This window comes from Mytilus galloprovincialis, chromosome 13 (genome assembly GCF_965363235.1).
Source record: "Mytilus galloprovincialis chromosome 13, xbMytGall1.hap1.1, whole genome shotgun sequence".
Taxonomy (NCBI): domain Eukaryota; kingdom Metazoa; phylum Mollusca; class Bivalvia; order Mytilida; family Mytilidae; genus Mytilus; species Mytilus galloprovincialis.
The window spans coordinates 18,182,023-18,237,703 of record NC_134850.1 but is presented as its reverse complement, the minus strand read 5'-3'; the positions used below and the strand labels follow the sequence as shown (position 1 = coordinate 18,237,703).

General features: G+C 32.4%; 1 protein-coding gene across 6 annotated transcripts; it reads right to left on the bottom strand.

Annotated features, from left to right (window-relative positions):
- Positions 1–4,408: 4,408 nt before the first annotated feature.
- On the bottom strand, positions 4,409–32,730 carry LOC143057323 (leucine-rich repeat-containing protein 34-like). Of its 6 annotated transcripts, none has more exons than XM_076230620.1 (12): positions 32,621–32,730; positions 24,150–24,278; positions 22,541–22,555; positions 20,693–20,737; positions 19,259–19,448; positions 17,806–17,889; positions 17,150–17,278; positions 15,847–15,978; positions 14,642–14,760; positions 10,633–10,788; positions 8,609–8,735; positions 4,409–5,032 (listed from the first exon to the last, which is right to left on the bottom strand). In XM_076230620.1, the coding sequence occupies exons 2-12, from the start codon at positions 24,263–24,265 to the stop codon at positions 4,808–4,810; spliced, it is 1,338 nt and encodes a 445-aa protein (XP_076086735.1). In that variant the 5' UTR covers positions 24,266–24,278; positions 32,621–32,730; the 3' UTR covers positions 4,409–4,807. The 6 variants fall into 6 exon arrangements, with proteins under 6 accessions (XP_076086735.1, XP_076086736.1, XP_076086738.1 ...); XM_076230621.1 differs by having other exon boundaries at positions 32,626–32,730; XM_076230623.1 differs by lacking the exon at positions 20,693–20,737.
- Positions 32,731–55,681: the final 22,951 nt, after the last annotated feature.

The window sequence follows — 55,681 nt, the reverse complement described above, 5'->3', positions numbered from 1 at the left end:
GGCTCTAAAGAGCCTGTGTCGCTCACCTGCATTTACTGATGCTTTGGAAATCATGTAAAATAAGGTTAAAATCATAATTTATAGTATAAGATATCATTCGATACTAAAATAATATCTAAGATGATAGCAAGAAACTACTAGATTTCCATAAAATTACTAACTGAGGGGCGGCAACCCATCAACTTGTTGTCGGATTTGTCTGAAAATTTCAGGGCAGATATATTTATATCTGATGAACACTTTTGCCACCAGTCAGATTTGCTCTAAATACTTCAGTTTCAGAGATATAAACCAAAAACGGCATTTTACCCATATGTACTCTTTTTAGCCTTGTCTGCCATCTTGGTTCGCAGACAGGGTCATCGGACACATTTTTTAAAATTAGATACTCTTATGATTGTGGACAAATTGGTTACATTTTGTCTAAGTAGTTTAAGAGGAGAAGATTTTTGTAAAAGATTACAAAAATTTAAGAAAATTGGTAAAATTGACTATAAAGGGCAATAACTCCCGAAGGGGTCAACTGAGCATTTTGGTCATTTGACTTATTTATAGATCCTACTTTGCTGAACATTATTGCTGTTTACATATTATCTCTATCTAAAATTATTATAATATTCAAGATAATAACCAAAAACGGCAAAAATTCCTTAAAATTACCAATAAAGGGGTAGCAACCCAACAACGGGTTGTCTGATCTATCTGAAAATTTCAGGGCAGGTAGATCTTAACTTGATAACCATTTTAACCGTGTCAGATTTGCTTTGGTTTCAGAGTTATAAGCCAGTCTATATTTTACCCCTATGTTCTATTTTTAGCCATGGCGGCCATCTTGGTTGGCTGACCGGGTCAATGGACATTTTTTTAAAACTACATACCCTAATGATGATTGTGGACAAGTTTAGTTAAATTTGCCTTATTAGTTTCAGAGGAGTAGATTTTGGTAAAAGATTACAAAAATTTGAGAAAAATTGTAAAAAATTGACTATAAAGGGCAATAACTCATTAAAGGGTCAATTGACCTGGTCAAGACACATTTTTTTACACTAAATACTCTAATGATGAATGTGGACAAGTTTGGTTAAAGTTGCTTTCGCGGTTTCAGAGGAGAAGATTTTTGTAAAAGATTACAAAAATTTACGAAAAATTGTTAAAAATTGACTATAAAGGGCAATAACTCCTTAAGGATGTACTTAGGTGAGGTTAGATAAAAATTAAGAAATTAAGAAATTTAAATTGATACTCTAAGCTGGTAGAGCATCAATTAAGGATAAAGATACGCTAAAAATATTGATAGGTAATGGACCTCCTTTTCGAGATATTTGAGATTGAAAATATGGCGGGAAAAGTCTGTTTCGGACTTTTACCTTATATATGCATAAGTATTATTTGGGTCTCAAAATAAAAGAAAGAAAATCAAGGATCTTCTAAAATTTTGGTAAATGACCTTTCATGAACTATTTATTCTTATATGAAAAAATAAATGGGTGTTATGGGGCAAAATATTTTACATTGTATTGAATGGAAAAACACCAAGGAGTCCGAACATTTGACACAAATTCCGAAACCTCACCTAAGTACATCCTTAAGGGATCAATTGACCATTTTGGTCATGCAACTTATTTGTAGATCTTACTTTGCTGAACATTATTGCTGTTTACAGTTTACCTCTATCTGTAATAATGTTATAGATAATAACCAAAAACGGCAAAATTTCATTAAAATTACCAATTTAGGGGAAGCAACCCAACAATGGATTCTCCAATTCATCTGAAAATTTCAGAGCAGATAGATATCGACTTGATTAACAACTTTACCCCTGTCAGATTTGCTCTTTATGCTTTTGTTTCAGAGATATAAGCCAAAATCTATATTTTACCCCCCATGTTCTATTTTTTAGCCATGGCGGCAATCTTGGTTGGTTGGCTAGGTACAAGACATATTTTTCAAACCAGATACCTCAATGATAGTTGTGGCCAAGTTTTGTTTAATTTGGGCTTGTAGTTTCAGAGGAGAAGATTTTTGTAAAAGTTAATGACGACGGACACATAGTGATGAGAAAATTTGGGCCAGGTGAGCTAAAAAGAAGATGCGGTACGATTGCTATTGAAACAACTCTCCACAAGAGACCAAAATGACACAGTAAATAACATATATAGGTCACCGTACAGCCTTCAACAATGAGCAAAGCCTGCCATGTTGGTTGGCATGCAAGGTCATCAGACACATTTTTAAATCCAGATACTCTAATGCTGAGTGTGGCCAAGTTTGGTTAAATTTCTCAGTTGTTTCAGGAGAAGACTTTTGTAAAAGATTACAAACATTTACAAACAATGGTTTAGAATTGACTATAAAGGTCAATAACTCCTTAAGAGGTCAATTGACAATTTTGGTCATGTTGACTTATACGTAGATCTTACTTTGCTGAACAGTTTTGCTATCTATAATAATACTCTAGAAAATAACCAAACTGCTAAATTTACTTAAAATTACAAATTTAGGGGCAGCACAACAACAAGGTGGTATGATGCGTCTGAAAATTTCAAGGCAGATAGAACTAGGCCTGATTACATTTTTTAAAGCAGATAGATTTGCACTAAATGCTTTAGTTTTTGAGATATAAGCCAAAAACTGAATATGACCCCTATGTTCTATTTTTAGTCATGGTGGCCATGTTTGTTGATGGATCAAAACTTTGGGAACAATTTATTAACTAGATACCCTAAGGAATATTCAGTTAAAGTTTGAAGGTATTTGGCCCAGTAGTTTCAGAGAAGATTCTTTAAATAGTTTACGACAACAGACGACAGACACCAAGTGATGGCATAACTCACATGGAGCCCTCCTGGATACGATGAGCTTAAAACAGCAGGTAGGCTATTTGATTCTAAAATGATATCGCTTACAAAATGCAAGACATTTAAATAATTATAGATTATCAAAGAGATTGGTTATCCAGCATGACCAATGATAATCTGTTTAAATGATATTTTACCTATGACAATGTTGTTAATTTCATTGACAACAGGCACGTGCGCCTTTAGTTTCTAGCGATATTTTTTCATATCACTCGACTGTGCTGAGAAATTAAATTATCAGTCAGTTAGATCAAAGGAAAATTTCGTAAAATAGCAATAATTGCATTTTACCTATTATGTGGGTTTGTTTTGTTCACACATCATTGTCAATATAATAATGGAACTTAATGCGACTTTCATACAAGTGAGAGGTTTAACTAACTTTTCGACCAGGTTTAATCCACCATTTTCTATATTGAATGCTTGTACCAAGTCAAGAATATCCATTTGTTTGATATGTTTAAGGTTTTTATATTGCCATATCATTAGTGATATTTTGTTTTGAATGTTCCTGGGAATTCTGTTTTTGTTTGTTATTTAAATTTTTAACATGTTAAAATAACTCATATAAACATGATAAATGTATCTGTATAGAATTAAAAAAAAAAAAAGAATAAAGAAAATCTAAAACTGTATTGTTGGCTGTAAAAGAACCTGACGTGTAAAATGTGAATCAAATCAAATGAAAAAAGTAATCCCCTAATTTCTAACTAATTAAAATAAAATATGAAAAAAAATTTACAGACAAAACCAACAACAGCCGACTGGAGAACTGATACAAAATGTTTCTAACTGCTCAATCCTTTCCTTTTAGCAGCACAACACATTTATAAATCATGTATCCGGATCTAAATTATCAACAGGTAAACATTCAACTGTGGGAAGGCGTTCAATAACCATAAAAGCTTTTCATTACATCAGAGACAGTTCTACGACTCTAAAAAAAGTAATGATATTTTTTTTTTAAATGTCTGTTTATGTTGAAGCATTGTGCAGAAAAATGGGCAAAGTATTGAATTATAGAATTTTGATTAAAGGTTAACAAGGCATAGATCAGAAAATAAAGTGAACTCAAAATCAAAACAAAGAAAACATAGCTTCCTACAGTGAATCATTGTCCAATTAAATATTAACATAGAACAAAATAATAACAGTCAAGTGCTTCAAATGAAAACCATCCCAATGCAATTTCAAGTAATTAATATGTAATATCTATATTTCTAAAAGATACTGATGACTCCATGGTTCTATGAAACCAGAGCGGTTTGTGGGTCATTAATTTATAGAGCAGTCAGAGAAAAGTTTTATTTTTCTATGTATGTACTGTCACAACAAAAGGCATATTGTTGAAGTTCATATAATTGCCTATAATTTCCGACATCCAATTCCAACTTTATGGTATGGGTTTTTCTCATTGTTGAAGGACGTACAGTTGCTTATACTTACTTACATCAACATCATTTGAACTTTGGAGAATGTTTGTCTCATTGGCAATCATATCACTTCTCTTCATTTCTATTATACAAATAAAATGTAAACCAGATACCATATTAAATTTAAATATTTTAATGAAAATGCATTATAAACAAATGATTTATATAATGAAAATATCACAGTTTACCGTAACAAAAAAATTAAAATAATGATGAAAAGAGACACATGGCTGCTATTTTTCTTAGAGAACCTTAAAAGTAAATAAATGACCAGATTCAAAAATCAAATAGCTGAATCATTTTCAGATTCAAGTTATAATAAACTATTCAACAGAATTCATCAAGAATCTTGTAATAAGTTAATGATAATAATCAGTAAAAATATACAGTTTTGTTTCTCATTTCTTTCTGTTAATTGTCTATCAAAACAACATTTTTTCCAAAAAACATAACCTTTTTGTTTCAGATGTCAAAATTCAAAACAGTATCAATGGAACACAAAAGTAAAAATGATTTTTAATAAACTGTCAAATTTTTCATAACAACGACATCAGATCCTCTTGGATTTTTGCCTCTTGGCTGCCATGAAGGCACATCATCGCCATAACTTGGTGCAAAGTAAGTATGGCGGCTTATTTGATGACTAAGTTCACATAGTTTGGTGGCTCCATCTACAACATAAGCCTGGACATCTGTGTTCTCTTTGCTAAGTCTTCCATTGTCTATCAAATTAGCAAAGGCCTAAAAAAAAAATAACACAATATTAAACTTTATAAAAGATCTTAACTGAAAAAGTACAGGCCTCTACAATAACTTTTTTTCAACTTGTCCTGTAGGACAAGTACATACCAAATTTAACTTGTCCGAATAAAATTGTTACTTGTCCAAAAAATTTCTATTAAAAATAACCTTTTTACATTTTTAGTTGATTAGAGGAACAAAACGAATTTAACAGTGGCGTAGCTAGGTCATTTTTACATGTAAGCCCAAACTTAGGTTAGATGTTCGAAGGCCCAAGCGGATCCAGGCCAAATAACCTGTTGGTAGTAGATTAGCGGGGGTGACGCCTTGCGAAGTTTTAGAGTTATCGAAAATGACCGATACCATTCCTGTCATTGAAAACAAACTCATATCAATAACAACATTCTTTAGATTCAAAATTGTTTATTTTTTATGTTTTATCTATTCATTGTGTTTATTTAGAATGTAATGACGGTCATTGGCTTTTGAGTAAACTTCCATACCATTTACTTTCAAATATGATTAAAGCCTTAGGGAACTGTGGGGTAAAGCACTCAATCAACAAACACACATTTTCATGTGCAAATTTCGCAAATGTGTTGTTCAGGTGAAATATTAAAATTTGTAAAGGGTTCTCTATGGAACCATGGTTCTCGTCTGGTATTTCTCCCCGCAAAAAGTATATGCATTTATCAGTCCATTACAGGATTTAAACAAATCAAATATTTTCATTATATATTTTTTCTTGGTCTGGAATAATTATTAATTTCTGCACAAGTTTTATGACAAACTGGAGGTTTATAAATTTAACACGTAAATTAACTCATCATAGATACCAGCTTTGGAATTTTGTACTTGCGCCAGACGCTCATAACGTCTACAAAGGACATATCAATGTCGCTCGAAACAAACGTGACCAAAATTCCTGATCGCCTGATTTAAATTGCATAAAGATAAGTCCATCTGTCAGTATAACACTGACAAATGAACGAAATAAAGTTGGCTTCCATGAAAAAAAAACTTCAAGAAAGTTTCATTAAATTCGACGAATTAATTAACATGTAACAAATTTTAACCTTAGACTGTAAACGCAAAAAGAAATTCCTTTTATCCATAAAATACGGGAAAACACATCATAGATAATTTCATCATTATACTTTGGATACTCCTTTGTCCATCAACAGTTTTTGTCCAGCTACCTTAAAATTTTACGAAGGTTTGACAATTAAAGTCATTGATATATTAAAACTTTAACAAAATACTGAACCTTCATGTACATAGTTTTAATATTGGCACCGCCGACGAAATTTAGGATCGAAATGTCTCGCTTTGGTGACAAAAATGTCAATGGCTCAACAAAAAATGAAAACCACACATCAAATCTTAGCACATAATGAATTGCTCAAAAAAGAAAAGGAAAGTAAGTATAGAATTCACGGTATATTTATACTTTGATAGAAAATGAACAAATATATCATATGATAGAAATTGTCGTCTCTTATGACGCAATTACAAGCCATTGAAGGAAGACTTACTGTGATTTAATTCTTTTAATTTAATTTAGATAATTTTTTTTTTGCCAAATTCAAGTGTACGCCCGGGCGTTTTGACGTAAACGTAGCTACAAGCATGTTTAATCAATATAACAGAATTTGATGTATTTCTTTTGAAATACTTTTCAAAAAAATATGAGTCAAGAACAACTGCGAAGCTAGTCGTGTCACAGGAATTATGTTCTAGTTTTCATCAAAAGCCAGTCTTATTAAACTCTAAACATGAGACACCATCTGATAGGCCTGTAAATTCATTGTATTTGTATTCTGTTTTTTTTTTTAAGTTGAACAAAGTTTATTCAAATGCAATCAATAAAAAGAAGAAGATAATCCATCATAAGGTCTGATTGCCAATGAGACAACTCTCAAAATAAAAAAAAAAATTGTGAAAAAATTACCAGTATGGTATTTATTATAAGGAACAGAATAAGGTAGCAAAATGAGGTACTGATTTGTCTTGGTCCCTAAATGTCTCCTGCCTTGTCAAACTGACTATCAATCATGTCTACTAAATATGTCTCCTACGGTGCCAAACTGTCCATTAAACTTGGAGCTGAATCTTTCGAGGTGACGAACTGTCCTGTAAAGTTACCTTATCTACAAAGCGCATCATTGATTCGGATCAGTAAGACTGGTTTCCGAGAATAGTATACCTTTTACCTGTTAAAAAGTACCTGACAAAGAACCAGTTAAAATTTATCGATTGTAAGTAAACACGTTGAAGAAAAAGGATTTGCCTTTCACGAATTTGACTATACTTTTTGGACCTTTTAGATTATAGCTCTTCATCTTTTATATAAGCTTTGGATTTCAAATATTTTGGCCACGAGCATCACTGAAGAGACATATTTTGTCGAAATGCGCATCTGGTGCAACAAAATTGGTACCGTTGATTTTATTACTACCACTGGGTCGATGCCTCTGCTGGTGGACTATTAGTCCCCGAGGGTATCACCAGCCCAGTAGCCAGTACTTCAGTACTGGCATGAAAATACGGATTTTTTGTGTTATTTAAATTTGCTGTTACAAAATATTAGAAATTATTATAAATTAAGGAATGTATCTCCCTCATGCAAAGCTCTGATTCCTTTCACGAATTTGACTATACTTTTTGGACCTTTTAGATTATAGCTCTTCATCTTTTATATAAGCTTTGGATTTCAAATATTTTGGCCACGAGCATCACTGAAGAGACATATTTTGTCGAAATGCGCATCTGGTGCAACAAAATTGGTACCATTGATTTTATTAATAAACAGAATACAGAAACATGTCAAATTTATATTTGTTTTCTTGTTTTATGTTTATAATTACTTTGTTCATCAAAGTTGGATTAAATTTATTTTCTGCAGAATATTTGTACTTGTCCCGACGGACAAGCTTGATGCAGCTTTTACTTGTCCGACCTTTTTTCCCTCTGGTACCTGACAATCGGACAAGCGTTATTGTCGAGGCCTGAAGTAAGGAACATTATAATTGTCATCTGAAAATTTCAGGGCTCAAAGAACTGCATCTAATGGATACCTTAACCCTATGTCAGATTTCCTCTAAATGGTTTGGTTTTTAGAGATATAAGCCAAAAAATGCATTTTACCCCACAAGTTCTATTTTCTACCATGGCCGCAATGTTTTTCGACAAAACAGAAAATTAACAACAAAGATACACTAAGAATTATTCAGCTAAAGTTTGATTGGAATTGGTTCAGTAGTTTCAGAGAAGATGTTTGAAATAGGATAGACTATGCTACTGTCCATATTGGGACTGTCTGTTTGATTTGGTTCTCAGCATTTTTTATAAGTTTCATAAAATTTAAATAAGAAAGAGTGCAGATAAGAAAAATTAGCAATTTTCCATAACATAAATTTGATGCATGGAAGGAAGGACAGACAGTCAACTCTTGCAACTCAAAGTCTTCTTGCACTTATTTTTTTTCTATTGAATAATCAAGTTCTGTGGTTATCAGATGAAATGAACAGACTTACAGCATTGTTGAAATTAATACACATCACTATATAAACTTACAATTGCTGCTGGTTCCTCTAGTTTATTGCCCCAGATGTAGATATTAGTTAATGTCGTGTTGGTTTTCATTGCATCAGCTAGGGCACACAGTCCTTTACTGCCAATGTTGTTACTGGTTACAACTAAACTGTAAATGTATTGACAAAAAAAGCTGACTTTTGTTTTATACATGGTGAGTCCAGGTTGGTAATTTTTCTTTTCTATAAACATGTACAGTCTTTTATAGCTGACTATATATGCGGTATGGGCTTTGCTCATTGTTGAAGACTGTTCAGTGACCTATAATAGTTGTTAGTTTCTGATTCATTTGGTCTCTTGTTGAGAGTTGTCTTATTGGCAATCATACCACACCTTCTTTTTTATATGTATAAGAAATGAAAGTGAAAAAGAAAATGAAGTTCAAAATGTTAAAACATAATTGTAACTGTTAACATGTTTTGTTAAGGACCATCAACACAAATATTTAAAGACAACACTTTGGCCAAAACAAACCCCAACAACTACAATATCACAAACCCAATCTTTGACTGGAGATTAACTCAGGTGCTCAGAAAGGGTAAGCAGTTCCTACTCCATAAGTGTCATTTTTGTTATAGAAGTCATCAAGTATTTTCTCTCGACTGGTTTGATTTTTATCATACAGTGTTGGTACTTCAATCGTCTCCTCATAACTGTAATGTAACCCTTACTTTGGGTTCCTAAGTAGAGTAAGATATATCCGTAAGGTGTACCACTTATTGGGCATCAAAAGAAATAAGTATTGGAATTGTATTGATTATATTTTACATTTTTACTGTGAAACTATAGCTCTGATCAATGATATTTGATTTTTGTGTTCATTTATTGTTGAGAAAAACATGGAAAGATAGTCTTAAGATTCTACTTTTGGCAAACTTTTTTTTATCAGTTTATGACTTTTGTTTAATAAGTTAATTCGTCTTTCTTTTGAGTTCCTAACTAGTGTCCGATATATGAAAGGTTTGTCGCTGCAATTATTGGTCTTTGTCTATGTAAATCAATTGCTCTATGTAAATCAATTGGTATTGGAATTATACTTTCTGATTTTACTATGTTACTATTTCTGAGCTATTTGATTTCTGTTCTCACTTTTTTTTTAGGATAATATGGAAAGATGCTCTTAAAATTCTACTATTGGTAAACTTTTTCCTCTTTTTTCTGACTCTAGATATTAATCTAATATTATAATGCCATCTTTATTTTGAGTTCCTAACTAGAGTCGGAAATCTTATAAGGTTTGTTGCTGCAATTTATCGACCTTTATCTATGTAAAGAAACAGCTATAGGAATTATACGATCTGTTTTTAATGCTATTAATGAGAAAGATCTAAACTGTTTGATTTTTGTGCTCATCTAGAATTGAGGATATAATTGGAAGATGGTCTTTGAATTACTTTCTTTCTCTCTTTTTTTATTTTGTAAAGGAGTATGTTCGATAAGGTCTTAAACCACTTTTTTAGCGTAAATTTCAAATTCGGATTTATTGACCAATATCACGATAAATTATAGCTAATACAATAGACTAGATAGGATATAAGCCATTTTGTTTAAAATTTTATGTTTCTGCATTTCATTATGACGTCACAAGTTGTACTCATATTGATTTTTCACGAAAAAATCAATGAAAATGGGTAAATTTCCAAAGATTATTTGACAGGAAACATAGAGCGCATACGTCGACAACAAAGATCTTTAAAAATAATGTTTGTGAAGACATTTAACATGTCTTATTTGAATATTAAGCTTGTCGACGCCTGCGCTCTATCTTTCCTGGTCCTTTATTTGGTTGAAATCCCGCTGATTTTGTCAAATTTCACCAAAATCCCTTATCTTGACCGTTTTGGAATGTAAAAATCGTTGTGTTAGAATTAAACTTTGACAAAAACAGCTCTGTTTAACTTTTTCACATGTTTTTAAGGCAACTTAAAACAATTATTGTCTTGTAACCATGAACTTTATAATTGGGGCCAAATATGGCACTTACCAAACTTACTCCTTTGACTTACGTTTTGAGGTTTGTGTTCAGTGAAGCTAAAGCATTAGCTATATGTATGGCTCCATCATCTTCCAATCTGTTGTACCCCAGGTCTAACACTTCAATAGCAGTATTCTTCTCCAATACTTTTGACAATTCATTAATTCCATCTCTTGTTATTCTATTGCTGGAATATAATCATTATTATAATATGTAAGTTATTAAGTGGATGAGATGCAAGTTCGGGCAATTATTAATAAGTGTAGATTATCATGTTTTCTACACATTGATATCGTAAAATATCAGCCACGAGCAACAATGTGAACCTTTTTGGTAAGTGAAAAAGCAAACGAGTTAAAAAGTTTCAAATTGTGTCGAGCGGCTGATATTTTACGATATCTATACGAAGAAAACCTGATTATCTTTTTATCCTTCTATTACCAGTCTTCTCTTTCTCCCTAAGACAGTTTTACGCTTAACAAAAGCAAGCTTGATAACATCTCCTCTCGCATTGTGACGTCACTGAAAACTTCTCCTCTCACATTGTGATGTCCCTGATAATGCCTGGTCTTGTTTTGAAGTCTTGATATGACAATTACGGAGCGACAGAGCAGGGTGATATAGGCGTAGGGAAGGACGATAATAATTTCTCAAAATATTTGTACATTTTTTCTTTTATCTTACTGCCTAATATTTTTTTATTTCATAGCAGAATGCTTGAAAACACTACCATTAGGTAATGCCATCATGTATTAGAACAGCAGTCTTTGTGTGTATTTTTTGATTATCAACTTATTCACACAACCCAAAAACTATAATGTTGAAGGCACATAAAAATAGTTTACTTACTATTTCACTTTATTTGATATTTTCAACTAATTTAAAAAAAAAAAAAACATATTGTGATTATAAATTGCTGATTAAAACAAAAATGACATTTTTTATTAATGACTTTGTCACTCTCATATCTACTTGCACTGATTGGCTTGCTTGATAGTTTTGCTGATAAAGTTTGTATCAAAAAAACAAAATTTCAACTTTTCTGTATATTTTTAAATTTAATTTTATGAGATTTATTTGTATTTTAAGATCATAAGTAGTAAATGTCTTCAATTCTTATGATTGATCATGTAGCCTTCTACTGAGCTAAATTGCGAGAATCTCTCTACCACTCATTCTTAAGTCTGAGCTCAGAAATAGAAATTTTGCAAGTCTGTATGTTTCATGGGTTATCTCCCCTTATGTGATATTAAAATTTGACTGCAACAAGTCAATCAGTGGTTAGCCAAAATAATTTGATCTCAATCAAAATGTTGAGAATATTGACTTCTTCAAGTAGATAAGTTACTAAAATTTCCTAATTTCTTCATTTAACCATGCACAAATATGAAAAAGTAAACGTATCATCATGAATACATGATTTTTTTTTTTAAATATGAGGAATACAATGTTAATTTAGAAAAAAATAAAGAAATAGATCAGTTTCATATTTGTTCTAAGAAAAGTGTTGATTGTCAAAGTTCTTTTACCACTAAGTCCAATAATATTATGTAATGTGCTTTTATCCTCTTTTATTAAATATAAATTGACCTAAACAAGTCGGCCATTTTCTGACTTTGTTAGTCAAGTCCATAATTGTAAACATATGTATATCGTATCATACATAATTTGAATTCTGCAAGTTAAAAAAAAACAAATTATTCAACAAGAAAAAAAAAATCAAAATCAAAAAGAAAAAAAAATGTTTTTGTCTGAGTTTGACTGTTATCATGACTAAATCACAATTGATCTTTAATTCTAATATGACGTGCTTCTTACGCTTTGTTAACAACACCATGAAAAATTCTAGATAAATCTATACTTAGTGCAGACTCTGAGATGTACATAAAAAATACCTCCAACGCTAGAGCTCTGGGTAAAATTTGAATATCACGATCAAGGCCATGTGTAAATTTGCAACATGTATATGGACCATAATTTGCTATTGGGCTCCGTTTCCTATAACTATAGAAAAGTGATAAAATTTGTATTACTGTAAGAAAAGTTGTAACTACATCTAAAGATGCCATTATTTTTATTAACATACAAGTGTATGCTACTCTTCCCTAGAAAAAAATTTGAAATATACGAATTTCAAAGATTCTACAACCGTATTTTTGTGTCGTTTCTCACGTTACTTTTTGCTTCCGAAGAGCATAACGCTGACTGATTTATAGATAATCGTCACCGGCAAATTCGTAACTTTTGCTTTCAAATAACAAAGAACATCGATCAATAAGAATAGTGAGAAGAAAATGCCGAGAACTATAAGTATTTATGTAGCAGATGTAAGAACAGTGGCGTGATTTTTGTGTCCGATTTCGTAACGCAAATTTTAGATGATGTAATCTGCTTTGTTGTAATAGAATTCTTAAAAACAATATGCAAATATGAACTCTCGCGAGATGTTCAAACAGGTAAATCAGAGATGATTTACATTCTTGTTTTGATCTTCGTAATAATTAAGTAAGAAAATGACGTTATCGTTATGTGTTACATTTCACACGAAACAGAAGTCCAGTTATTTATTAAAATTGTTTTTGTCCTTAAGTTCTAATCATTTCCGGTCATACGTGAAACATGTGACTAACATGTGATCACGCCCTTACAGCCGGACATACGATATACTAGTTCTAAACATTGTTTTTGTTTCCAACGGGATGTTAGCAAACATAATCTGTAGACTTGTTTCGACTTGTTTAAAAAAGGAAAATACAATTTTCAAAGAGATTGCGCCGGGGGTCTATTATTATTCCTATGTGCATAATGTTACATACGATCTTGTGTGAAAATAAATGCCCAATGACTTGACAAAATCGATTTCAAATTTGACCGACGTTTAAACACACTACGTTTCCCAATAACGATGTAAAGGGTCCTTGGAAAATTCAATCGAAATTACGTCTCTTATCATGGTGCCGATGTTCGTTGGATTGATTTTGCTTCAGCAGTAAATATTACTGGATATTTTAGGTGAATAAAGATAATTAAATGAAAAATGCATGTTAATATACCGTTACACTAGGAATGTACAAAGTTGGTAACTTTGTCACAATTTTTAATTATTTTTTTTTATTCATGTTCTGCAAACACTTTTCAGAAACGCAATAAACTTGTCAAAGGAAAAGTAAACTTTTACCAGGCATGACTTGAAAGGAAGTACTTTATTGATTTTAGCCCACTAAAGTAGGTTAAAATGTGGAAACCATGTAGATGGTGTACAGGTCACAAATATCACATGGTGCCTATTTTAAAGAATTTAATTCCAAGTTAAAAGTTTTTTTCTTTACTGGATTTAAAGAATTTTACATTGCCATTGATTTGGAAGAAATTTTATATAACTGGAATTTCAAAACCAAATATAAATATATTTTTTTGGCCAAAACATCAAGATACAACGATTATGGTATCCTGTATCAATGAAGAAAATATGGAAAATTCTGAATAAATTGTACTAATTGTTTTCAAAACAAGCACATATTTAGGAGTTTCATAATACTGTTACATTTAAGATGGATTTTAAGAAAAAGTATACTGTTCAGATTATTTTAAGCAGATTTTGCAATAAAATAAAACTAAAAAAATGCTTTCGGTTTCTTATGGTTTCCTGTCACGTTTAAAAAAAACTTTAATATAACATTGAAAATAGATTTCAAATATTAACATGAAGCAAGTAACACTAGTAATGGTGTTTATTTATGCCTTTTGAATTATATTGTGCAAAATAAAGAAAATAAAGATTGGTTTCCTGTTTGGTTTCCTGTCACATAAACGGTGAATCAAAATGTATTAATTTTTTCTCGAAAAACTCAATTGTTCCATTCATACTATTCTAACACCAACACAACCCACAAAATAAAAGTTAAAATTTTAGAACTTATAAAAAAGGATACAAAAAGAAACCAAAGGCCGAATACCAAATTATGGTCCATATGGCAGCTTATGGCTTCTATGAATTATTTCTTAATTTTACAACAGGAATACTGTTTAAGCATACATACCAACTAAGATCCAAATAAGTTAATGTATCATTATGCATTAAGTTCTCTGCAAGTCTTGTCATTCCAAAGTCCCTCATATCATACTTTTGGAAATGAACCTCTTTTAATGTTGTATTAACCTAAAAAAAATATATATATATACAATATTTCTACAGAAAGTAACCAAAAGTTAGCATGCAATGAATTCTATTATTGCATAGCAATATAATATTTCCCATAGAAAGGAACCAAAAGTTAGCGTGCAATAAATTCTAATATTGCACTAGTGCAATAAATCTTCAAAATTCATGACGTCATCAACCACAAAATCTTAGTTTAAACCAATTTTTACTTTCAAATATTATATTGCTATACAAAAAAAATGGTTATTGCATAAATATTTAAGAAATAATTGATGCAAGCTATACTTTATTGTAGTTTTAACATGGGTAGGCATTATATTCGTGATTATTTTTGCCAGAGCGATAGTGACCTTTTAAGAGATCTTAACCAGATCCTAGTGATGAGTTGAGCCATGCTCAGAAATTTAAATTGTGCAGAAAACACGTTTTCCTTCTTTTCAAGCTAGCGATCAGTTTAAAATTTGAACTTGGTTGATAAATCCCCTAGACCTCCAATATGGTAACAAAATGAAAAAAAAAATCATTCTCAAATAGCAATCAAAATGTCTATACATATGTACGAGTTTCAAAAATATTTTCTTGTTAAGCTTCAATTAACATGTTTAATTAAACAAACACTGATTTATATTACCAATTTCAAATAAATTTTATAATGAGACTTCATGAAACCTACAAAAAGTGTTGCTTCTGAATATTTGTTTTCTTGTTTTGTTTAGCAGCAGTTCTATCGTTATTATCCAACTCTTATCGGGGCCTATTATAGCTGACTATGCGTTATGGGCTTCGCTCATTGTTGAAGGCCGTACGGTGACCTATAGTTGTTAATATCTGTGTCATTTTGGTCTTTTGTGGATAGTTGTCTCATTGGCAATCATACCACATCTTCTTTTTTTTATATCAACCAAGATTTCAAAGACAGAGAATTCTCACACACATTTGAAAAATATCTTCGAAGAAAAAATGAACGTAAAAATCACTCCTTCGACAATTTACGTCAAATATTTTTAGTCCCTTCCTACCAAATACAACATAAAAATAGATGTTTGTCACAACAACTTTTCAAATTAAAATATGACATTTCACCTTCAGCATTTCAGCAAAATGAACAGTGGTTTCTTCTTGATGTGAGAACAGAATAGGTCTGTTGATGTTCAGTGCCTTCAGAGTTTTGTTGTTATACAGTACTGTGGATATGGCAATAATGCTCTCAATGGTCTGAAATATAAATCATGTGTTCCCAGATTTTATAGTTACTTTTTCATTACATTTCAGTGAAAATAAAATATTAAACAGCTCCATGAAGTTCTGATTGTTTTTCTAGCTATAATTGATTGTGGCATCAAATTTTGTCAAGTGTGAAGAAATAAAAATCCGCCATATTGTTCAAACGCAAAAGTTGTTTCCCAATCCACTATAAATAAATATGTTTAAACTAACTCTGGAAAGAAGGAATTCAAATTTGAGAAAAGCTTTGTCTCTCCAATGTATATGTACTGGGTTTTTTTTCTCAAAGAAAATTTGTTTTTGTCTCTTATGTAAAATATTTCATCGATTGATGCTAGCTATAATTTAATGTCTAGTGGCAAATACTGTGAAAAATATGTTATGTTTTTTTTTCAAGTTTCAGCAATACCCCATGTTTTTCAGTTTTATAAAATGTACTTTAATACAACATGTTGTAGCATTCACAAACATGTTTAATTCTATGACTATCTGTTTATTGTTTTGTCATAAATAAGGCTGTTATATATATAAATTTTCTTCTTCAAATTATTTATCATTTTGTCATGTTTGGGCCTAGTATATAGCTCACTATATCAATTAGTCATTAGTAGTTTTGCTCACTTTTGAAAACCATGCAGTGGCCTATAACTTCTTACATGAACTTCATTTGGACTTTAGTGGATAGTTGTCTCAATGGCAATCATACCAAGTCTTCATATTTCAAATCAATTTATAAGTGTCACCAACACATATTTCCTCTAGTTTTATGGTGGAACAAGAATGTGTCCATAGTACATGGATGCCCGACTCGCACTATAATTTTCCATGTTCAGTCGACCGTAAAATTGGGGTCAAAACTTTAATTTGAAATTAAAATTAGAAAGATCATATCATAGGGAACATGTGTGCTAAGTTTCAAGTTGATATGACTTCAACTTCATCAAAAACCACCTTGACCAAAAACTTTAACCTGAACGGACGAATGGACGAACGGACAGACACACGGACAAACAGACGCACAATCGGAGGCACAGACCAGAAAACATAATGCCCCTCTACTATCTTAGGTGGGGCATAAAAACATACAAAATCAGACATTAAATATCATATATATATATCACATAAAGTATCACTTATAGTAAATACATCAAGCAAAGCTTACTAAATCTGTGTCTGCAACATCCAGTGCCTCTAGTGTAGTATTGACTTGGAGAGCTTGAGCAAACCACATTCCTCCCTTGTTTCCCATTTTATTTCCTGTCATTCTTAGTGTTTTCAAGGATTCATTTTTCTGCAATAAAAATTTTAAGTCAAATTTAATTATTTAGTTTCAGACAGATAGTCATAAATTATCAAATCACAAAATTATCAATATATTGACATGAAAAATTCAAATCAACCATTGACAGGGTAACGTATGACCCATTTCTACGGTAGTCTGAGCTGTGCCTTAGTTTTTGGTGTTTACTCATATAGGATTCTCATCCATGAGGTAGTTAATCACTGTCATGCCCTTAAACGTCAGGCGCCAAATAGTCATTTACGGCTACCATTAGCGTCAAATTGGTTAAATTTTTTACCGTGATAGGTAAAATGTCCTTATCATGGTTTGTCAGAGGTCTCAAATAATTTTCATTACCGTCATATTTGTAAAAAGGTTAATGTGATTCGTCAAAATTAGTTGATGTTTTTATCATCATACACCAAAAATTACCATTAACATTATTTGACAAGAATTTTTACAGTTATTAGTCATGTAGGTACCCCTTATGACCATCATTCATTATTGTCATATTTTTTATTTTTTTTTATAATTACCAATAATGCCTTTGCTATATGTTCAGCTCCAACTGCTCCTATCTCATTACACATTAAATTTAGGTCTGTTAGCTTTGTTGTTTCCTGAAAATGGATATAAAGATAATCAGTTATCTCCCTGTAATTGTCTTTCATGAAAATATAATTATCTCCCCTTTATTGTTGAATTATAAATTCTTAATCAACCAAATGCCGAAATTTTCTGAATTATTCATATGAAGATTTTGAAATGTCAAGATTTCAAGTAGTGTACTGTACCCATATTTCTTTACATAGTCACCATGTGTATTAAGTTTCTAAAATTTCTTTTATGTCTTGAAAGAAGTATATATATAATATTTACAAAAAGGAATCTCAATGTTTTTAAAAATCTGTCCTTCTAATTGTATAACTCAATATTCATGAATAATAATCAGAACATTTACAATTGTTTTCCCAAAGATAGCATTAATGTAAGCCAGTCTATTAATAATACTAAATCTCATAGACTCAGACAAAATCATAGTGCAAACATTTAACTAATTTAAAGTAAGGAATTTATTTAATGGAGTTTCACAAATCGAAAAATAGCATCTAGATAAATCATTTTAGTCTTTTTCTTTTTTAGCCATGGCATTGTCAGTTTATTATTGACTTAAGAGTTTGCTAATTGAATGTCCCTTTGGTATTGTTCTCCTCTCTAAGTCTTTTGTCCTGATTTTACTGTGAATTCATTTTTCTTTTAAGGCTTGGCATTGTCAGTTTATGATTTTGAATGTCCCATTGGTATCAATCTCTTCTCTTTTTTCCTGATATACTGTGGATCTATTAGTTAAGTTTAAATATATTTAATTATAGTGGATTGGGAAACAAGTTTTGCAACTTATATTAATCCCTGCGGGTGCGAGTGCTGCCTTGTAGAGGCATTAGCCTGCTCTTTTTCGAAATCTACAAGGGTGTCTTTTTAAAGTGCAAGAGATATGGCTCTCTCTTAACACCGGTCAGCCATTTATCGTCCCCTTCCAACGGACTATCATCATTTCCTTAAGACCATACTCGCAAATGGTGTCCAGGGAGCGCCGAAAATTCAGTCCGTGAAATTTTCATCCCAGATGGGAATGGATCTATTTATATGTATATACCTCTAACATGTTATACCATCTTTTGTGGATTTTGTTTGTAAACCATGATTTAATTTTTTTTTAATTTTCTATAGACTATAGCTATATATATATATATATATATATATATATAGCTAGCTCAGGTATGCATGTAGACTTAAGCTATGGAAAAACATAAAAATCAAACATCCCTAAAATATTCTCGTTCAGGAAAATTAAGGAACCAATGAAAATAAACGAATCCTCAGTTAGTCTCCAGGATGTCTTACCTCAATGAGTTTAGCAATAAACTTAGCTCCATCATCAGTAATAAGATTATATCGTAGATCTAGACTGGTCACATGATGTCTTACCTCAATGAGTTTAGCAATAAACTTAGCTCCTTCATCAGTAATAAGATTGTAACGTAGATCTAGACTGGTCACATAGCTATTGTTCTGTAGAGTTTTGTACAATGCTTCACAATCTGGGTCCTCTATACGCTTGTCTGTCAACAAGTTATTGTTTCCCGCCAAATACAAGTGCATCTGGTCTTTGAAATCACTGAAATTATCATAGTAAATGAAGACATTAATTGGTTATTCAATTATTGAAAGTGTAAATACATTAAGATGTAATACAAGTACTAAAACAGTTTGAATAGATATAATATTATATATTGTATAATTATACTGAAATATCACTGGTTAAAATTATCTATTATCAACTATTTTTAATATATCAAAGGTAATAAAAATATTCAAATCATATCATACCCTAATATTTTAAATTCACAATTAGGAAATGTTCATAAAGATATATAGATAGTTAAAAAAGATGAACTATCAAATACATGAAATTAGTAAAACTATCATTTTTGCTGATGAACTTTTAATTCAGATTACTTAAAGAGGATAATAAAGAATAACAGTATTAAAACAATTCAGTTTATTTTCAAACCTTTATTAATATACTTTGACTGTTAAAAAGCAAACATGCTATTTGTGAATTTTGCAATCTTTTTCAAATATATGGCATATATTTATTATAAGATTCTAAATTTCTGAGGCTGAAAATTAATTGTGTTACAGAAAAGCATTTGTTAATTATGGAGTTATATATCATGTCTTCTGTATTAGTTAACATAAACCTTTCACCACACGACCTCAGCCTGCAAACCATTGTTAAGAGTTAAATAATCATTACATGTTAAAAGGGAATTATATCTTACCGAGGAAATATTAGAATGAAAATTATTTTATCTAAACTTTATATGTAACAGTTACCACTTAAACTGTACATGCACTGTTTTGACAATTTTTACAAGACAATGAGTACAAAAAGTTAACAATTACTATATATAATATAATTGCATATCAAAATTATGGAAGATGGGGTATAATTGCCAATGAGACAAATATCCGCCAGGTTCCAATGGAAATGATTTAGATTATCAGCAACTAATACTGTCACCATTGTTTTTGTCTCTCACTCATATATATATATATATATATATATATATATAAGTTTTTAAAACATGTTGTTTATTGATTATAATTGTAAATCATTTTGAATATCATTCTTTTAATAACTTTTTTTGATATCAAATATAATTTTGACTTGTTAAGTTGCAAAAATTTGAGATAAAAACTTATTTCCATGTTAAAAATAGTGCAATTTACCTTTCAAGTGACAGGGTTTTGAAAATGTCAATCTGGAAATTCTTTTAAAAATCAAATTTTATGTGCTGTGAACAAATTGCATTATCATGGGAAGTACAAAACCATGTGACTGTCATGTGATCTCACCTGTCGGTACTAATACTTTTTCTACCTGAACCAACTCTACCACCACTAATAAAATATTTTATAATGTCAGAAAAAAAAAATCAAAATTAATTTAAAATTTAAAATACTTAATAAACCACCAGAGTGACACATAGTATTTTTTAATTCCTCAGCAATCATAACAGAATGAGCCGTTTTCTTAAATTATATATATAAGTATATATACAAAAAATAGTTCAAGGCATTCCCATGGGTCCCCCCTCCACATTTGTCATACATGGAAAAATCCTGTAGACATGTTATGTGTCTCTGAGGAAATAATCACATATCATTTATAGAGCATCCATACTCTACACTCACGCAGTCACCTAATGACGTTTGTTAAACAATCTAAGATTAAAACAGTAACAAAGAGTTTAGTGCATGCATGTTATAGAGCTTAAAGATGAGTAAATATAACTCATGCACATTAATTACTCAGATGACTAAATATAACTCATTCATATAACATACTCAGATAAGTAATAAAATTGCTGGTTAAATCAAACATTTTCCAAAATTTAATTTACATATTCAGGCATAATTTTATGGCATAAAAATGTTACTACACTAGTACTGCTTTTAAAAATACCATTGAAATGGATTGAATCCATTTAAAATCATTATAATGACCTTAAGCTTAGATAAATATAAAAGTTTCCTAGTGCTATTTGTAATTGCTTGATGGATGATTTAAGGATGTCGTGTGTGTGCTCATCTGTTTCAAAATTATAAGCCTTTTAAATGACTGTTCTTGTTTTCAAGATATAAGCCATTGAAAATTTTGCAGGAAATTATTCTCCCTAAATTTTTCATACATTTAAAATTAACACCTTTTTCTTTCAAAAGCTATGAAAAAAAGAATATATATTATAAGATTAGAAAACATGTGATAAACCAGCATACTCCTAACCTATATATGTCATTCATCTACATGCACATGCATTTTACTGTTGATTATGTACATGCTGCTATCTTTAAACTGCTTGTCAAATGACATAATTCAATACTAAGTAAGAAGAAGTCAGACAAATGGTTGTCCTTGTTAGGAGTAAAGATAATATAACAGAGTAACACTCAAACAATAGAAGGTTGGTTACAGTGTTAAAAACTGTGAAATGTGAGAATTGTTAATTCATAAACAGACTGATTGCATATTAGTGACTGGTGTTTCAAATTTCTCCTGATATCACAATTATTGGGTCTTTGCAGTACTCTGCTGGTGGACTGTTATACCATGATGGTATCACCAGCCCAGTTTTAAAAGCTAGAACTTTGGAATTGGCATGAAACAAAAAAAATTGAGTTATCAAAATTTTAGAGATTTTTTTCAAATTAAGGAATACATTGTATATTTCCCTCGTGCAAAGCTTTGAAGTGTCCAGCCAAATGGCTATACTATTTGTCCTTTTTAGTATATTTTATAGCTCATATATTTTTAATAAGCGTTGAATTTGCAAATATTGAGGCCTCAAGATTAACTGAAGAGACATTTATTATCGAAATGTGCATCACCATGATCAGCTGGTACAGAAAATTGTTATGTTAATGTCATCAATGAATTACTTTTAAGATTAAATTTAACAAGAGCCTGAGGTAGGCAAGAAAGTTCCTTTACTGCTAAACTGGTATTAAATGTTTACATTATTTGAAAAATTTGGTTCCAGGTTAATTTTTTTTTTATCAATTTTCTAGTTAATGCAATTATGAATAAATCTAAATAGAAGTAAGATCAGGAATAAATCAGGAGATTTTCAAAACACCAGCAATCAGACCGTAGTTATAAATAGAAGTGAATGGTGTTTGTGGTAACCACACTTCTATACTTACCCAGTTTTCTTTCGTCTGTAGTGCGGTGAATATTGTGAATTTGTTAGTTAATGTCACAAAAAAATGTGGACACACAATAATGTATTAACACAAATAATAATATTTTCATCTATTGTTGAAGGTTTGTAAATAAAAGTACAAAATAAAATTGATATGTGCACTAGTTTTATTTTTTTATATAATTTCTACAAACACTGTGAATATATGTATATTTATTATTGCTTTAACATGTTAAAACTGATGAAATACTATAAATTATTAAAAAAAAAGAAGGTAAAAGGGAAGCATGCTCATTTGTTAATCAAACATTTCTGCTGCATTATGCATAATAAACATTAGATTTGAATAAAGGTGAGATCTAGTCATATACATTTTCTTAATATGTAAAATTTTTGTTTGCGTTAACATAGATGTTTTAAAATAATAGGCTTCAGATAGATTTCCATACAAAGTTGTTCCATCCAGATGTGTGTTGTAAATTCAAACATTTCATAGTTTTTATATCTTCAAAATAACTCTTCTTTTGGTAGTTTTATTTATAAACCTGAATACATTTCTTTTTAATATCATCACCACACAGGGTCTCTATCAAACACTTATATGATGAAGAATAAAGGCACCATACCATTCGTCCTAAATATTCACGAACAATAAAATGTTTCCCCTTACATGTATAAAGCTTAAAAATCAATATACCCGTGGAGATTTTTCTGACCATCAATTGCTGAAAATGAATAGTATAAATAATAGTCTGTTTTGTTAAATTCTAAAGAATTTAGTTTTATCATGTTTTTTGTGTAATACTAAAAGCAAGAATACATAGTTTTTCTTCTAAAAGCAGTTTCATTCTTTTTATGATATATAGCACTTGTCAATTCTCCATTTCAGAATCTACTGCATCCTGGGTAATATTTTCAAAAGTGTACACCAAAACGTTGTGATTGGTTAAAAATGTCAAAAACAATGGAAATTCAACCAATGATGTGACGTTATTTTCATTTTGGGATACGAATAATGAAATTACCCATGATTCTTTAGATTCTGAAAAGGTGAATTAGCTGTAACTTGATGAATTTTCAATTCAATAAATGTATGAGTTATTTCCCTTCTTTAAGGATACAGAACATATTACAGGATTTAGTTTTTTTTAAAACACTCCATAAGGTAATTCATTATCATTTCTGAGGGATGGTAATTTTTTATTTAGTAGGAGAATGATATGGGTAAAACTTTAAAAGAAAATGTCACATTCAAATCAGAGCTTATTAAAGGTAGAATTAGAAATTGAAAGGAGCTGGATTTGTTAGTTTATCCTCCCCCATATATATGTTTATTGCAATTGTGCATCCTATATATAGCTACCGACTTTAAATAAAATAAATATACACCAAAACATTCCAATCAGAAGACAGACCAAAAAAACTGCTAATCCTTTGCTGTTTATGGGAGTATACCATGGCAAGTATCCTTAGGAAAGGGGAATAACTCATATTCTTACTAAATTTAATACATTTATGAAATGGGAAATCAAAACTGTTATACATCATGTTTATTTTTTGTTTAAAAGTGAATGTTATTGAAAGAGAGAAAATATATTATCAATACATACAATACAGTGTCTTCTTTTTCCCTTTCAAACATTTTCAAAATGTAAGGATGTGCTTGTCTGCCTAATTCTGTACACACTGCATCATATCTGTATGCTGTTGAATGGATGTCTGACATCTTTGATGTTACCCTGCAACAAGATGAAAAAGTAAGGGCTATTCCATTAAAATGTATGTGGGGGGTAGAAAGGTTGTTTAATTATTAAATCTGGGTCATGGATGTTTTTTTCAGTATGTGAATATCGATCACCATTATCAATGATTATGCAAATTTAAATTATCTAAAAAATGGGTCTTGGTTGATGGGATTTTTTGAAAATCCTTTCCTACCAACCCACATACATTTTAATGGAATATCCCTATCTAATATTAAAGAAAAAATATGGTAGACTGCAGACCAAGATGAAAGATTGATTGTACATATAATTATTATGAAAGTTCCATATTGAATTTGATCAGTGTTAACTAATTTTGAACAATTTATTTCTTATAATTGAAAAGTAAAATCAGACAGTATTTCAGATAATATACAATTTTAATCTAAAAAAAAAAGATACTGCTGAATCCAAATTCTTTTTTTTCTTAATTCAATACTTGTAAGTTTTAATTATAAGATGTTTTTTAAAAATGTATTTATTCACATATTTATAAATATAATTTCATAAATAAAGTTTTGTGAACTTTAAAATGAAATATTGTTTTGTAATTAGTTGATTGAATGTTAAAATGTTTTATGGTATTCACAAAGCATGACGCGGGGTTGCTGATTTTTTGTAAGCGTGACACGTAAAAGTCAAATTATTGTGCCATGAAAACGGGAAATGAAGTCTATTGGACACAGGGAATTACAAAAAAATGAAAAGTGCTTACATACATTTGTACATAGTGTAAGCATGATACAGGAATTTGACAAAACAGTAAGCGGGATCCGGGGTCAGAACCCCCCCAACGAGACCCCCTTGTTAAATGTTTGAAAATCATTATTGTTGTTATTGACAGATTGATTGGGATGAAATAAATTAATTTATTGTGCTTTGTGGCCTGGTTTTTGTGTTATTTGTGTTTTTGTAGCAATGTTATTGCAAAGAGTTTGATAGCTAATTGGTATCTTCTTCATTTCTTTTACAAAAAATGTACATGTAAATTATAAACAAGGATCTTTCTGAGTCTAGAAAATCCACTTTTTTTTTTAGCTTGTTAAGAATGAAAGTAGAATGAAATAAATGTTAAAAAAGTGAATTATCTAGACTCAGAAGTGTCATTGATCATTGTAAGGCACATGTACATTGTAAATATAGAAAAACCATTTAGCTACATGTATTACTAGTATTAGCATATATTGGTACAGATAGCTGAAAAATGTATACAATCAGTGAAAATGGAGCACAAACAAATTATATATGCAAATCTCCTGATTTGAAGGGACACTGCTTTCAGTTTCTGTCTCTGTATTGCACCAAAATAAAAAGCAAATAGCAAATTCAAACAAGAATGTGTCCAAAGTACACAGATACCCCACTCGCACTATAATTTTCTATGTTCAGTCTGAGTGGAATGTGAAATTGGGGTCAAAGTCTAATTTGGTGTTTAATTTATAAAGATCATATACCGTATAAATCGTTAAATAAGCCGCAGGTTTTTTTCTCGGTCTTTGTCCCTGCGTGTTATACTCGGGTGCGTGTTATGTATGTATTATTTTCTGTTTTCAGGACGACGGTGAAAAAAAAAATATCTGGATTTGTTTTCTGGAGACAGTCAGATTGTCAAGTGCTTGCAGTGACTTGATAAATTGTTAATGTGTCATATTTTGTTATGAATAAATAAATATATTTACTAAATCGTTTGTTTTTATTTCATTCAATCATTGTTGGTTTACAGGAAGTCGATAACAATGTGTTAGTGTTCATTTCGTAAACAAAGAAAGATAACTGTGTCCATACAGGATATTAATTGTGTATTTATCATAAATATGTAGTTGTTAGTTGATTTAATGTGTTTTAATATAAAATTTTCTAATGAAATAATAAAGAAAGTGATTGTGTGTCTTGCCAATATTACAAGTTTCTTTAAATGACGATGGTGATGCATGTGCTTAAATCGACACTTTAAAGTGCTTCATAAACAAAGAGAGATAATCGTGTTTGAAAAGAGGTACCAAACAGGATAAAATACTGAGGAGTAACTGTTTGTCGTTTTATTGTGTTTCAAAACGAAATATCTTTACGAAATATTATTGGATGTTAAACTAAAAAAAAAAGAATACTAATTTTTATAATTTAATCTGTTAAAACATTTATTTATTGCCGTCTTATTTTAATTCCCCTTGTCATTGCTCATAACACTTTCATTTAAAAATAGACAATGACTTGCAAAAAGTAAATTGTTTTGTTTGTGGTATTCATCCAAATTAAAATTGAAAAATGTTTGTTACTTTCAGAACTTCGACTTTTATTTTATAGACAACAATAAAATTCTTAAGATTGATTTAATTAAAAAAAAATCTGACTTTTGGGTGAACAGTTTTCACACGTGGGTACAGGTAAGTAGGTCATAATCAAGGTAAACAATGGCAGTTTTATGGCTTGGGTGACCTTTCATGCATACATTTTTAAGATTAATTTAAATCCTTAATGCCAATTCAAACAATAAACAAGCAATCAATACCATACTAATTTTAATCAAAACAACAAGGTTCAATGGACACCCAAGCTGTCAACACATGGCCATTGTTGACAAAAAACATCAAACGAAACTGGCATAATTAAAACAATGAGAAAAGTATAATTATTTTATTAAGATTTTTTATTTTAATATGACACAAATAAATACATTCAAAAATACTCTCAACTTTCTCACCAATCTGAAAATAGAAATGAAACAAATTACGGTGTGAGTTACAAAAGGAGAAAATATTCATGACACTATCAGGTCAGTAGAATAAATATACGTTTTCTTCAGTGTGCGCTTAATATTCAGGTGCGTTTTATGTAAGGACAAAAACAATCTTCCCCCCTAAAAACGGCCGTGCGGCTTATAAAACGATGCGCTTTAAATTCGAAAATATACGGTATATGGATCTGTAGGGGGTTAGTAAATTTCTTAGGGGGTTCATGACGTCACGTCGACTGTTGATGGTGATGTCATGTATTAATGTTATTGTATTTCATTGTTTATATTATTTTTCTACAAAACGCAGCAATAAAAGTCCTGCATGCGATAAATTTGTTATACGGTTCACAACTGACCACCCTATGAATCCATAGTGGGTTAGTAAAATCCATAGGCATGATAGGGGACTCAGCCTACGGCCTCACCCCCTATGGATTTTATTAACCCTTTATGGAGCCATAGGAGGTCATGCAGTAGCAAACCATATAACTTATAGTTTTAAGTCAATTTATGCAGTTTATAACTGAGACTAGTCAAAATAATTATGACATCTTGAAAGCCTATCATATTTTTATTCTTTGATGCCTTACATAAGTCAGGGGTACTACTTGTACAAGTTATTTTTAATTACTTGAAGAAGTAATATTAATTATATAAGTAAATTTGTAGGCTACTTATACAAAAGAATTATATTTACTTGTATACATGTAGGTAAAAAAAAATATTGGCTGAGTTATGTCCCTTAGACATTCAGATTTTTTTACTTGTACATGTACATGTATAAGTAAAAAAGTCATCCTATCTTCTTTTATTGAATTCTTAGGATTTCTTTGCTCTAATACAATTTTAAGTTATCTGCCCTTTGCAGATGTCTTTACTAAACATTTAAGTTTAATTTCATGGGCAATGAAAATCCTATTTGTCTGTTACATTTGTGTACATTGTGTATCTTCAGAACACTGCTCATTTACAAGCCCCCAAGGAGCAATTTTTGAAGGCCTTGTGCAAATACATGTACTTAAGATCTTTGCACAATCAGTTTCTTTGTTGAATTAATGAGATGAAACATTGAACTCTAATTAAAAGATATGAGCTAACCTGGGCAAAATCATTAAAGCCCTGATTTTACATCTCAAAACTTGAGAATATTTGTAGGATTGTAAGAAAAATTTACTTACACAGGTAAATTTTTTAGTAAATTAAAGGGAGATTATTTAAACATTATTAATTTACTTATATGTGTATATTTTTTTTTACTTCTTCAAGTAAATAAAAATAACTCGTACAAGTAGTACCCCTGACTGTACATTGATGCAGGAAGGCGTCAAAGCAAAACTTCAAAATAGCCTTCCAAGACGTCATAATTATTTGGACTAAACTGAAACTAGTGTCGAAGTATGATAAACATATTTGTAAATCCTGTTCATGATTTTCAATTCATATATCATTGTTTTTTAATAAATCCAAGCTGTCTAGTCAATAAAAACAAAACGTTTGTTTTTATTATTAATCCACATCAATGAGTGAGAATTACCGCTTTCATGTCGATCCAGCCCATGTGAATCCGGCCCCATATCTAAAGTCGATCTGGCCCAAGTAAAAAAAAAAATTTATAAGGAATAAAAATGAAGATATCCATTATATATATATATATATGAATTGTAAATTTCATTACATTTTGCAGTGTACTTCTTATTAAAATTCTTGAGCACAATATTTGAATACTATTTTCTTGCACAGAATTAATAAACTGAAGAAATTATATTGTTAGATATACTGTTCCCAGATATACTAAAGTTTTGAAAACTATTTAAGTTATGATAGGTGATTACAAGTGGCATTACCTAAGTTCACAACCATCAAACAATTGTTGAATAAACAAACCAATTATAGACTGATGATTTGATTAAACTTATTAAAAACTCTTATTTTCTTAAACAACATACTAACATGTATGAGACATCTTTCCATGTGAAAAATTATAATCCATAAAAGAGGGACGAAAGATACCAAAGGGACAGTCAAACTCATAAATCTAAAACAAACTGACAACGCCATGGCTAAAAATAAAAAAGACAAACAGAAAAACAATAGTACACACGACACAACATAGAAAACTAAAGATAAACAACACGAACCCCACCAAAAACTAGGGGTGATCTCAGGTGCTCCGGAAGGGTAAGCAGATCCTGCTCCACATGTGGCACCCGTCGTGTTGCTTAAGTGATTACAAATCCGGTAAATAGTCTAATTCGGTAGGTCCTATTCATGAAAGGGAAGGGGATTGTAGTTACGACGTAAGGAACATATCCGATATCATTTGTGAAACGGTTATTCCATAACGGTCAACCAACTCGTGATGGCGTCCGTAAAATTTACGAAGGGATGATTTCAACTTCACCATTTGGAACTCTTGGTTTAATAGCTTCCTTGTGAGCAGCAAACCTCTATCAAGAAAATCATGATAGGAAATGCAAGCACGGGAATATCGTATCAATTGGGAGATATATACCCCGTATGCAGGTGCTGCTGGAATGTTGCTACTTAGAAATGGAAAGTTCACAATTGGAAAGCTGAAATCATCTCTTTTGTCGTAAAGTTTTGTTTTCAACCGACCCTCATTGTCAATTTCTAGATGTAAGTCAAGATATGAAGCCGACTTAACTGTATCTGTAGTATCCTTTATCTCTAGTTCGATTGGATAGATGCGTTCCACATAATCACCAAATTTTGAATTGTTTAGTGAAAGAACATCATCTATATAGCGGAAAGTAGAGTTAAAGGATATTGCTAACTTCTTATCTTTCTTCCTAAGTTCCTGCATGAAGTCAGCCTCATAATAATAAAGAAACAAGTCGGCGAGTAGAGGGGCACAGTTTGTTCCCATTGGAATGCCGACAGTCTGTTGAAAAACACGTCCTCCGAACGTAACAAATATGTTGTCAATCAAGAAATCAAGCATTTTGATAATATCAGTTTCAGAGAATTTTTTGTTTGAATCAGAGTGATTCTTTACAAAGTAGGATTTATCCCTCCCTAAGACAAGATACTTGTATCTACGTTGGCCATTCTTTTTTATGAAGCAAAGTAATATCAACTCTTTCAATTTGTCTTTTAGTTTGGAATGTGGAATACTTGTGTACAGGGTAGAAAAGTCAAATGTTTTAATACTGTTACAAGATGAAAGAGAGTTAGATTGTATGTACTCTAAAAGATCTTTTGAATTTTTAAGTATCCACATCTGATTCACGCCACCTCTAGAATAGGCAGTTTCACAATAACTTTGAAGCCCGTCTTTGATTGCTGATAAAATAGATGTTAATAATTTAGAAAGAGGTTTCGTGGAGCACTTGGAAGACCCAGCAATATACCGTTGTTTGTAAGGACACTTATGTAGTTTAGGTATCCAATACAGTGATGGAAGATCCAGTTCTTCATCTTTGGTTGAAATTCCAAAGGAACATAGAACAGACCTATGATTATCCAGGATTTCCTCTTTGGTAAGTGTCGTGAGGGTATATGTTGAGTTACCAAGTGAATTGTCAATACCTAATTCGTTTATCAAGCAGTTGATGTAGTGACTTTTACACACAAAAACGATGTTATTTGGGGCTTTATCTGCAGGGACAACAACATATTTGTCATGGAGGTCGGATAGGTGTTTTGCAACATTTGGGTCTTTAAAGATTGACGTAGCATGGGCATTGATGGACCCATTCAGTTTCTTAATTCTGATTTGTATCAACGACCTCACTGCCTTAATCCATTCGGAAAGAGTGTCTACGTCTTCTTTCTCGCGCTTAGCCCATTGCCTGGCATAATCCTCGACTGAATCCATCAAAATTTTAAAGTTGTATTTCCAATTGATGGATTTAGGCTCACGATATTTGGGACCTTTCGATAACACATTTCGTAGAGAAGTGTTATTAACAATGTTAAGGTCACCGGTAATAACGTGGCCAGCAGGATTATATGTGAATTTGGAACTAGCACAAGTGCAATCAGGAGGTTTAGACTTGAAGTCGTCAATATCGAGATCCTGCAAAACGCGTTTGTAATTGAAAATTTTAGTTGCAATAGGTTTGGTATAGGTATAAGAAATTATTGGTACAGACTTGTCTTTGAAATAAGGAGGTATTTTCGATTGCACTAATTTATGATGAAGGACATAATTTAACAGTTTATGTGTTGATGGGTTTTCTTCATTTTGATGTTCAGCTTAATCTAAAGTGTGATATACAATGTAGGTAAAAAAAAACAAAACAACAAAACGGTAAATGTGGCACAGTTTATACCAACAGAAAAAATAAAAAGATACCTTTTCAAAACTGTAATTTGCGCAAAATGATTCTGCCAATCTAGATTATTCATTATTTCAATATGGGGCCGGATTGACTTTGGGCCGGATAGGTTTGGGACTTGAACTACGGATACCAGAATTATCAGTGATTATTAATATTATGTCATTCAACATATAATAATCTAAAACAAGCCATCAACTTTTCAATATTTCAATTTGTTTTCATAAATTTCAAGAATATATACCATTTAACTCTCTTAATGAGTTTATTCAACTTCAATGCCCCTGAATAGACCTTATCGCTATTTGTCCGCCATTACTGGATATCACACAGGTTCCCGTAAAGTTTTGACGTCATAAAACAAAATATCTGACGCCACAATGGAAAAGTGATTGTTGTGTGTCAAAAGTTGAAGCGTCCGGGTCAGCCGGGATTAGTATGTATGTACTCGAGATTCCACCAATTTAGATGCACCCCTTGATTGACTGCAACTTGGTACAGCGGATCCATGTACACTCCCTAAGGATTAATGGAGATGTGTCCTTTACAATATTATCCCACCACCAGAACAATCCCCACCCAACACCGCCCAAGGGAGCGTGTAGGACACCGGGAAGTCTGTTATTATGGTGGAGGAAGCCGAAGTTCTCAGAGAGAACCACCCGGCCACTTGGTGGAAACAGACAAACCAGAGAGATATCAGAAGATTGATCTCCAGGTCAAAGTAGGGGACAACTTTGACCTACCGAGGCCCCCAAAGTACCCATTCTAGTTTAAACTCCGGTGTGGGTACCAGAGATGTGTGTGAGAGGGTGAAAATTACCCTTCTGATGTACTGATATTTTTAGTGAGATTCGAACTCGGGACCTTCAGCACTGTAGCCATCGGTCTTAACCACTAGACCACGAACTCACAGTTAGTGATAAGGAGTATAGTAATGTTAAAATAGGGCGAACAGAAACTTATTAGGTCGTTTTTCATGTCCTCATCAACCATGTTTGTGTCAACATGACCCTCTGAACATTTTATAATTGTTATATCGGAAGTATAAATAATGTATGGATGTAATAAATGATGAGGTTATTGATGATCTAACACCAAACAAGAACATTAAGGAAAGGTATTGTGAAAATTTCGTAACCCTGTCACTGGTCATACGAAGCAACCGCGGGTATTGATCAACTAATTTAGGAAACAACTGCAGAGTTCACATCATGAAATTTTGACGGATTAAGTAATAAACCCAAAAGCTATTTTTAGTGTGTTAGAAATTATCTTATTACTGTACAATCTTATTCAGCAACTCTAAAATTCGGGTTCCCCGCCAGCGTTTGTTGCTACAACAGTTTTTCTCGTGAATTCTCGGAGCAGGTGATTGCTAACAAGGGCGATAATCGAAGAATAATGTCTAACAAAATACCCAAAGTCCAACTTAAGAGTGTATAAACATGAACGGACTTAAAAATATTTTTTCTATGAGAATTAATTTTTGACTCTTCACATTGAATAATTGAACAATAACAACGTCAACAGATGTTGGTGTATGGATATACAACGTCAGAGTGTGCGTGTCGCCATAAAAAATGACAACATTGAAAATAAAGTAATACTATTAACCAATCAGAAGACAGTAAATATACACCACATTTATTTATTTTCTATTGTCTTATAAAAAAAACCGGGATATCCATGTTGATGTGCATACTTATCATAAATGAAGACGGATTCAATCGGAAGTCGAATTATTCAAATGCAAATACATAAATCTTCATCAATTTTTGTTACCTTATTTTGACCAAATTGAACCATACTTCTTCTTCTCTCCGTATTAGCTTCCTTTATAAGGAACACCAAGGATTATCTCCAAGTAAAAGTTTTATTTACACATTAAAATATATGTATGTTATATATATTTTAAAAGTTAATATCCACCAGTATAATACACAGTAAAAGAAAACTCTTTCTATTTACACATAAAATCCGAGTGTCTTTTATAAACGTTAAAACACAACTTATACGGAATAAAAACTGTTTGTTTCAGACCGTCAACCATCCATTGCCTCAAGCAACTTTAAGCGTTTGATATACAGTTTATAACACATCTCCCTTGTTTTGGTTTCTATCATATATTCATTATCTTGTCGTCTCTTAGTGTTTGTGAAAAATGCCTACAGTCTATAATTAGCCTGATGATATTTGATTTAGATTGAAAGACACTGTGCCAGACTTCAGCTGTTATATGTTGAGTAACATATGTCTTGATTGGTTGAAAGTATGTAATTCTAGTATTTGATAAAATTGGACACTCCTGGAGAAAATGAGACGGATATTTTCCTCAGAAAGATTACATAGTTGGCAGACTGAAGAAGGTGCTTGATTAAATTTCGCTCGATCAGAATTCAGAATAAAGGTTCCTGAAACTATTCTAGCTTTAATAATAGCTTTCCGAACTTCGGCTTTTGTCTTGTCAAATATAGTCCATACTGGATGATTTTTGCCAACAAGAAGATGTTCAATATCCATATGTTTTAGAGTTGATTTAGATTCTGCGTCGTCCCTTAGAGTATTTTGCCAGTATGTGTTCAGATGCTTCGTGACAAGAGATTTCCATTTCAATTTTGAGGGAAGAGTTTCTTGGAGAAGATGAATTGGAGGCAGTCCATACTTTAACAGGATTTCTCGAATTTTTGAGAAGAAGCTGTTCGGGTTGTCATAGTTGACCGACATTTGTCTGATGATGATATCATCAACTCTTTGTACATTTGAAGACAGTAAATTATGTAGGAAAGACAGTTGCTTTTTGTGTAGTTCAGCCTCTATTGGCAATCCACCAATTAAAAGATATATTGCAGCTATAGCCGTGCGTTGAGGAAGAGATTGAAAATGTCTTAAATTCTTTCTATGAAAAGATTCCAGCTGTGATATATTAGTCTTATTTAGAGGAATGGCTTCCAAACCATAAAGGAGTCTTGGTAGAACGTATGTGTTGTAGATTTTATAAGATGTTACTGGATCTAAGCCGTTTGTTCCATGCACCCCAGAGCCCATTAATGCATACAAAGTTCGTCTTGCGAGCTTTATTCTATTGGCCACATTTATTTCTCCTTCCTTTTTCCAACTTCTAGTTATACCTAAATGAGTTGCTTCTTTTGATATTGTAACCGGAGTATCGTATAGAGTCCAGTCAGCATTTGTAACCTTTCCACATGTAACAATTTTTGTTTTTGTAGGATGAATTTTGTAGTGATGTTGTTTAGAATATCTTTCCGAAACGTTGAGCATAATTTGAAGATTGTCTCTATTTGTTTCAATAAAAGCCATATCATCTGCGCATGTAGGAGTACCAACAAAAATATTTCCAGTATTTAAACCTAGAGAGTTTCTTTCTAGTTCTAAAAGTAGGTCTTGTACAAATATTTTGTAGAGATGAGTAGACAAAATCCCACCTTGTCGTACACCTTGGTGGACCGAGAATTTTTCACTAAGATCGCCTTGCCATTTCACTTTTGTTGAGAGATTAGAATATAGATCTTTAATTACCAGCCAAAGGAAAGAAGGAATATTTAAGTCTAATAATTTATCTAGGATAATGTCATGCTGTACCACATCAAAGGCTGATTTAACATCCAAGAAACCCATATAAAATTCATTGTTTTTCCTTGTTTGATCATATTTTGATTCCGATATAATGAAGCTAGAGATGAGAGGATTTAGGCCTTTAGTGAAGCCAAATTGTAAGTTCGTAATGTTTTGCAGATTGAGTTTAGGTAGAATGCAGTATTCGAAAACTTTTCCTATGACTGGGGTTACTGTAATACCACGGTAACTGTTGACATCAGAGGGATCCTTGTCCTTTTTTAAAACGGGGAAGAGAATGCCAGTCTTGAAAGTGCCTGGAGTCTTTAGAGTTTCTATTATGTTATTGAAAAGTTTTGTAAGATAAGGAGCTATTTCATTTTTGGAGAATTTGAGATGTTCAGCACATAATCCAAATTCATCAGGACTTTTATTCATATTTAATTCTTCAATGGCTTTGATTATATCAGCTGATGTAAAATAGTCAGACGGTATTTCCTGGTCTTCGAGTGTTTTCAACATTTCTTTTTGACGAATTTTGCATAAATTTACAAATAAATCATCAAATTGTTCCGGTTTAGGGGCACTCAAATCTTCATAATAGTTTGCGAAAGCTTTCCTTTGGTCTTTAGCCAGAAAAAGATATTCATTTTCATCAGTTTTTATACAGTTTATTGCAGATTGGGAGTTATCACCCAAATTTCTTCTGATGAGTCTGTGGAACATCTGTGAGCTAGAGGTGTTCATAATTTTATTATGGATGGTATTTCTGTCGATGGCTTGTTCCATTCGCTGACGTTGACGAAGCTTTTTTTTATGGATTTTTAGTTCAAGAGATAAGGGATGGCCAATTGGTTTCCCTAAGTCTGCCCATTTGTTGTAAATAACTTTACACATCCTGAGTAAGACTGTAACTTCAGGGGTAGCTTTCCATTTAGGGCCTTTCAGCTGAGTAATTTTTGACGGAATGGATTGTTGTTGAGCGTTAAGAAGCGAATTTGAGATAATATCTATTTGTTTATCAATGTCCAGTGTTGGAAGATCTTTTTGAAGCAACTCATTTAGGATTGTTTCCCTGTATTTCTCTTCATCTCTTTGCTCCCATAAAACTTTCGTTTTAATGGTTTTCTTTTGATTTGTATTGCGGACAAGAAGAGGTATGCTGATATTTGTATGTAGAATGACTGCACAATGTGCCGAGGTGTTAGCATAGGATTTGTCTAGAATGGAATACTTTTTAGATAAATTATTCCTGTTGGAAAGAATATAATCTATCTGTGACGAACCATGGTGAGCATGATGAAAGAAGGTAGGTTGATTGCCTAGATCTGGTCGAAAAAGAGAAACTTCCTGAACAAATTCCTTCAAAAGTTTATCATGTTTGTTTGTTCTAGTCTGAAGAAGGGAGCCATTAAGATCACCAGCCAGAATTATAATATATTTGGATTGATGTTTTTCAATGATGTCGAAAATTATATCCAAACATTCAGAATATTGGATTTCAGAGTTAGTATTTATTGTAGGCATATATGCATTGATGATACAGAGCATAGGTTCTGTTGCTATTGTAATAGCAATGATTCGTTCATTTCCTACTTCAAGTTTCTTAATTTTGCTTGACCATTGTTTGGGCCACAAGATTTAGACCCCAGCTTGTCCTCTTGGCGCTTTAAAATTTGAAATAGGTTCACTAGTATCGTGGCATCTAGTAAAATTATCCAGAGATGGTATTAACTTTGACATAGTTTGTTTTTGGAATTCCCAGAGAAAGTGTTCTTGGAGGCACACGATTGTATTTTGCAGATCCAGTGTATGTAGGTATTGATGATTTGACTTGATACCTTCAATATTACAAAAAAGAATATTTATAGTCTCGTGGACCTCAGTATTACTCTTTGATCTGGAGGATGTTTGAAAAGGCCTGTTTGACGAAAAGGATGATCAGAATTCCCTTTAGTATTGACATTAGAATTTGTTTGAGCATCCAAACTTGGCGATACTGGCGAATCCTGAGAGGTAATGTTTATAGAGGAGTGAGAAACTGTTACATCATGATTTGTATTTGTGTATAAGTCTATGGATTCTGAGAGCAGTTGTAAAGATGTCCCTTCTCCTGTACTTGGTGTAGGGAGGAGTGCAGGACGACACGTCGTGGATAATCCCACTATTGGTTGTCCTGACTTCCCTATCCTATCCCTTAGAGGCAATTGTTTAGTTGTACATAGTTTTCTAGACTTTTGATGAAAAGTCCTTTTGTGTTGAGAATGAGAATCCATTAACTGAGAATTGTTTGGCAGATGAGAGGGCTTCCTTTGCGAAGATTGCGAATAAGATTGTTGTTGGGAATTCTTCACATGAGCACTAGATTGTCTTGATTGAGTTTCAGCATGTGAAACCGGAAATTGACCAATAGGTTGGCCCTGTTGTGGATAGTTGCATTGTTGAGAGTGTTGTGGCCGATCATGTAGCCCCCTAGTGTCCATATGGTTAGTTGATGGATAGGCCATATGGATGTTGTTCAGATGAGGCGCATTTGGGTCGTTATAAGCTGGTGGTTGAAATTGATGAATAAATTGATGATGATTGTAGGCTTGAAAAGATGGGATAGGGTGCAGCGGTATGTGGCTAGATGTTGAAGCTGTATGTTGGAAATGGTTAAATGGTGGTGCACCGCAATGCATATTTGGAGGATGTGCTGACATGGGGTAAGCTGATCTTGTTTGCATTGCAAGCTGTGTTGTTAGAGCTGTATTGATGCACATATTTTGAACCATTTGATTTTCGAGCATTCTGATTCGTTGCTCCATTAGTTCATCTCTAATCTTTTGTTGGCAACACGAACTTTGGTTATGTTGACTTTCATTTTGACTATGAACGTTATGGTTTGAGGAATTTAAAGACAGGCTATTCACTACATTTTTGAGCTGATTAATTTCGTTTTCTAAATTTAGAATTCTTGTCTTTTGGTTAATGATGATATCTTCTTTTTCATCTTTTGTTTTATAAGCTCTTTTTGTTGTTTTAGGTTTAATTATCTCAGCATTAATTGGAATGTTCACCTGGTTTTCATTCTGTGAACCACTAGTGTCCGAAGCTGTTGCCAAGGGGAAGTCAGGACAGCTCGTCGTGGATAATCCCACTGTTGGGTGACCCAATTCCCCTTTAGCATCATTAGAAGAGTTTATTGCTGGAGAGTTTGAAATCAACTGTTTATGAGTATTAGAAGATGGGTCGATTATGCTTAGATTTGATAATATAGAATCTGAGTGGATATCCTCATTATCTTGAGTCACTTGACAAAGAGTCTCATTTGTGTTTCGGTCTTCATATAACAGATCATTGTTGCAGAGCATGCAGATAAAATCCTCCCCCTGGATGCTATTTAGGTTTGTTTTATCTTTGTTTATGCCTGTGCATTCGAAGTGAAGCCAAAAGTTACATTTGTCACATGCTATACCTTCCTCAACAACAAACTCTGAACACATAGGGCAAATTTCGGTTAAAGGCTTGGATATGGATGATTCTAACGGAGTAGATTTTGGTGAGCCGGAAGAAATGTCCAGGACTTGTGGAGATGGTGAAGGGGACAGTGCAAGGCGACACGTCGTGGATGTTCCCACTGTTGGTTGCCTTGACTTCCCTTTCAGGATGGATGAAGCAGAATTTCCTAAATTTCTGTCTTTATCTTTATAATTAGCACTTATATCCTCCAGGTAGTTGGCTATTTCATTATTTAAAATGTCAAAAGAATCAAAATGTTTGGATACGTAAGCACAGAGATCTTTGAAAATGCCATTTACAAATAATTCAACTCTACTACCATTGACGTTGATCAGGCTAGTTGTATTGTATACATTAACTACATATTTCAGTTGCGAGCCAATTTGTCCGTTATTTTTACGGTTGTAGATTCTGTAAGAGTGGTCTACAGTAATGTGAGTTGAGTCAAGATTTTTCTGCTCTTTCACTGCCAAATTGTTGTTGAAGTTTTCAGAAGTGAAATGTGACAATAAGAAGTTTTTTGTAGCCTCAAAAGCTGCTGTGGAGAATTCAATTACGAAGTTTTTGCCAGGTTTCATTTCATATTGAATATGTTGTTTTTGACATGTTTCCTGTTTTTTGTCCAGAGCTTTGGAGCGATTGAGAGAGTAGTTTTTACTTCTGGTAGATATATTGTCTAAATTTGAATCTTTGGAGTTGCTTAATTGATGTAATCCTTTTAGCGAGCATGTAGATTTTGATTTTGATAATGTTGAAATCATATCCATATTTAAAAATGTAGGAATGAGCCACTCAAGTATATAATTGATAGTTTAATTTTAAGGTTGCCAACAGTCTTTGATGATCAGATTTGATATTTTTCTAAGCCAGACTTTTGCCAGACTAGTGCTGGGATGGATGCCGTCTTTGTACAGAGTAAAGTTGTAGTTATGTCTTGTAAGATGCTTCTTTGATTTTGAATTTTTAGACTGATTATGAGAAATATCTACCGAGAACATAGGCGAAGGATTTGTAGCAAGTTGAGTGTTCAGTTCTTTAATGTAGCAATTGAGCTTTTCTAGTTGAGATATAAGTATTTCGTCTTGAGGATTGAAAGAAGATGGTTGTTGATGATTATGATATTTATTCCATTCTACAATTGAATATATTGGAATTTCCAGAACAGTTAAATGTGAGTTCGGGTATTTGGCGAGAAGCGTGATAAATTTATCATAAGTGTCAAATATAGACTGCAGGATATTATATCAGTTGGTAAAGCTAACGAGATGAAAGGACGCTTGTATGATGTAAGGTCACAGGTGCCTAGCCAGACATATACATGGATGCTATCCAAACGATCAGTAAGACGTTGAATATTAGATTCAAGCCAAGAATATCCTGCGACAGTGGATCTACCCCGTTCACAATACCATCTGATTTCGTGGTCAATTTCTGTTTCAGTATGAGTTTTTAAATAATTTCCTTTACTATCGGAGATAAGAATTGGAGTACTTGATTTTTCAGAGGTTATCTCAGGTAATTTCCGTTTCAGATATTTTTCTAATTTTCTCTCGGACATTGATTTCAGCTGGATATTAAAAATTATATGTTGATAAAATGTTTTTGTCACTAAAAATTAATTATGGTTTAAGCACACGGCGAAACGTAAAATATATACGACAGGTTAAAATAAATATGCAAATGTTAAAAGGTAAGAATGATTAATGATGATGAATAAATCTCCATATTTCCTCGGATGGCGAGATTTGGAATAAATGTTTATATAATATTAGAATGTACAATTGTTGTTCACTAAAATAGTTGTATATTGAAGTTGAAGGAATATTTGTTGAGTTTTGTTGAGATTTTTTTCAGCAAGCAAAGATGGCGGAATGGTTGACGGTCAATGTGAAAAATGTTATTTGAAAAACTTCGTAGTTTAACACTTTTTCGGGAATAATTATTGGATGAGTTTTGTGTATATACAATGTGTAAATGTTTTTGCACTAAGGAATGAGTTGTGGTGTGGTGATGACGACTAAAATCTAAAATTTCTTTCGAATCTTCCTCTCAGACTTTTCTTGCGACCATGCTCTTTCATTCACAAGCTGCATGGCTGCTAAAAGCGAATTTTTATTTCACTATTTCACTTGAACAAAAAAAAAAATCAAATTTTAGATTTTTTATATATCTCGTAGCTAGTGCCCCGTTAAAGGTTATCAATCAATCAATCTAACATAAAAGTAAATCTTTAGTTTTTGTGTTTATCAGACAGTACTTAAAAATATATTGCTTTTAGTTTTTGAAAACTTAGTTTAACATTTAACTAAATGATTATTGCTACATATGCCATTAGGAAATGAAAACTCATTCATCAGCCTACATTCTCTCGATAATTCTTACATATATTTTGACATAGTGTACAATGTAATTCGTTCAGGCTCAGACTGTTTTATATGATGTCCTAAAACTAACTCCGTTGATGTGCACTGATTGATTCTCCCCATTTCCATTCTCAATTTTATTTAGTCTGGAAGAACATATGTTTGAAAAAATAAAATTGGCTTTAAACTAGCTTTCGGTAATTTCGAATTCTCTTAATTCGATGCTTTGTGCCTGCTGTTTTTCATGTTAATTGTTTTTGTACGTACCTATAGTACCATTCTCAGCATGGAGTAAAGTAAGCCAAGTGCTACTTATTCTTATAGTTTGTTCTTATGTTTTACTGTAAGACAACTGTAAATGAGGTATATAGGAGAATTGATATCTCAGTAAATGAGGTATATGGGAGAATTGATATCTCAGTAAATGAGGTATATGGGAGGATTGATATCTCAGTAAATGAGGTATATGTGAGAATTGATAGCTCAGTAAATGAGGTATATTGGAGAACTGATATTTCAGTAAAAGAGGTATATGTGAGGATTGATATCTCAGTAAATGAGGTATATGTGAGGATTGATAGCTCAGTAAATGAGGTATATGGGAGAATTGATATCTCAGTAAATGAGGTATATGGGAGGATTGATATCTCAGTAAATGAGGTATATGTGAGAATTGATAGCTCAGTAAATAATGAGGTATATGGGAGAACTAATATTTCAGTAAAAGAGGTATATGTGAGGATTGATATCTCAGTAAATGAAGTATATGTGAGGATTGATAGCTCAGTAAATGAGTTATATGGGAGAACTGATATTTCAGTAAAAGAGGTATATGGGAGAATTGATATCTCAGTAAAAGAGGTATATGGGGGATATAAGTAAAAGAGAATTGATATCTCACTAAACCCATATGTGTGTTGTGCCTGTCCCTAGACAGGAACCTCTGGCCTTTGCTGGTCTTGTAAATTTTTTTGTTCATTAATATGTATATATATCAGATCTTAGTATGACGGCCATTTTCGTTGATCAGAACTGGTATATTCATTAATAGCTAGGGGCTGCTTTATTTTTCAAAAAGTAGGAAAAAAACATTACAATAATTGCCCGCGCACCAATGCTTGGTATGAATATGAAAATACGGACTGTCATACAGAAAACAGCCCATATTACGTAACATTACATAATCTTGATGTTCCTATAAACGCACTATGAAGTCTATTTTAATCTTCAGCTATCCAAAAATGAATTGTATTGTACACTAGCTCACATATTTGAAAAATCTATCATGTTGCATCTTCAGTGACTTTAAAGAACCGAAACCTTTTTAATTATAACCAATATACTAGTATATTATTCCAAGATACATAAAGATTGAAAAGACTAAATGAGAGAGTTTACAATGATTTGAACCAGTTTGCATGAAAACTAACAGCTTAATTATGTGTAATTATTAGTTCAGTTGATAGAAAGATAAGAACATTTCTAAACTTGAAAGAAAAGCACAGAAGAATAAGGCTATCACCACTTGGCATCATTCGAAAATAGACTGTAAAGAAGCTACTACTTAATTTGATGAAAAGCTACAACTCTATCTAGCTACTGAGGGGGGGCAAGGGGGGTCCCAATAACAGCAAAACAGCAAATTGATTTGGCCTATAACAGATAACATCGAATTAAAATGGACAAAAACAGATAACAGTAAATGGAATATAAAAACAAGTCGTGACCTTGACAAATCCAGAATTTCTTATTACGGGTATAATCCTTTGTAATGAATTCCATTTTCTATGAACATGGTTTTTAGAATTATGTATCTAGAATGTGTTTACTACTCAATATACTATATTATTTTTCTACGCTCGTTTACGGGACGTATTTTGGTATACTGTCGTCCGTCCGTCAACAAGTCGGACCTTAATTAAGGGCATACGATACAGTTTTGATCCTGTATTTACAAGTTCGTGAAAATTTGCACATAGGCTATATTTTACCTGATTAAATTAAATATGTAATAAAAAATATACCTTCATGTGCTACTTTTTGAGTAAAATGAGGTCGAAATTTTGTATATTTGCTCGAAATTCAGATTTTTGGCCGTAATTTCTTTTTCGAAAGAAAGACATAACTTTTTTGTTATAAAAGATAAACACAAATTGTTTTTTGTTAAATAATCGGTAATTTCTGTATTTTATAAGTATCCTAAAAAAATATGGATTTTTTATTCAGAAATAACTCATATTTATCAAATGTTCATGAATTAAGGAAAATACGTCATTTTTTGCTGCATGTTTATCAAAATTAAAAAACAAATCCTTTATTTACAGTTTTATAAAATTTTGGTCACATAATCTCCCTGCAAAATGAAACAAATTGCTGTTTTGAAAAATAGGGGTCCATGAACTCGTTTTCAATCAGTCGAAAAATGCATCTTTTCCCGATATGTCACAGTTTGACGTCGCGAAAATAACATTTTACGTTAGCAACGTCAATACCTCCCCTGTAACTGTATCGTATGCCCTTAACTCAAACTCTCTTAAACCAATTTGCATAAATTTACTGACGTGAGCTCCCTTTCGTTTTCTTTTTTTTATAAATTTTAGATTTTAAGTTTCTGAGTCATGGGGTTTTATTCAATTAAAATGGTGGTTTTTTTTCAGTTTTCTGATATCTAAAAAATCCTTTCACAAATTTGCAAGGAATTTTGGTGAATAGTTTATATCTATTGACATGAGCTTCCTTTCAATTTTTATAAATTTTAGATTTTATGTTTCCGAGTTAAGGGGTTTTATTAATTAAAGGGTGATCCTCCAGTTTTCGGACATTAACACAAAAATCTTTTCAGCAGTTCTCATGAAACTGTTTGCTAAATTGTTTATATCTATTGTTGAGAGCGCCCTTTCGATTTTTATTCATTTTAGATTTTATGTTATTGAGTTAAGGGGTTTTATTAATTAAAAAAGGTGGTATTTTACAGTTTTCGGACAATAACTCAAAAATGTTTAAAGCATTTTTCATTTCATAAACTTTGGTGTATTGTTTATATATATTGACTGAAGCTCCCTTTCGATTTTTATAAATATCTGATATTACATTAAAAAGTAATTGAATGTTTCAAAAATTTATTCCACTATTTTGAAAGGCCTTATTTGAACATTTTCTAATCAGGTTTTTGATTGTTCCAAGTGTACTAGTAAGTAGAATACATAGTTAAGTAGGTGAACAATGACTTGAAGACGAAATAAATCTTTGTAATGATCATGAGCTATGTGCAGCTTCGGAACCCAGTACATGGTTGGAACTTTCATTGTACAATGTATTTGGTACTGCTTTGAAAAGAATCACAGAGCTGAGCCTATGTACGATATAATATAAAAGGTTAACTGGTTGTAAGGACCTAGTCCTTAATTGAGATCCTTGTCAGATATTCCTAGCTGGCCATATGTTTTCCTTTTTGTCATATTAACGGAATTGTTCTAATTTAATATGTTCGTACGGGAAACAAGGAACATTATTATTATACAAAAAAAAAGATAATTCTAAATACATGTTCCAAAAAAAATGGAATTTATTACAAAGGATAATCATAAGATATACTGGAATTGTCCTGGACCTCACTTCTGTGCTCAGCTTCTATGATGGGTATATGTTAATGGAATCCTTCTCCGAATACGGGACCAACATATTAGTAGTAGTAGACCCCAATGTCCAATGATCTTCAATTTCTACCGAATATTGGCTGTCAAAAAAATGCTAACATTCCAATTTTCAATAACAGTTAACAGCAAATACATTATCACAATAACAGATAACAAAAAAACTAAAAGCCCAATAACAGCTAACATTTTGTACGTAGTACTTGGAAGACCCCTACAATCATATTGTGTATACAGATTGGTCGTAGACGGTAAACATGGAAGTTCTTTGTATTTAACGAGATTTCCCGCCAAAGTAACATATCCGGCACCAATATTGATACACTTAGTGGGTGTAGGGCATTGCAGCTATTGGTCTGTCATATTTTGACAAATTATACATTTAACATTGAGAATGGAAATGGGGAATATATCAAAGAGACAAAAAATTGACAAAAGAGCAGACAACAGCCGAATGCCACCAATGTGTTTCTATGCAGCGAGAAATGCCTGCAACCGGATGTGGTCCCCAGATGGTCCCTATACAAAATTGTGTACTAATTTAGTGTAAATGGATGTCACATTTAACTACAAAACATTTAAATGAACTAAAGTCCAGCCAATCTCTTTAACATTTGAGGAAAAACTACCTGGTCCGATCATCTGATGTCTCAATAAGTTTAAATCTTTAAGAGCTCATCTTTGAATTGTTATTTAGACTCTTGATTTATCGAAGTGTATGTCTTTCTTCATTCAAATATAATAATGAAACAATAGTGTTCACCATATCAATTGAATATTCTATTACACTCTTCCTATCACTTTTTGCAAATTAAAAGTGGACATTTTACTTGAATTTTAACATGAAGTTTCGATAACAGCATAACAGTTAAACCCCTTGCCCCCCTAAATTAGAATTAGTTGGAACTGCAAATATTTCAAATATTCATACAAGTAATCCATCATTTGCTGACGACGTAGTGTGCATCGGTACCTCACCACAAAAGACTCCAAATTTTGTTAAATTGTGCTTACGATTACTCACTTAGATGGAGATTTGAGTTTAATCCGCTAAAATCTGTCATTTTATGCTACAAAAATGAATTAAAACACGTATTTAATCTTGGAGATAATGATGTTAACATTTTAACCGAGACAAGGCACCTTGGAATATTAAGAACGGTTGACTTATCGCCAAGCTCAGATATTCAGCTTTCATGTAGGAAGGGCCGAAATGCGTACTTTGCTATAGCCGGTACTGGAACTTGTTTGCTAAATCCCTTAACTGTGTGTAGCCTCTACAATAAAATCGTAATACCTACGGTACTGTACGGATGTGAGCTTTTAGTTCAGCAGATAGGTGAATAATTGTGCACTTTGTGTTAAAAGCATAAAATTTGGTAGAAACATAGTTTGGACCATTCTAAACAAAATTAGATATGGAGGCAAGCTTGATTTTATCCACTTCCGGTTATATCATAAAAATGGCGGACATGCATTTGATAACCGATTAATGGTTATTCAAATCTCACAACTGGTAGCCAAAGTTTGCTGTGCAGACTATAATATTATTGTGTATTCATGGTTTACCGTATTTGGCACAACTTTTTGGAATTTTGGGTCTTCAATGCTCTTCAACCTTGTATTTGTTTGGCTTTTTAACTATTTTGATCTGAGCGTCACTGATGAGTCTTATGTAGACGAAACGCGCGTCTGGCGTATAAATTTATAATCCTGGTACTTTTGATAACTAATTAAAATAACGTATCATTTCTTTGAAACCCTCGAGTATTTTATTCAGAAATTTGTCACTTTCGGTAGAAAATATCACAAGAAAACGCTATTTAGAGACAAAATATATATGTTTAATAAAAAAAAGCAATGTTGTAAAAAAAAAGATTGAATATTATTGACCTTCTCTCTGATATTGTTCGATCATACATCAGCATAACGAATCGTTCGATTAATCGCGTAATAGTAGTGTCGACATTCAGAGTACTCACTTGGTTTGCGTCTAATATCGTAGCGGCTACATAGGGCTACGTAGATTTATGACTATTGAACGTGTAGCTAGCATAGCTGCTACATAGATATAAGTAGCAGTTAGACTAGCTACTCGTTCAGTAGACAAACATCTACGTAGCACTACGTAGCTGCTACGATATTGGACGCAATCCTGGCCTCTCATAACGGTGAATGCTTTTGTGACACCATTCAATACCATCCATGTATCCCATGCTGTTTTTCACATTAACCAGCGATCTATGCCACAGTGTAGAATCCAGTGAATGCATGGAAAACAGGCACTGCATATGCTTTTTCTTGTCCTAAAAAGTTAGTAAGCTCGTGAATTGAAATGTATCCAAAGTGTTTTCCAGTCCTAAAGCAACCCATAAATATCACCTGCATTTGTCACATGAAAGCAGGACACAACAAGTACTAATACATAGGTATCAACTGTAGCAATGATTCTCTGCCCGTTTATCATCAGTTTATTTGACAGAAAATGAATGAGCTCTGTTTTGTTTTTATCTACACGTGAGAAGCTCTATCAGTTTCGTGGTTAGCATGTTTGCCTTTAACAACGCCTCCTTGTACCATCAATCTTTATGTTGTCTACAATAGTTACAGCTTGTCAATGGTTCTAAAAAGTAAAATCACATAAATGCTAAACTCAGAGGAAAGTCCCTAATCACATGGCAAAATCAAATGACAAAACACATCAAAAACGAATGGACAACAACTGTCATATATATTCCTGACTTGGTACAGGCATTTTCAAATGCAGAAAATGGCAGATTAAACCTGGTTTTATGGCGTCTAAAGACTTTTTATTAAAGTAAATCAACCAAACTGAATGCTGGTGGATAGATGTGATTTTCCTGTTTAAAGAACTCGGTCAAGTATTCTGTTAGGTAAACTTTTCATACTTGTACTGTCCAACTTGTTCTATTCATCGAACGACGAATAGTTTCAACAACTGCTGAGGGAGCTATATCTTTAATTGGTATACAGAACAAGCAGTCCGTTGCTGTCATCTGAGCTCTTAGTTTCTACTCATGGTCATTGTGTCCTCTTCATCAAGAAATCAATATATGACTGTCCCTGTGGTATCATTCGCCCCTCTTCTCAAACTCTTTAGCAAGTCTTGCCATTTCTTGTCAAGCTACCAGCCATCTTCGCAGGGCTAATGGGTTATCTGTTAACAGTGCCTCCATCTGACTTAACAACATGTTTATTTCATGTGTTCTGTCAGACAGTGATCCATTATTCCTAGGTGCATATGCAAGGGGTTTCGTTAGATGCATGATGACGGATCTTTGGAGCTAGAGTTAACGATAAGGATTCGTTTGTAGCTGTTGAATATTAACATCTAAGCAATCGTTAGTGTTTCCTGCGAATAATAGTCGGTTGTTATATCTTGTCCATACAAAAATATACTAACAAGAGAGATCTTGGAACAGAATTCTCCTCGCAGTTCACTGGAAAACTACCGTCAAACCCAAATGAACAATAAACATGTCGCTGCGAATTATTGTTACTGCTTTATTAATATGCATTTAGTTTGAGTCAAAGTCATCATCACCTGCTCTTTGAAACGAGGGTTCTATATCATCTTTAAAAGCAAGTTAATTCTCTCTCCCTTGTTTTTATTCTGAATGTCAGGTAAATAAACAAGCATTAGATGTAAGAAGATGTTGCATGAGTGCCATTGAGACAAATCTCCATCCTAGTCAAACATCACTCTATCACAGGCAAAAAACCCATAATTGTAAAATGTAAAAAGTCTACTCTTTTATCTTGAACTATGAACTCTTTCTTCAATGTCAACATCGAGATTCCTTTTTCGCCTAGAAAAAACCTAACATCTTGAATACTGGTGCAAAATCTTCTTCGGTTATGGAATCTTTAATTTAGCTGATGATGTCAGCTAATGCGATCCCATTCGTGCGTCTCTTCCTTATTTAGTCTCATCTTCACTAGAGACTTTTGATGCCTGCCGATAAAGTTAAGCAAGACATTGGACATGATATTTCGTTTCTTGTACAATGAGGTCCCCAGCACTGAGCTTCTCTAATAAAGTTGTGTACTGAAGCTTTTGTACACATTTACGAACAGGGATATCAACATTACTTGTTGTTTCTTCGTGGAGGTTTTCATCTGGTTTATACGAACAACAAAAGTAACATACACATTCTTCCATTGTTATTTTCTATAGTAAGCTGGTGCGGGTGAGTTTCCAGATCCGATTGCCTGTTTTTTTTTTTACATATCATCTGTATCCTTTTCATGTCTCATTTTAGCTCTCTTTAGTTCTGTGTTTAGATGGCAGGTCTTATGCCATGTGACATTGATTTTGTACGTAGTACTTGGAAGACCCCTACAATCATATTGTGTATACAGATTGGTCGTAGACGGTAAACATGGAAGTTCTTTGTATTTAACGAGATTTCCCGCCAAAGTAACATATCCGGCATTAATATTGATACACTTAGTGGGTGTAGGGCATTGCAGCTATTGGTCTGTCATATTTTGACAAATTATACATTTAACATTGAGAATGGAAATGGGGAATATATCAAAGAGACAAAAAATTGACAAAAGAGCAGACAACAGCCGAATGCCACCAATGTGTTTCTATGCAGCGAGAAATGCCTGCAACCGGATGTGGTCCCCAGATGGTCCCTATACAAAATTGTGTACTAATTTAGTGTAAATGGATGTCACATTTAACTACAAAACATTTAAATGAACTAAAGTCCAGCCAATCTCTTTAACATTTGAGGAAAAACTACCTGGTCCGATCATCTGATGTCTCAATAAGTTTAAATCTTTAAGAGCTCATCTTTGAATTGTTATTTAGACTCTTGATTTATCGAAGTGTATGTCTTTCTTCATTCAAATATAATAATGAAACAATAGTGTTCACCATATCAATTGAATATTCTATTACACTCTTCCTATCACTTTTTGCAAATTAAAAGTGGACATTTTACTTGAATTTTAACATGAAGTATCGACCGGAAGTTAACCAAACGTCACCAAATTGCTGTTTCAACAACACTGAAAACCATCTAATGTGATTCATATCAATTAAAACATCTGTTCTTTAGTTTAAACTAAAAAAAAATGAAGGAAAATTAAGAAAAGTTGAAATTTAAACATGCATCCGCCATTTTGGATTTTACCGGAAGTAAACTATATTCCCAGCTTGACTCCATATCTAAAATTGAAGAGTATAGATAGAAGTATGTTTGGGCAAAATTTGGTGCTTTTAACACGAAGTGCACAACTCTTCATATATTGCACCTATCTGCTGGACTATTTGGAATGGGTTAAAAATGAAAGACATAACGTCTCTTGAAACTTTCCAACATTTCATTGTGAAACATATTCAAGGCCTTCCTAGACGAACACGGTCAGATATGTGCGAATCGATGATCAACCTCGAGAGACTACCAGTACTAGTTGAAAAACGGAAACTGATGTTCCTATGTAAACTATGTGAAATGAAGGCGGAATCTCTTACAAAACAAATTTTCATCTACAGACTATACCAGGTTTTCGGAGATACTTGTAGAAAACAATATGGATTCATCCCAGATGTGATTAACATTTTATCAAAGTTTTCCCTTTTGAAATATTTGACAAACTATATGTTCACAGGCACATTCCCGACCAAGTTTCAGTAGAAAAACAGTGTCAGTAGTGCTGTTAACCCAATTGAAAGACTTCAAAAGGAAGAGCGAATGCGCAGGGACAACGATTTCGTCAAATTCTTAAGATTATCTGAAAACAATAACTATGATTTCCTGTGGCAATATGCAAAAATTAGTGGCTGACTTTTAACCGCGAAACATATAGCTAAACTCTGGACTACTCCTCCTACTAGCGGAAATTGCAAACTGTGTGGACACTTTGTTCTAGATATACTGAACCACCAAATATGCATGTGCACAGAACTTCAATCACAGAGACTTTCACTTTATAACAGATTAACTGAATTAACTAGTTTCAATTTCATGTACACAACGGTTTCAAAATCGGATGAGAGCTTCTCAGATCTTTTGCTTGGCAACCATGAAGATCTCTGTGACATTTTAATACCGGAACATCGTTTGGAAGTCCTTAACGAGGGATTTTCCTTCCTAAAATACTGTAGACTGTAAATACTTTTCCATTCAAAATATTAAGTTATTGACATTTCTAATTATGTGATTTCAAAACTTTTCTAATTGTACATAATATTTTTATTTTGTCGTATGTTAATCTCCTATAGGAGGAAATAAAGTATGATGATGAAGTATTGTTTTTACTAACTTTTAAATGTAAATTCAATTCATTGTCCTTTAAATCGTTGATTGTTGACTGGTCTGGACGAGAGGGTGACATTAAAAAAATTGTCATTCGCTCAGCCATGTGATAGAGTCAATTAACACCCTCGTATTAGCCAATCAAGATATTTCATTTTAACGTGAAGTACAATAAAACTATTTAACGTCTATAGTATATATAGTAAACAAGACGGAAAATAAAAGAGGTAATAATAAATTTCCAAGTTTCGTATTACCGGGCATTTCTTCGGATTGTATAATCGGTTTGCTGATATTCTTCACTAATTGATCTTATTGCTGATAATGGTTTTGATTTTTGCTTTAATTTCAAATCAGTTGCATGACAAATTATCAAAGTTTTTTCTGTAATCAAGCTGTTAGTTTTCCCCGTTTGAATTGTGTTACATTTGTTTTTTCGGGGTCTTTTATAGTTGACTACGTGGTATGGGTTTTACTCATTTTTGTGAGCGTACGGTTACCCGAAGTTGTTAATTGCTGTGTCATTTGTCTCTCGTGGAATTGTTTTAATAACAATCATACAACAACTTTATTGTATATTAAACCCGTTAAAATCTAAGACAATAACAATCAAAACAAGGAGTAAACAAAGACTCATAAAACAAAAAGACATTTACATCAACAGTAACAAAACATAAATAAGAAACAACACGAACTCCACTAAAAACCGGGAGTGAAATCAGGTGCTCCGGAAGGGTAAGCATTTCCTGTACCGTATACGGCACCCGTCGTGTTATTTCTTTGTTAAGTTCGGTAATGATGGAAGGTTATTATGACTGAGGAAGAATATCAGATATGATTTCTGACACACTTTTGTCATAATTGCCTATCAGCTCATGATGGCGACAGTAAAATTTCTGGAGTGATGACCTTAATTTGATTGATTCATAGCCCTGTCTTACCAACTTTTGAGAAGCAGTATTCCTCATTGTTATTCTCATCGGATTTTGTCTAATGCTTATGGCGTTTCTATGGTGTTACATTTTAATGTTGTGTCGTGGTTCTCTTCTTATATTTAATGCGTTTCCCTCAGTTTTAGTTTGTTACCCCGATTTAGTTTTTTCCCCCATCGATTTACGAGTTTTGAACAGCGCTATACTACTATTGCCTTTATTGATTCAACAAAATCAAAGTACTTTGAGCTGGGAATTTGCTACACAGAAATGGAAAGTTGGAAAATTAAAATCATCGCGTGTGTCATAAATTTATGATCATAATTTTTTGTATTTAACCTACGATCAGTAGTCATTTCGAGAAAAAAAATTAAATATGAAGCAGATTTATCTGTGTCGGTAATATCTTTAATTTCAAGTTTACTTGGATATATTAAACAGTGTTAAATGTAAGTGATCAATGATTCTATTATTATTAGACATGTTACGAAAAGGTATATTCTCGACGCTGAGGTTGACAAATTACACTTTAAAATTGGGGACGGTGTCAAAACATTGATTCTAGATTTAAACAGGTAACATTTGAATCCTGTGCGTCTTGGTTAATTCAAATCACATTTATCTAGAACATCATTATGTAACATCCTATATGACAATTGCTTTTGTGATATCATAAGACATAAAAGGTGTACGCGTGCCAGATTGGATGGGCTAGAAAAAGGGGGACTGAGAGTTATACAAGTTCATTCGATTCTAGTTAGATTGATAATTAATACATAGTAAGCACGTTAGACAAAGTTTTATTGTTGTATTACAGTTCTGAAAAAGTTCAATCTGTCGTTCCACTAATCCCGCACAAAGCTCTACAGTCTGGTTGGGTTTTTTTCTTCTCTCGGGTGTCTCCATAAGCTTCCAATGACTCTGAACGTTGTTAAGCGTCTTATAGCGTGTTCGACATATACCCGCCACTCTGATATACGCAAATTCATATTTTTAGATTTTCTTCTTTCTGCTCGTGGTTTAAGCTCTTAGTTGATGGCATCTGTAAGGGGTAACGAGGGGCGATCGACATGGATAAATTTTATCCGCTAAGATGAAAAAATTCTAGGGGAAATCTAACTCCAAACCTGGTCCAATTAAAGACAATAGATTATACTGTTGGGCATCATTTTGGTGTCCTAAGAAAAAACTTCGAATAAATCTTATATAATTTCTGTTGTCCTAAATAACCTGTGTATGAATGCAATGTCTGCATAAGGTGTTGTTAAGGTGTAAATGCAAAGTTATTATGCAGTGCTTTTGAAACTCTGTAGGGATGTTCACCCGGTGAGTAGTGAGTCATATTTTACTCAAACCTCTTATCGTTCTGAAGATGCATGACATATTTGCCACTGTACGTTAAGCAATCAACAATCAATCAATCAAAAACTCCTTATAAGGAAACAACAAATTGAGTTGGAACTGTTTAATTTAAGATAAATTTGAAAGGAAATAAAGGACGCTATATGGCCGGGAGTAAATTTTCTAAAACTAAAATTGAATTAAAATCTTGTTTATGTGTTTAAAAAAAGACCCCGTTAGATGAAAATTTAAGCGGCAAACAACTGGATCAAAATACATACACTCCTTTGTTTGCTTTTCGTAACTATATAGAAATGACCGTTACATACATATATATTCACGAGTAGGTATAAAACAAATTATAATAATTAAGATTATTGGCAAGTAGATATAGGAAGATGTGGTATGAGTACAAATGAGACAACTCTCCATCCATGTAACAATTTATAAATTACACCATTATAGGTCAAGGTACGGCCTTCAACACGGAGTCTTGGCTCACACCGAAGAGCAAGCTATACAGGGACCAAAAATTACTAGTGATTAGCTATTAAAAATTAAGATTATTGGTAATGTCTATTAAGGGCTCGCCGAAGAATTCACACACGTACTGACAGTACATGTATGTACCCCGTGTCTCCGTTGCCCCGCACATCTACTGCATTAACATGATCCCCTCCTCCTCCCATTATTTTTGCATTATAGTTTCTTAAAAATATTATGAAATTCAACGGAATTGCCTCAAAAAGGATCAATGCAGTTTTTAAATCATATTCAATGAAATCTTTTTGTGTTTTGACACAGTCCCCACATTTAAATTGTAATTTATCAACCTCAGCGTCGTGAATATACCTTTTCGTAACATGTCTATTAAGGGACAGTACATCATCAATATACCGAAAGGTGAAATTAACAGACTTGGCTAATTTCTTTTCTCTTTTCTGTACAAGCCCTTGGGTAAATATGCCTGTTCCAAGTCATGAGCTTGTAATTAAGTAGCACCGTTTTACGGTAAAAAGTTAAATAATTAAAATAATGAACTCCGATGGCAATTGAAAACGGAAAGTCCATAATCAAATGTCAAAATCAAAAGCACAACCACATCAAACGAATGGAGAACAACTGTCATATGCCTGACTTGCTACAGTCATTTCACTCTAGCGTGTATTGGTAGTTATACTTTTCATCGTTGTGATAATGTACTTTGGTCAATTTGTGTACTTTTTTTATGAGATTTGTTTAAATGTCGTTGTTTTTCTTTGTTGACATATGAGTTCTTTTATATGATTTTTACGATTTTAACACTAACCTGACTGCTGTACTTATATTTTCGACATTTTCACCTTCTATGTCTGTTTGTTTTGCTCATACATTGTTGTACATACATTGGAATTATATATGAATGTCATACAGGTGAAAGGTTTACCTAGCTATAAAATCATTTCTATGTATAAGGAAATGCCTGTATCAAGTCGGGAAAAATTTTTTCGGTTCGTTTGATGTGTTTGAGCTTTTGAATTTGCCATTTGATCAGGGACTTTCCGTTTTGATTTTTTTCTTGTTATTATTTTACCTTTTACTGCTATGTTATATATTTGTGATGCGTTTTCCTTTTTGTCTAGTTTGTTCTTGTGTTGTACGGTCATACACTTTATAGTGTGTACTTAGATACCACTGTTAGATTTGACTGCACCCAATATTTCAGGGGTTTAACGATGGGATTGATAATAATTTTAATGCATTAACAATTACTTTTGGATGAAGAGACGCGAACATACATGTATATCAAAGGGATATTCAAAATCAAACTGAAAATGTCATGGCAAAACACGAAAACCACAAAAGACAATTAACATGATACAGAGCACAGCAATAAAACTAAAAACTTTGCAACACGAAATCAAACTTAAACGGTGTGAATGTCATGAATTGCGGATGTTTTAACCTATCATGCTTCATGTCGTGTTATTCATATACTTTGCGTTGACGAAAGACAATTGTCATTTATTTTTAAAGTTTGTAGGTTGACAGTTCATTATTCTCTGTTTTCAACTTTCTTGCTGGATATCTTATCTACCTGTACTCATAATATCCTTTTCACAACAAAAAAATCTGTTTTATTTGTACGATTTTTAAAGTGCTACTAATAATGTTCTTTTCAATATAATATCTAGTGTTCGTCAAATTGAAAAAAGATAGTGTTCAGAAACGTTTTTCTCATTCGAGACAATGCAAAATTAACACCGTGTAAGTAAATTTTGAATTGACTATAATTCAATATAAATACATGCAGAATGCTGAAATTTTTCCAAATCGTATAACACGACAATTTTGACTAGATTAAGAAGGAAACACCAATGAACACCAATGAACATCGATAGTGCAAACCAACACACAAATTGATAAAGGCACCACTGACAACGATTCCTTTTTTTTCTTTCAGAAACTAATTATAATCATCATTTCAATTTTTCACTGTATATATATCATATACAGTGCAGTTTTAATAAATATAGTCGATATTATAGGAATTTTACATCTTGAAAATAGATATGATAAAAACAATATTTTGTTCTACATAAAGCCTGTATAAATTTTATACAGGATACAGAAATTATAGCATTGTGATATTTTAAGTTGCAAAAATAAATCTGTGCTTTCTTATTTATCTGACTAAATAATATG

Excerpts from the sequence above, each read along its gene's own strand:
- LOC143057323 (XM_076230620.1), bottom strand. The coding sequence starts at position 24,265 with ATGTCAGACATCCATTCAACAGCATACAGATATGATGCAGTGTGTACA. Across the intron at positions 15,979-17,149 it reads ATGTTGCAGACACAGATTTA|ACCATTGAGAGCATTATTGC; the intron begins GTAAGCTTTGCT and ends TTTATATTTCAG. Across the intron at positions 8,736-10,632 it reads CTGAACACAAACCTCAAAAC|TTTAGTTGTAACCAGTAACA; the intron begins GTAAGTCAAAGG and ends ATACATTTACAG.